The sequence below is a fragment of the Curcuma longa genome, chromosome 16, assembly GCF_044706935.1.
Source record: "Curcuma longa cultivar G26 ecotype Majalengka, Jawa Barat chromosome 16, ITB_CL_G26_1.1, whole genome shotgun sequence".
Lineage (NCBI taxonomy): Eukaryota > Viridiplantae > Streptophyta > Magnoliopsida > Zingiberales > Zingiberaceae > Curcuma > Curcuma longa.
Window position 1 is genome coordinate 2,744,703 of NC_133876.1, and position 63,460 is coordinate 2,808,162.

The 63,460-nt window shown below is 38.6% G+C and overlaps 2 protein-coding genes across 2 annotated transcripts; one reads left to right on the plus strand and one right to left on the minus strand.

Annotated features, from left to right (window-relative positions):
- Nucleotides 1-14,067: 14,067 nt before the first annotated feature.
- LOC141847570 (organic cation/carnitine transporter 4-like) lies at nucleotides 14,068-15,391 on the minus strand. Its single transcript, XM_074735630.1, has one exon. The coding sequence runs from the start codon at nucleotides 15,389-15,391 to the stop codon at nucleotides 14,141-14,143; it is 1,251 nt and encodes a 416-aa protein (XP_074591731.1). The 3' UTR covers nucleotides 14,068-14,140.
- A 1,396-nt stretch (nucleotides 15,392-16,787) lies between these two features.
- Nucleotides 16,788-54,242, plus strand: LOC141847571 (beta-glucosidase 24-like). Its single transcript, XM_074735631.1, has 9 exons — nucleotides 16,788-16,884; nucleotides 30,185-30,272; nucleotides 30,438-30,693; nucleotides 41,189-41,304; nucleotides 41,420-41,637; nucleotides 41,802-41,833; nucleotides 53,111-53,213; nucleotides 53,309-53,417; nucleotides 53,956-54,242. Exons 1-9 carry the CDS (start codon nucleotides 16,788-16,790, stop codon nucleotides 54,122-54,124), a joined length of 1,188 nt encoding a protein of 395 aa, XP_074591732.1. The 3' UTR covers nucleotides 54,125-54,242.
- The last annotated feature ends 9,218 nt before the right edge of the window (nucleotides 54,243-63,460 follow it).

The following is a 63,460-nucleotide window of genomic DNA, read 5'->3' on the forward strand; positions in this document are numbered from 1 at the left end:
GCCTTGTACATGTTATTTTCTATTTTATCATACATGTGTTATTGTAATAATTAGCTATAATTATTTGTTTATTTCTGTTGCACACGTTTATGAAATGTGTAAACACGCACATTGCACCGGGACGATTTCAACAATATCGTCTTACAAGATCTTCGCGCACGGATATTCTCCTTAATTAAGGATAAGATAGGTTTTTCTCATTCTCTCACCCTCGTCTATATTATCCTCATTTCTCACAATATAGGTACACATAGGCAGATTGACATTCTCTCAATTAAGTTTCATCTCCTTTCATCTTCCAAAACTGATTTGGGTATCGGAGTGGTTGAGCCAGAATTTCCTTGGCCTCCATTCTCATCCTCTCTGTTCTTGCAGGATCGCAGTGCCCTTCATCCTCTTCCCCCTGTAAGGTCAGTGTTGAGTGGCTAGTTACGTGTCCAAGAGGTGATCTCAATAGGAACATATTTTGGCACAATGTGTGGGAAGGAAGGGGACTTACTATCACGACTGGAGGAAGCGAGTAGCTGACACCAGCGGTGAAGCAAGAGAGGAGGTCGTATAGAAGGAAGCAAACAGTAAGAACACTAGTGAATGAAGCTCCACATCTTCTCCTTCTCACCTTAATATACTCTCGGCTCTATTCATTCTAGCTGTTCGATCTGGCGGCGTACAAAAAGGCGAGATACCACATGAGCCATCCAATATGGAACACAATCTTGACAAAATCTTTGCCATTGATGATGACGTGAGATTGTCTCATCAGCTATCCTGCCCCCATCAATTCACCTCGGTAAGGCATCTGGATATACCTCAGAACGTGTGTGGTGCCTCGTTCGAGATGTCGCATCACCTGACCCACCCTTAATTCGGATTTGACTCGCATGCGACTTGATCTAGTCAGTGGGCGACTTGGTCTAGTCAGTCAACTTATCCCTCCTTCGACTAGACTAGAGGGGAGACTTTTGTTATGGGATGGTATGACTTGACCTGAAAAGTCAAGGTCCAATCCAAGTAGGGCACGACGGACAAAAAGATTGACCTTGTGCCCCGACTTGATGACCCTAGCCTAAGGTCTAAATCAAGTCGGGATCCAAATCCCGACCTCTTCGTGAACCTTGTGTTGGTGCAATCTTGCCCCAAGTGATTTTAATGTTTGGCTAAAATGAGTTTAAGTTAGGCAATGTTGGTGATCTAACGTGTGTGAATTGAGTTCACAGGAAAGTCCAAGTTGGAAGACTTGGCAAATGGTGAAGTCCTAGAGGCACGACCTCTTGGCAAATGGTGAAGTCCCGGAGGCGTGGCCTCTTGGCAAAGGTGAAGTACCAGAGGCACGACCTCTTGGCAAATGTTGAAATCCCGGAGGCGCGGCCTCTTGGCAAAGGTGAAGTCCCGGAGGCATGGCCTCTTGGCAAATGTGAAGTCCCGGAGGCGCGGCCTCTTAGCAAAGGAAGAATTAGCATGACGAAACTAAGGGAAATGTCTCAAGCTAGTGCAAGGAAGGGCACAAGACTTGTGAAAGGCGTTTGAAGCCTTACGTCAAGGCTAAGAGTTGAAGAAGAAGCTGAAAGGGGAGTTTCAGCTTGGTCAGTCGACTGCCATTGTGATCCAGTCGACTGATGCTTGATCAGAAGCACACACATGGTGAACTCAGAAGTATCAGTCGACTAGACTATAGTTTCAGTCGACTGGCGGCCAACAGAAAGTCTGGTCGAGTGGATCAGTCGACTGACATCAGTCGACTGGCGCTGGAGCAGTCGACTGACAGACTACCGTTGGGGCGACAACTGACGGATTAAATGCAGATTAAAGAGTCGTTGAAGCCTATCAGTCGACTGGCCCTTGGAGCAGTCGACTGATGTACAGAATCTTATAAAAATGCAGTTTGACGATTGGAGAAGGAGCAATTCATTCTCTTACATTCTTGCACGAACTCCAATCATTGTAAACCTGATTCCTCTTCCTCTAAACTTCACTACCAATTTTGCACAAGGAAGAGATCGATTTATAAAGGTTTCTCCGCCTTCAAAGTGCTCTTTGAAAAGGAGATTTTTTATGGTGGAATCGTCGGCTGTGTGTGTGGATCCTTGGACTAGTCACCTCGTTGAGGTGGATACCAAGTAAATCGAGCGGGTTAGCGTATTGATCTTTTTGTTCTATTTTCTTTTGCTTCCGCTAACTATTTTGCAGAAAGTTCAAAAATCTCTATTCACCCCCCTCTAGCGAACGTACCGGTCCCAACAAGTGGTATCAGAACCAGGTTACGTTCGGAAGAACCAACGCTCAATCGAAATCATTTATGGCGTTTCAAGAAGGATACAGTACCGCACGACCGCCCTACTTCGACGGAAATGATTTTGCATATTGGAAAGGTAGAATGGAATATTACTTAATGAATAACATTGAAAATTGGTTTAGTGTTGTAGATGGTTTTGAAAAACCCAAGGATACATCTGGAACACCTCTACCTACCAAGAAATGGTTGAAGGATATATGCAAGAAGGCTCAAGCAAATGTAAAAGTCACAACCATCTTGTAATGCGGGCTTTTGATGAGTGTAGATCATATATAGTATTTTAGCTTTGTTTTAACGCTCATCTACTTGCGATTTATTGCATATGCTACACTTTGTCACACCTTATTCTTTTATATTGTATATTTTACTCTTTTGCTCGGAGATCTGCTCTTTGTATATTTTGCTAGACAGGATGTGATTTAGAGCCAAAACGATGCATTATTGATGGTGGAGAGAAACAAGAAGAAATGGAAAAGAAGGAGTAACAAAGAAGAACACGGCCGTGCCTACCAGGCACGGCCGTGCCTCTACCCGTGCCCACTTCCAGAGCAGGACCGTGTTTGGGCCGTGCCTATTAGGCACGGCCGTGCCCCAGTTGTTGCCAGATCCAGCTTGGGGCCGTGCCTCAAAGGCACGGCCGTGCTTCATTCCAGAGTCGCGCCAAGTGTAGGTCGTGCTTCTTAGGCACGGCCGTGCCTATTTCCAGAGGTGTGACCATGCCAAGCCGTACCTCATAGGCATGGCCGTGCCTATTTCCCGAGGCACGCCTGCCCGAGGCCGTGCCCACTAAGCACGGCCGTGTGACAGAAAGTGCTGGGGCGTGTCTACCTATCATTCTGGACTGCTCTGCAGACTTAAAGTAAAACGGGCATATCTTTCAGCTCCGATTGAACCATGGGCTGTGCCACCCCTCAAAATGAAGCTAACTTCAAGATCTACAACTTTGCTTCAGGGTATACAGGACGATGACTGCTCTAGGCCGTGCGAAATGGCACGGCCATGCCTCCAAACCGCGGCCACGCTGGGTGCTCTGCCCAAACTGCAGACCAAACTTCAAACCAATATAACTTTCGGCTCAGGTGGAGTTATGGGTCGGTCCACCATCCAAATCGAAGATAATTCAATGCTCTACAACTTTGGTTCAGGGTCTAATTGAAGAAAATCGGGTTTACTAGGTGAAAAATCCATTGAGGCAGAGCCTTATAAACCAGGGACAATCTGGGCAGTTTTGGGTGAGTATAAAAGGTGGAAACAAACCCAATATTGGGTTATCTTGGGTCATTCTCCAGAACCCTAGGTCTTGGCTGAGGGGAAGGTGCCTCCCCACTCTTGGGGAGGTCCTACACTTCATCTCCACCGATCCATCCTACACCGGAGCGAGAAGATCTTCAAGGGATGCCCACGCTTCAAAGATAAGTCTTCCCCTTTCTTGTGGATGACTATTTTCATGTATTCTTCTTGTAATCTTCTTGTAATGGAGTAGATCCTTGAGTTTAGGATGTAGGATGAACATCTATGTGATGATGGTGATGTAAGAACTAGTGCATGTGATTTTTCCTATTCAATGAAATGTGTACACTTGTTTCATGTACTATGTGCCTTGAATGTGTTTGATGAAATATTTGTGTGAGCACATATGCATGATTATGTGGGGTTTATTGTTGTGTGAGGGTTTCCTAGGCCGTAACTGCCGGAGTGACCGGGTGACAGACGGGAGAGCTACCAACCGGGCGAGTCCGAAGTTACTCTTACACAGTAGTAAACGTCCATAAGGGATATCTAATGGTTGATGGCCACTAGGACAAGGTCCTTAACAAGATACCCTGTGACAGAGGGTAGGAATCTAGTAGCATTCCGAGGCGCCTGAGTGACAGCGGGAATGCCTTGAACCGGGCTATCTAGAATCACCTTTACTAGAGGGCCACAACATAGGACTTCAAAGTCAATTGCCAACAAAGCCTGACGAGGTAGAGTTGGTATTTTGGTTAGAATCCCTACAAGGTGGTAAACATTGAGAGTTAGGGAATGAACATGAATTAGGGACTTCACCTAGCATGGATGTGAAACCGAAATCCTAAACTTATCCATCTCATCCATAAACCCCAAGCCTGGATAAGGTTTCTAGTCTACTAAAAGAAGCTATAAAAGGAGGTGAACGTGAACAACAAGTGTACAACTTCTCCAAGACATTCCATCTATCTAGTGGTGCTACTAAACGTGAATGGGGCCAAGATCGTGCAACCGGGGAAGTTCTAGGAGGAATGCGCGACGCTCAGGACTTCTGGATCAGCTTCGACACGAATTGGTTTATGCTTTACTTTGTCTTACATTGTGCTTTATTTCTTTATTTGTATTGGACAGTAAGGCAGGTTTCTCCACCACTGAATGAATATTCAAAAAGGAGACCACTAGTGGATGGATGCCTCCCATACATAGGCCTTGGACGTACTAACCTTGGGGGGTTATGAACCAAGTAAAATCCGCGTGCCCCTGCATCCTTTACTAATTCCTCTGCTTAGTATCTCTGATAGAATGAACGAAAGAAAAACGCAACGACCGCGCTATTCGCCCTCCCTCTAGCACGCATCCATGATCCTATAGTTGATATCAGAGCAGGCCTGCTCCAGATTGGACTAACCACCACAGGAGCAAGACGACAAAGATAGAAGAGGATAAAGGTAATTTTTGTAAAATTTGTTTTAAATTTTATATAATTTATTTTAAGTGCAGGGAGAGAGGGCACTACAAAAACCATTGCCCTACTTGTAACACTTGGACGGCACCAGCGGTGACAAAGGAGCAATCGATGCCAGGAGCCCGGAGGAACAAAGATCATATCCAATACTTCAAGTAGCAAAAATGTGGATACTATAAGAATCGGTCCCCCGAGTAAAAGACGGTAGAGAAGAAACCAGAATTAAGGAATGTGATACTGGTAAATTTGTTAAATTACGAAAATACCTCTAAGTTGTATGATAGATTTAATTTTTAAAAAAATTTAGATAATTTTATTAAAAATTTAGATAAGTTAGAAAATTTAAATAATAATAAAAATTTAAATCTAGATAAGTTACAAATTTTAAATTTAAATAATACGAAAAATTTAAATCTAGATAAACTAAAAAAATTAAAAAATTTAAATCTAGATAAATTAAAAAATATAAATAATTTGACATATTCAAATTTAAACAATTAAAATCTAAAAAATTAAAATTTAGATAATTTAAATAATTTAACTAATTCAAATTTTACCAATTTAAAATTAATTAATTTAAAAGATTTAAACTTAAAACTTATCAACAATGAAAATTTATCTAATTTAAATTAATTAATTAATTAATCTGAATTATATAATAATTTGATTAATTCAGATTTGACAAATTCAATAATTAATAATTTAAATTTAATTAATCTAGATTTAATATAAATAAATAAAAAATTAGACCAATTCTTTAACTTATTCAACTAAGATAATGATAAATTAAATAATGTAACTTTAATTAATTTAATAAATTTAAAAATTAATAAAAATTTAATCAAATAAGATAAAATTAGTAACAATCAAAATAAGTTGAATAATCCAAATTTACTTAGTAATTCAAAATTAAATATTAAAAATAATTCTAATGATAAGATAAATTTAAAATCCATCAAGATAAATTCTAAAATTAATAATTTAATTACAAAAAATATAAAATTAAATCTTAAAAATTTTTACAATAAATCTTCAAATCTTAAAAATAATCATTCAAATTTAAATATTAAAAATATAAAAATAAATAATAAAATTGACAACAATTATGTACCCTTTATTTATGAAACATTGAATAATTCTAAGAAATTAAATTTAAAAATTTTAATTAAATCCTAAAATTCTAGAAGATAAATATATAAATTTTAACAAGTCAAATCTAAATCTTAAAAATTTAAATTTAAATAATAAAATTAATTATCATCATGTTTCATTTAATTATGGAACAAATCTTAATCTAGAATTCAATCCTCAAACTTAAAAATTAATTAAAAAATTTTAAATAAAAAAACTTAAATTCAAATTTTAAAATTTTAAACATAAATAAATTAATAATTCAAACTTAAACATATTAATAATTTAAACATATTAAAAAAATTTAAAGCCATGAACTTAATTATAAAATACTTATAATTATGAAACTAACATAAAATATTACCTAATGAAATAAAATTTAAATAAAATTCAAAGTGTGTCAAAGTGAGTTGACACATTCGCGAATCCATACAAATATGTCAAATCAAGAATTTGATATATTATTAGAAATTAAAAAATTACTTGAATTATTTGACTCATGCATAATTGTCATGAATATGCGTTTGTTTTATTTTAAATATATATAAATGTCATGTCATCATGTTTATTTACTGCTTAGTTTAAAACGGGTAGTTAAGGATACATGAATGGGGGACACTTATCAACATAGTACCAGAGTGGAGCGAGATGATAATACATCAGGGAAGTTTGGTCTAGGTAGTCAAATGGGGTAAGAAATACCTTGCTTGTTCTGCTTAGCTAAGTGAAATTGATCGAAGTTACCTTGCCACATCCTAGACTAGTTAGACCAATGTTTCTCAAGAAATTAATTAAGATCATAATTTTTTTAAAAGGTTTTATCTAAGGAAGTGGTTGTTGTTCCGATAACCAAGAAGGTCCTTGCCTCGCCACGACCTGGAAGTCAATTTTTGAAATATGGACTTAATTGATTAATGATTAAAGCTGAATCTAACACAAGGTCAAACACTCATTAGAATTTAACTTAAATCAATAAAGATAAAATTGACAACTCATCTCACAAAACATATAAGGTAACCTTGTATGTCATATATTGAGACACTTAGAATGGGTGAGATGATAAAGATAATTAAAATACAAAATTTTGAAAAACTTTTTCAAAAATTATTATAACTATTTTCATAAAAACTATTTTTAAAAAATTTAATATTTACTTGAAATTCATGCTTGTTAGGTGTAACTATATGCTAAAGTTTTCAAAACTTTATATTTTTTAAAAATTGATTGACCAATACTTAGACACAAACCACTAGGTCAATACTAAGTCAAGAACCCTAAGGCACATAGGTAAAAAATTCTTGTGGTTAATAAGGATGTCCTAAGAGAGTGTCTAGTTGAGGGGGAGGTCATTCTTGAAAGACCTATTTTTAAGGACCTCTTAAAAAATTGAGTTTAAAAATTCTAATATTTTTTAAAACTCTTATTTTATAAAATATTTTAAAAATTATGCTATTAACTTGGAACAACTCCTAAGACACATATGGAGATTGTCTTGTAGTTTTGAAAAACTATTTTGAAACATCCTTTACAAAACACTTTTAAAATCTAAGTACAGTAAAAAATTGATTCAATACTTATTTTGAAAACTATATTGAAAAACATTTTAAAATATACTAGAAATCTTTTAAACTCATTTGAAAACCCATTGAAAAATTGGTTTAAAAGTTCTTTTGAAAATATTTTCAAAATTTATCATCTCAAACATTGCAAGAAACACTCTTTCAAAAGAAATTATTTCAAAAATTATTTTGAAAACCTTACTGCAAAACTATGTTACCTTTCAAAAACTATGTTATTTTGAAAAGCTTTTGGATAATTATTTTGAAAAGGTTTTCTAAAACTTATGACAAGTTATTATGAGAATTTTTGTGAAAAAATATTTTCAAAATTATTTACTATCATCTTTCAAGAACTGTTAAGACTAAGTTGTGACTAGGTGTATTACCCTAATTGTTGGTGCAAAATGAACTTAAACTTGCATAATATTTTTGATGTGTGAAAATGGGGAGAAGGGACTTGAGTTAAAAATCTAGATTTCTCCCAGATTGTCAAACTTTGACCCAAATTAACTTAAAAAATTATCAAACATCAAAAAGGGAGAGATTGTTGGTGTAAGGTGCACTAGATCTGGCCCTAGAGTTTCGATGTTTGAAAAAATACGTAGGTCTGGTCAGTTTGACTAAGGGTTGATCCAAACAGGACCTGATGTTTGAATGTGAGTGAAGTCTAGTCAAATCAGTTTGACCAGATGACTAGCGAGAAGCCCTAATCGGTTAGACTAGGCAGTGGAAGTCCTTATCTGAAAGATTAGGCAAGGAAGTCCTGGTGCTAGGCAGGGACAGTCCTAGTTGTAGGCTAGGCAAAGGAAAGTCCTAGTTGTAGGCTAGGCAAAGGCAAGTTTTGTTTTGGAGGATCAGGCAGAAATCTTAGCAAGGTCAAGTGCACCAGGTGCAAGTCCAAGTAGTGTCAGGAGGACTGGGAAGCATGACAAAAATCCAAGCGAATAGGGTCAGGAAGACCGGAGGCTTGGTGGAAGTCTAGGCAGTCAAGTGGACCGGTAGTCTAGTAGCAAATCCTAGGGGCCAAGGACCATGGCTAAGCAGGAAGTCCAACAAATCTGGAGGACTTGTTGGTAAAACTTATCCTAAGAGGAGTGAGTAAGGGCGCGTTCCTAGTGTGGGAATAGTAGGCGTCAGACTAACACAGAATTTCGTTAGAAATCCAAAGTTAGATCCACAGGGTAAGGCTTAGGTTGCTTGCATGTTTGTATGCCTGTCTTGCAAGAACTAGGAGTTGGAAGCAAGAATGAGAAAGCATAAGTGAAGTAAACACAAGCAACTGAACCAAGCCCAAGGTTAACTCATGTCAAGCCTGAGTCAACTGGATCCAGTGACTCGATTGAATCCAAGCGCTTGAAAGGTCCAAGCGACTTAATTCAGGATCCAGGTGACTTGATCGAGAAGACTCAGCCCAGATAAGATCGATCAGATCAGATCTTATCCAGTCACCTGGATAAGGTTTCCAGTCGACTGGAAGAAGCTATAAAAGGAGGTGAACGTGAAAAACAAGTGTACAACTTCTCCAAGCCATTCCAATCATCTAGTGGTGATACTAAACGTGAATGGGGCCAGGATCGTGCAACCAGAGAAGTTCCAGAAAGAGTGCGTGATGCTCAAGACTTCTGGATCGGATTTGACACGAATTGGTTTATGCTTTACTTTGTCTTACATTGTGCTTTATTTCTTTATTTGTATTGGACAGTAAGACAGGTTTCTCTGCCTCCGAATGAATATTTGGAAAGGAGACCACTAGTGAACGAATGCCTCCCATACATAGGCTTTGGACGTACTAATCTTAGGGGGTTAGGAACTAAGTAAAATTCGCGTGTCCCTACATCCTTTACTAATTCTGTTGCTTAGTATCGCTGATAAAATGAACGAAATAAAAACGCAATGACCGCGCTATTCGCCCCCCCCCCCTCTAGCGCGCATCCGCGATCCTACATTTTATACTCACCACCCAGACCCTGGGATTTCCTTTCTTTCTCCCCAAGTAGCAGATAAGGATATTGTCTTGAAGCTTGGAGTTCTGCCAAACTGCCCCCATTTCACAGCAGGAGTTTGAATTCTTTCATGTGTTTGGAGTAGTGTTTTGGATTTCTGTTCGTATTTGTGTGAACTTGGATCCTGTTACAATTCTGTTGTGGAATTTCTATTATCGTGGATTTATGGAGTTCCTACTTGATTTTGTTGTGGAGTTTACATCTGTAAATTTTTATCTCGTGTGGATTGCGTTTATATGTCGTTGGGTTGCAGTTTTGGTTATACATTGATTGGTTTAATGTTGTGGTTAAACACTAATAGTTTCTTGTGGTGGTTTGTTATACCATGCATGTGTTGGATGTGGTTTGTGGCCATGTGGGCCCTTTATCATCTAGTTTAGCAGTTTATATACATGTATTGTACTAGTGATTGATCGTGTGGGCCTTTACGTTAAAATGTATCAGGGAAAGTTGAATTATTACATGGAGATGCTGCCTGAATTTTTCGGATAGCCATCTCTGTTGACGTGACATCAATTTTACAAACAAGATATATATCTTTATAGTTGTGTAGTAACATAAAGCAACAAACATGACATGCAACCATGTAGACATTTTTAAGATACCAAGTGCAATATTACATTAAGTCTTTGGACTAAAATATAATTTACTTGTGATACTCTCTACACAGTTTATAATGATCTTCATCTGCCATAGAACCTACCTTCCTTTGGGCCGACATATCATGCGCATGATTAACTTTATATAAAAGTTTCCTTAGTTAACTTATATTTTCGAGTGTCACTCACAACACTTCTAATCGGCCACATAGTGCATCTTCATTTGGGCCGACACACTATGCACATGATTTAGAAGCCAAACTAGATTTGTAAGCTTCCTTAAACATATATCCAACATAAATAATGGTTTTCCTTTGGGTCAACCATTTTTTGTATGAATATACATCCATCTATATAAATACCCAAGCTTCCCCAATAGTTCTTGCTTTAGCGATAGTATCGATTGACTAAGTAGCAAGCGCGAAGACAGATACATGAAAAATTATTGAAAATACAACTGATCAGATATCAATCGATTGGTATCAATTACTAGTTGATTGATACTCTCATCAATCGATTGCCTTTAGCTAGCATTCGATTAATACTCCTTATGTGCCAATTCCTAGACACCGTAATCGCCCCATTTTCAGCAATTGATTTTCCCACAACAGTTGAGTTTCTTGGTCAAGTTGGAAGGCTTTTGTTCATAAGTTCATCCACAACAATCGATTAGTGACTCACACTGATATCAATCAGTCGAACCCACCAATTGATTTAGAAGTCTTTTGTGGGCAACCAATGAACAACAATCGATTGGTCCTTATGGCAATCGACTGGTGAACACCAGTCGAACTATCCAATGGATTCCTCCATCTTGTGTCCAACCCTAGGTTCAATGGACGATTGGTCCTCATGGCAATCGATTGGTAAATATTAATTGAACTACCCAATCGATTTTGTACAATTCTGTGCACAACTCTGAGTATAATAATTGATTGCCTCCTTACATCAATCGATCGGTGATATCAGTCGAACCCACCAATCGATTCTAAGATAATTTGTGCCCAATTTTATGATCATCAATCGATCGGCGTCCATCAATCGATTGATGCTCCATGGAACTCGATTCTACATTTTTAACATGATTTTTTAGCCCCAAAAAATCATAAAAACACATCCTTATTCGTGTTCTTTGCAGATAATGAGAAAAAAATTGAAATGTAAGTTATATCCTAGGGGTTTCCAATACTAGATTCGACAGATATATATCAATTCACTCTTCCAAATGGAGTCGAATGCAAAATTAATGTATATGATGCGGGGAGTCAAGGCGGATGGCGTGGCTCCTCCGTAAGTCTTCCTAAGGTCAAAGTTGGGACCGAGGTGTCGCCCGCGGCCTTCGTCTCATCTTGGCCTGCGGTGTTCACCTTGTCACGGTCCGCCATTGCCACTCTCGTCTAGTCTCCCGATGTCTCGGCAAACAGTCCCTCTCGGTAAAGGAGGACTCTCGTCTTGTCTCCTGACGTCTCGGTGACCAGTCCCTCTCGGCAAAGGAAGACTCTTGTCTCGTCTCCAGACGTCTCGGTGAACAGTCTCTCTCGGCAAAGGAGGACTCTCGTCTCGTCTCCCGACGTTTCGGCGAACAACCCCTCTCGGCAAAGGAGAACTCTCGTCTAATCTCCCAATGTCTCGACGAACAACCCCTCTCGATAGATGAGGACTCTCGTCTAGACTTTCGCCGATTAGCCCTGCTTCGGTTGCCTCCTTTGAGTCAACCTCACTTCCACATACAAACCCGACTACTCCACCTCTGTCAGGCTAGGCCTTAGCCTCAACTATGACTTCTCCTGACACAAGCTTTAGGCGTTTCTATTGTAAGAAAGATGTGTCAGCAGGTAGTATAAGCATGGTTCCTCCTGACACCTGACCCTTTCTACACCACCGCATTAAAGGCGCATCAAGCCGTTATACGTGGCCTCTCCTTATAATCTCGTGACTTGCACGCACTACCAAAAGGAAGATATGGGGGATCAGACTCGATCTTCATCTACACGTCTCCCCTACGCACACAGCTAAAAATAGAGGAGACAGAATGAAGATCCTTTCGGTAAAATTGTGTAGGGGCCCAAGGCGTACAGTAGCCAACTTTACGTATGAAACCCTAAGGTTGGTTATAAAAGGAGTAATTCACCACCATGCAAGAGGTCCGCTCTCGAAAACTCTCACTATTTTTCTTACTTGTCCTTGTTTTCTGACTCATCACCGGAACCCTAACTTGAGCGTCGGAATGGCTTACCGAGACTCTCCGGGTGCCAGTCTAACCTCTTTTGCTAGTACATTTCAGGTGGATCTTGGTGCTTAATCTCTAGAAGAATCCCTCATTCGGCCCGGTCGTAGGATTGCCTTCGTCGGACGGTTCGTTAACTGGTGGCTTGACCATCCATGGTATTTAGCCGGAACAGTATATATGCTAAATCATCGAAAATAATCATTATATCTTAAAGACGATGATAAACTAATCCTAAGCTCTAATGATACCAAGCAATACGATACCTCGAATAAAATCAAATGATGCATCTACAAGATCTAGTTATCAATCATCTATAAGACTAAAATTGAAAACTGAATTGAAACAATGGCAAACCGAAATGGTTGACATGAATCGAGACCGAATACCATTGTATCCCATACTTGTCTCGCTGGAGAAGTTCCTACAAAGACAGTAGAGTCTTCTACAAGAATGGGCGGCAATTGGATCTTGGTCTCAATGGGGAAGAGTCCAAGGAAGAAGAAGAATCAATAAATCAGATAGATGCCCAAATAATTTTGACTTCTCCCTTTTATACCAAGTCCATTCTATACGAATTATCTTTCATAAAGTCCATTACTTGTTAATAGCCCATTAATATTAATGAACTGAGTTATTGGATCTACATATTCAATCCACATCTAATAAAATAAATCCCTCCTTAATACAAACCAGATTAGATCACTTAATGATGTTTAATCTTAATGATAATTATTATATATTATTAATTGAAATATAAATTCATCAAATGAAGACTTAATCCTTCATGTAAAATTAATCAATTCAATACAGTCAAAAATATACATTTAGTGATTTTATTATCAAAGTTGGTTAATAACTCGATTAAAATTATTTAAATTTAATCAAAATCACATGATCAAAATTATTTTAGTACTATTGTAACAATCATTTAATTAGTTATTACTATTATAGCAGTCATTTAAATGATAATCTAAGTATCTAAATTTCACCTGATTAATCCTAAAGGTAGTGACAATGTCTCCCTAATTTGACTATTGTGTAAATCTATAGTACAATTTATGCACACTTAGAGACTGATTTTCATATTCGTCCCTGTTCAAATTTGAATTCTAATCCTCTTATTTATTCTTCTAAGTATTTTACTACTATATTACACCCGTGAAGATGGTAGCAACCATTTAATAACTATGACAAGGGTATAATAGTCATTAACATTATAACAGTTATTTAATAATTCATATAAATTATAGCAATCATTAATTGACTACTAATATAGTGTTATCATTTTATTGAAATGATTTTTATTAAGTTTAAATAATTTTAATTAACGTTATAAAATATATATATACTTTTTATATTAATTTTTTAATTGAATTAAATTAATTTATTTTTATATTATAATAATTACATCGTCACTGTTATATTAATATTAAAATAAATATATTTTTAATAAAATATGATATATATTTTTTTAATGTAAAAAAGGAGGTATTTTTGGTAATAGTAGTTTTAATAATTATAGATGTACTTTTGAGAGGAAAAAACAGTACGAGACTGAAATCTTGGAACTATTAATTTAAAGAAGTTGAAAACATGCAAATAAGAATAAAGAGGCGAACTTGAATTGTCATCAGTGTCGCTCTCCTTCCTCCAACCCGGCCATCGTATCATACAGTGGACGATTCATCGTCTCCGGCAGCAAGAACGCCAGAAACCCACCCACCATTCCGCAGAGACCGAACACCGCGAACGGCAGTGGGCCACCCAACACCACCACCAGGGGCGCCGCGATTGCCCCCATCTGTGCCGCTTGCGTGGCGCACCCTAGAGCCGCGTTCCGCACCACTGTCGGAAAAAGCTCTGCCGTGTATATGAACAACAAGTTGTACGTGGCCGCCATCCCGAAGATTCCGATGACTCCGCAGGCCATTCTCACTTCCTTCATTGCCGGGACGCCGGTTACTATGCTTCCCATGATGCAGAACACGCCACTGAGCCACATGGTGCCGATAGCGAGCGGCCTTCTCCCGAACCGGTCAAGCAACATGGCGGTGAGCAAGTAAGCAGGCATCTCGGCGACGGCATTGAGGAGTACGCTGAGGTAGATGTTGGTCTCCAGGTTGACGACATTAAGATTGAGGCCATAGTACACGACGGAGCCGAGGAAGTTGATCGCCACCGTCAAGACGAGGCGGACTCTCGTTGTGGGTGAGCGGATGACGTCGATGATGGAGGCGGCCGCCACCGCAACTTTCCCGTTACTTTTTATTTCTGCAACTTGATTATCTTCTTTATGTTCTTCATGCTCACCGTCGAGTACAAGCATGACGCCCGGCGGAATGTGCTCCCCGTTCTTCTTGGCGATGCTATGCATGACGTCCATGGCCTCGGGCGTTTTCCGACGAACAAGGTACCAGCGAGGGGACTCGGAGACAAACGGGAGGATCATGAGGACGAAGAGGAGGGAGGGGAGGGAAGTGACGACGTAGAGGAAGCGCCAAGAGTCGAAGAGGTAGGCAATGGCTGCAAGGAGGGCAATGCCGGCGGAGAAGAAGTAGAAGGTGGACATGCCGGCTACGCCTCGCTTGGAGGGGCCGACGGGCTCTGTGGCGAGGACGAAGGCGCAGAGGCCGACGCCGCCAGTGCTGAATCCGGTGAGGAAGCGCAGAGCAACGTAGAACCAGTAAGCTGGGGAGATGGAGGTGAGAAAGCCAAAGAGGGCGTTGAGGATGCAGACGACGGTGAGGGAGCCTTTCCTTCCGAGGAAGGAGTCAGAGAGATGGCCAAACACTCCCGAGCCTGAAAGCACAACATTAGCGGATAATTTCACCAAAATAAACAGACTGAACCTGACGACAAAAGATTCAACCAATCCCGACATTAATACTTTTTAACAAATGTATATTAGATTTTTTATTTTGCAACTGACCCATCAAACGATAAATAAATCAATCAATAAATTTTTGATCATATGTCATATTAAAAAATAAAAAAATTTAAATTTAAAATACATGAACCTAATAAAAATTTATCTGCGTGGAGCAAGAGATATGCATGAATTTTATAATTTATATATCTAAATATAATAAATACATGAATCTAATTAATAAATTACAATCTAAAATTTTAATATAAATACTCATATGTAATATGAAATTGATAATATAAATTATTTTATAATATAAGTTCATTATACTACAATTTTGTTTCTCTTTCTAAATAGTTATTTGAGAATCCACTATCTTCAAGTAAAATGGTATTAGAGCCAATGATATAAAAAATAAATCTTTTAGAGTACCTTCAATTTAACAAACTCAATTATGAGAATTAATCATTTAGAAGGAAGGCTATAATCCCAAGAAGTGTAGAATTTTATTAAAAATGATTTTGAAGAATTCTCAGATATAGCAACTTTACCTCAAAACTAAAAAGATATTTTAGAGAAAAAAGAAAAAGATATCAATGTACTCTCGCCATCATCCATCAAGGTTTGGATGAAGACATTCAACAACATCAAAGAAAGCAAGAGATGCTTCATAACAATATTATGGGAGTGGACAAAGTAAAGAAGGTTTGGCTTCAAACTCTAAGAGATGAATTTGAATCACTTTTTATAGAGAGTGAATTTATTTCTGACTATTTTACAAGAGTTTATGTTATTGTCAATCAAATAAAGAAACTTAGAGAAATCATGTCTGATGTTTGCATAATTGAATATACTATACTCTCTTAGCACAGAGTTTAATCATGCAGTTGTTACAATTGAAAATCCCAAAGATTTGAAAACTATGACTATTGATGAATTAAATGGATCATTACATGATCATGAAGGATGAACTATGAAAAGCAAGAGCAATCAGAATATACATTACAAGCAAAGATCAATTTGAAAACTAAAAAGTTATTTTTAGTAAAGGTTGAGGCCAAGTAGGAGGTAGAGGCCTAAGTTTAATATGTGGCCTTGGTCAAGGGAGAGATGAGCAATCTTTTCAATTTGATAAAAGAAATCAAACATTTGCAAAAGGTTGTGGAAGAGTAAGAGAAAGAGATAATTATGTGGCGTATGACAATAGAAGAAATAAATCTCAAATTGAATATTATTCTTATCACAAATTTTAACATTATGCTTAGGAGTGTCAATCAAACATGAAAAATGAAGAGGCAAAGTTAATGGAGAACAAAAGAGATTATTCAAAGTAATCCTTGTTTTTTACACTCAAGGATGACTCTTTTGGAAAAACAAATATATTGTATCTTAATATAGAAATAGCAACCATATGACAGGTCATAAAGCTAAATTTGGGGAGCTTGATATAAGCAAGAAAGACTTTGTTAGCTTTGGAGAAAACACAAAGGTGAAAATTGAAGGCAAAGGTACGATTCTTCTCCTTTGTGATGTTTATTATGTTTCAAATTTGACTAGTAATATCCTGAGTATTGGTCAATTTTTAGAAAGAAACTACAAGATTCATATGAAAGCTTGTATACTTTGGTTACAAAATTAAGATTCTAATCTTGTTGTTAAGTTATCTATAACTAAGAACAGGATGTTCTTATTGGACTTGAAGAGCTGTGTATTAGTAGAATCGACCTCTAGTTAAAGTTAACCAAATTCGAGTTGGATTTTAATGTTTGATCAATACATTTGATGTGAGAGTAAAAATTCAAATAGGTCAAGATTGATTGGATACTTAATAGTAGTGAAGTTCAAGTGAGTTTGAAAAACTAGGCACTTTGTATAAAATGTGAACCCCAAGTGGGTCAAGATTGACAAGACACTTAGCAATGAAGGAAATCCAAATAGGTCAAGGAATACTAGATGTTTGACAGTGGTAAAATCCTGATAGATCAAGGTTGACAAAATGCTAGACAGTGGTGAAGTCTTGATCGATTAAGATTGGCAAGATGCTATGCAACGATATGTCCCAGTTGATGAAGGTTGACTGGATGCTAGATAATAGTAAAATTATGACAAGTCAAAATTTATCAGATGTTAGGCAAAGGAAGTTCCGACAAGTCAAGATTAATCATATGCTAGACAAAGAAAGTTATAATAGGTTAAGATCAACTAAATACTAAGTAAGGTGAGAATTCATACTTGGTAAGACTAAAACAAAAGTATCAATTGACTAGTAAGTAGTAGCAATTGACTAATAAACTCCTAAACTCCGAGTTCAAGATTTGAGGGGGTTTAAAAGGATTTGTTATTTATCAATCGATTGTTAGGTATGAACAATCGATTAATGACACTATTGTAGAAAATAAAATATCTGAAATTCAATTGATCAACTCAATTGATGGGTATAAGTAATCAATTGATGACACAGTTGTAGTAAATAGAACTTTTTTAATTCAATTGTGGCACTGGACTAATAATAATAAGTAGTTGACTGTTGTGATCAAAGTTGAGCTAAAAAAATCATTCTATTGATGAAATGGTTGAATTTCAACAAATATGATTATATACTCAAATCAACTCATTAATCCAAGTACCTTATTATTTTGTTAAACTAAATAAATCAAGGATTATAAAAATATTAAGAAAACATTATTATTCAATGTGTTTTGGGCAAAAGTCAAAAGAGCACCCATTTTTTTATCAAATCATCAAAGGGCACTCCTTTTTTATTGAATCATCAAATGGGCACCCCAGTTTGATTTTTTTTATCAAAAGGGCACTCGTCCTCTCTAAAATGACACAAATAACCTCTGACACACTGCATGCTTCTTATATGTGCATTCCCACCTATATTGCTGTCTAAATCAGATCACGTTGTAGCAGATATGAAACTATAGATGTTACATAGTTGTAGTAGTTATGAAACCGTAACTGCTACATAGTGGTAGCAGTTATGATTTCGTAACTACTATAATGTGTAGTGGCTATGAAACCATAGCTGCCACTTTGATTTTTTTATCAAAAGGGCACCCACCCTCTCTAAATTGACACAAATACCCTCCGACACACTACATGCTTCTGACACGTTTATTCCCACTTATATTCTTGTCTAAATTGGATCACGTTGTAGTAAGTATGAAACTATAGTTGTTACATAATTGTAGCTACTACACAGTTGTAGCAGTTATAATTTCATAACTATTACAACATATATGTTGAATAATATTAAGATATTATAATTTTTGACTTAAGTTGAACCATGAAACATGTTGATTTTTGTCCATTTGTTTTTATGTTTTATTTATTTAAAAGAAAAAAATTTATGATAAATTTCCTCACTAGACATATACGTACCAGATTTATTAAAAAAATATGTATAGTTTTGGTAAGAATAGGGATGTAATAACTAACCATTTTTAGTATGATTAATCAACCAAATTAAAATGCATTGCCGACTGATATATTAAGATAAATTACAGTATAATCTAAACGAGACAAGATTTTACTTTAGCCCTGCAAAAGCATAAAAATAATCTACTATTTGTATGGACCACAAAGTATACAGATAAGATTTGCTTATACTTCGATTGGACGGGCACGTGGAAAGGACTCATATTTTAGGCAATATGTTTAGTTTTAGGCTGCTCAATTGTGACGACACCATGTTCTTGCTTTAATATGGGATCCATATTTTAGGTCCTGTGATTAGTTTTAGGCTGCTCGATTTCGGCTACACTATAAAGAGACACATATATAGTTTTCTTGAGAATTAATAAATGAAGAATTCTAGATTATTTTGTTAATCAACTGTCCCGATCAAATATCATAAATGATTAAATCATCGATCAACAAACTACTACTGTTCTAGTCAATATACCGTGGATGATTAAATCGCTGATCAATGACCTACTGACGTGCACACTCCTCGAAGATAGTCGCCGGAGGGACAAAATAACTTAAAAAATACTCCAAAAGAGAGTTAGAATGGCGCCAGTGATGGGTCCCGACAAATCTACTCCGATGCTCAAGTTAAGGTTTTACATGAGGAAAGAGTTTAATGACTTAGAGAAATTAGGATTGATGTATGCATACCTGTGTCCATAGATATAGGTCACCTTTTATAGAGTTGTTAATGTCTGTTTAAGATATATTCTGAAATATCTGTTCCAGTTTAAAAAGATTCAAATTGTCCGTATCTTTTGGGAATATTTTCTTTTTTTTTGAAAGAAATAATCTTAAGCTCCCCTGATTGTGCGGGCCAACCGACTTCTGGGATCAAGTAGGCTCTAAGCGTTGGGACCTAAGGTCAAGATAAGGTTGGCACGTGATGTCGAGTAAGTGCTGAGGTTGGGACTCGAGGTCGGGACTCGAAGCTGAGATGAGGTCAACTCGTGATGTCAAGCAAGTGATGAGGTCGGGACTCGAAGCCGAAATGAGGTCACACGTGATGCCAAGCAAGCACGGAGGCTGGAGCTCGAGGTCGGGACTCGAGGCCGAGATGAGGTCGGCATGTGATGTCGAATAAGTGCTGAGGTCAGAACTCGAGGTCGGGACTCAAAGCTGAGATGAGGTCGACTTGTGATACCGAGCAAGTGTCGAGGCTGGAGCTCGAGGTTGAGACTCGAGGCGGGACTCGAAGCCGAGATGGGGTCGACACATGATGTCGAGCAAGTGCCGAGGTTGGAAATCGAGATTGAGACTTGAGGCCAAAATGAGGTCGGCATGTGATGGCGAGTGAGTGCAGAGGTTAGGCCCTAGACAATAAGGACAACTATCATCAGGACCTGAGTGGTGTAGGTTTATCAATTACCACCTCTCAAATATTATCTAATCTTTCTTAATAATTCTTCTCCTTCCTGTTTTACAACCACGTGATGTTCCAATAGCAACCACGTGCAAGGTCTAGAGACTCGACCGTATCACAAGCCTCCCTGATTAGTCTAGTTGAAAGAGACGTAGTCCGACTGACTGGACTTGCGTTTGAGTCATCTTTATCCGGTTCTAATGAGATGATAAGGGAAATGGCTTACCGACCAAGTCTCTATTTACAAGGGGCTAAGATATCATCTTAAATGCAAATCGTATGCTGCCTCGCTTATCGACCTTATCATTGGTGTCTTTAAGACGGCAACAAGGTCGGTGTATGTTATCTTCTTCGAGTTGCGTGCATCCCATGTTGTTTTAATGATACTAAAAAATGATCTTTGCTAACGTGGGCATAAATCGGAGGGTCCTGCTAATTTCTCATTTACTTGGTCTTAGCATCGAATGGTTGTTTTTGAAACTTCGCGTTATTCAGATTCAGCCATCAATGAAGGCAATCATAAGTTGATTTTGTTTAACGGGCAGTACGATGCGATAGCTAGAACAAAATCTCACCGCCCTTTAACTCCATCTGACGACCCATAGAGTGGATGTAACAACCCTATTTTTCTATAAAAGCATTGGCTGATCTGCGCTGCTCTTCATCGTTTTTGTCTTCCTTTACATTTCCTTCTCCTTCCTGCGTCTGGTGACAGTCGTAACTCCGTAAGTCTTCATTCCCGATTGTTTCCTTCTTTTCTACCCTTCTTGTTTCTCTATCTTCAATGGCTGTCGGGGACACTTCACTTCCTTGGTATGAAGTACAACGTTCGACCTATTCGGTAGATGATGACCTACTACTTAGAGAGCAATATGACATTCCTTCTGATCATAGGATCAGAATCCCCATGCCAGAGCACCGTCCTCATGAGCCACCATCGGGATATACTACCTTTTTCCAAGGTCAGATGGCCGACGGTTTGAGATTCCCTATCCCTCCTTTCTTACAAAACCTAGCCACCTATTTCCAATGTTCTTTATCCCAGCTTGCCCCTAATTCATACCGGTTGATTTGTAGCACCTCGATTATTTTCTAGATATATTAAATCCCCTTTGACCCTCCTACCTTTCATTATTTCTTCTATCCCAAGAAAGGGGAGCTCGGGATAATATATTTCACTGTGAGGTCTGAGGTTGTAATTTCTTGGATAAATACCCGACCTCGCACAAAGGATGGAAGAATAGATATTTCTTCATCAAGTCTCCTCAACTGTATACTTGACCTACAATTTGGTGTCTCGAGTTGTACCCACAACCAGCCTTTGGTCAATATAGGTTAGAATCTGCTTATTTATCTGCCACCGAGATCTTGACCAACCTAAAATTTAACGTTAATACTTTGGTGGACAACGAGACCCTTTTATATAGAGCTGGTCTGAGTCCGAACGTGATTTCTCTGGAAGAACCACTGAGTAAGATTTCTATTTTTCTTTAAGTCTTCCATTATACTGACTAATTCTCTTCTCTTTCTTATAGGTCAAATCATGTTGAGTGCTTTTGTCAATAAGCACTAGAAGTGGGATCTAACCACAACTAATAGTTGGTGGGTTTCAGATGAGGTAGTAGAGTCCTCAGCTACTGAAGCGGAGGCTACGAACATCAGTGAATGATCAACCCCTAAAGGTCGGGGATCCCCAAGCTTCTATTCCAGAATCCCTAAGTGTCCAAGAGACCTCGGATCCGACACCTACGGTGTAAACTATAGTCGATGAGGTGAAGGCTATATCTGAGGTAGAGCAAGTGTCTCGCTTGAGAAAACGGAGGAAAGTGCCTCAGCGACCTTCATCTTCAGAGACCAATGCAACCCTTCAATCCAATAAACCAAACCAACCTATTATCGACATCTCGACAAGCCATCAGAAGGAACTCCTGTGATGGCTCCTCCCTTACAAAGTCTACCTCCAGAGGGTCGTACCAAGAGTCGACATGACAAGCATAGCACTCCAACTTCAACACAAAGTCAAGATCCTCCTCCTACTAACTCCACTCCTGAAACGAGGTCTCGATGATCCAACATGCTTCCTCCTCAAGCTCCTTGCACGTCTCATGAAGGTCTAGATGATATATCTAAGCGTTCCTTAGAGGACTTTCATAAGTATGAAAAAGAGGTTTTATGTTGCTTGGATTTGGAAACTTTGAGCGAGTGCCTTAATGGTTCTATTGCTAAGGTGAGAATTTTTTAAGTTGCATTACCTATCAATTTAGACTAATGTGGGGATTTATGCAGGCTTTAAAAGAACATCAGGAACTTCATCGTCGTCTCTCTTGTATGATCGATGATCGTCGTTGTTAGAAGCTCAAGTGGCAGACCTTAAAAATCAATTAAAAATACTAGAAACGTTGATGAAGCTAGGATCCGAGCTATAGTGGAGAAAGCTCGGATTGAGGCTAAGGTAGCCCGAGCTGATGCTGAGACCCCTAGGGCTGAGATGAAAAAAATGCAAAAAAAGATGAGCTGCACGTAATGAAAATTCAACAACTAGAGGAGGCTTTCGAGAAGGACAAGGTTGTCTTTTAACTATCAGAAGAAGAGACTCAACAGGCTAAAAGAGAAGCTGAATCTTTTAAAAGGGAAGCCACCCAGGACAAGGCTGAGCTAACTTCCTCCCACACTCAATCAGGTAGAACTCCGTTGCGACCTGCAAGAAGTTGTTGCTAAAAGACAAGACCTAGAGCAGCAGTTATATGAGGAAAAGGGGCAGAAGGAGAAGGCTTTCTCTAAATGAGATCAAGCGCTTGCTACGCTAGAGTTGGTTAGGAAGGAATTAGCTGATTTAAAGGAGGGCGAGAAGACATGATGCAAGAAAGGAAGGGAGCTTTCCTTATCTCTTTAGAATATTATGATATGCTTGGAGTCCGGACTAATAAAATGCTGAAGCATGGCTTTGAGGGAGCTGGCCGACAGTTTCTACAATCTGGACTCATACCTAGAAGAGTCGACCTAAGTTTTTTAGATCCTCAGAAAGTGTGGGATAATTTGTCATCTTTCCAAGAAACAAGATTAGTGTAGTTAGCTTATTGTGTTTGAGTACTTTTCTTTTGAATGTATGACTTTGGAATTAAATGTGAATCTTCCTTATGCTATGGTTATTACTCTTGTGAGACCTTTTGTAGAGTTACTGTTTTCTTTTACTTAAGCCTTCTAAAGGATAAAACTAGTGCCAAAAACATCTTTCATCATGAATCAAATTAAGTTGGTTCAATTTAATTCAAAACTGAATCGTTTGGTTCAATAACCAAACGACCTCTTATTTGAATGAAATCAGTTTCATTCATTTTACCTTCGTAAGACGAATTCCATCATTTTATCCTTTATCCGGTGCAACCAGAATTTATTTCTCTCATTCTGAGAATCCAATTCGTAAACTCGTTTTAAGTCCTTCGGAGAATTTGTAATGTGTGTGACCCAATAGGTTCCCGATTATGTTGGTCATCCGTAATTAATCATTAATTATGGAACGATTATGAGTGACACCTAGTAGTACATCATGATCCTCAATTGATCAGAAAATTAATGATTGATTCCAGAATAATTCTAAATCCTTCAGCAGCTCCAATTAAACGTGTCTTGTTCCTTTCACCATCTTATACCCGCTTGGTTCAGGACATGGTCTATGTGTCGGTCCCCACTAGGCTGACTATGTCACACCCAGCCCAAGCTGCTTTCTTGTCCTATGGATTCAAGTTACATATACATATGTCCAAGAGTACCATACTTTTGACAAGTAATGCTTTGGACAAAGACTTTTAGTAACAATCCTGACAAGCGGTCGAAAGGTATACGTCTCTTTTTTCAAGGAGCGATGAATCCTCTATGAGCTATTCAAACACCTTCGGAGCACTTTGACTTATACCTAATCATCTTGGGTCCATACCTCCTCGGAGATGTTTGCTTAAGATGTCAAAGTATAAACCTCTATGACCAAGGTGGCTTGAATATGGCAAGTCAAAAGAAGCTACACTGAGATCTTCATTGACATATGTATAGAACCATATGAAGTCTCAAAGCAGGTCACTCCACTAAACTGGTTACCTTTAACCAATATTCACGTTTAACTCTCAACATCCAATGTCTCCAGCAGTGAGATCAGCTGCTTGGCTAACCAAGAAGTTTAAACGTGCTAGTCTCAACAGAATCGATGACGTCCATGCTCATCATCTTGTTCAAGCTTAGTGTAATGGTATTAGGCCTAAGGTTAAAATGAAATCCATTTATATGCTTGACATTTGTGTATTAACTATGACATGTGATTGTTACATAGATTAATTAACATGCAAAAGCATACCTACATTCCACCTTGACCCGAAACACAAGTGTGAGACTTGTGTTGAAGTGAAAATGACAAGGTCATCCTTTCAACAGGTTGAAAGAAGCAATGAGCCACTCGGCCTAATTCACACTGATGTGTACGACCTAAAGGGTACACCGACACATGGTGGGAATAAGTACTTCATCACTTTTGTTGATGATAACACAAAATATTATTTTGTGTATCTTCTCAAAAGTAAGGATGAAGCTATAGAGAAATTTATTCTCTATAAGAATGAAGTTGAAAACCAACTTAATAAAAAGATTAAGGTGGTATGAAGTGACCAAGACGGTGAATATATATCACCGTTCGTTGAGTTGTGTTGAACATGAGATCAGACATGAAACAACAACTCCCTATACTCCTCAGCAAAATGGAGTTGTTGAGCGAAAGAATCGCACTCTGAAAGAGATGATGAATGCTCTTCTATTGAGCTCTGGACTACTAGAGCACATATGGGAGGAAGTTGTGTTAACAACTAATTACCTTTTAAATAAGGTGCCCAGAAAGAAAATAGATAAGAGCCCTTATGAGTTGTGGAATGGAAGACAATCATCCTATAAATACTTGAGAGTGTGGGGGTGTCTTGCCAAAGTTTTGGTGCCTGATCCGAAAAGGATCAAGATAGACCAAAAATTATTGATTGCATATTTATTGGATATACACATAATATCAGTGCTTATAGGTTCCTTGTATATGAATCTCAAATCTCAGAGATACACAAGAACTCGATTATTGAATCAAAAAATGCCTCATTCTTTGAACATGTGTTTCCGTATAAGACCTGAGAGGATGTTAGCTCCTCAAAATGGGCATATGAAACACAAGAAGAAGAAGATGATGAACCAGTTAAGGTTGAGCTTAGACAAAGTAAAAGAGCAAGGGTGGAAAAATCCTTCGGAATGGATTTTATCACTTTCATGTTGGAAAGTGAGCCCTAAAGTTACTCAGAAGCAGTAAGCTCTTCTAAGAGACCTCAATGGAAAGAGACAATTACATCTGAGATTGACTCTATCTTGCAAAATCACACTTGAAAACTTGTGGATCTTCCTCAGGGAAGTAAACCACTAGGTGCAAGTGGATTTTCAAGAAGAAGATAAAATCAGATGGCATGATTGATAAGTACAAGACCATATTGATAATTAAAGGTTACCGACAATGAGAAGGCCTTGATTACTTTGATATGTATTCTCCGGTATCGAGAATAACTTCCATTAGAGTGTTGTTGGCTATTGCCACTCTATGGAATCTGAAAATACATCAAATGGATGTAAAGATAACTTTTCTAAATAGGGATTTAGAAGAAGAAATCTACATGGAGCAACCTAAGTGTTTTCTATGCTAGGGCAGAAAAATAAGGTTTGTAGATTGGTGAAGTCGTTATACGGCTTGAAACAAGCACCAAAGCAGTGACATGAGAAATTTGATAATGTCATAAAGGAAAGTGGATTTAAGATCAATGAATGTGATAAATGTGTCTACATGAAAGTCATAGAGAATGACTATGTCATCTTGTGCCTATATGTAGATGACATATTTATCATTGGAAGTAATGATAAGATAATCAAATCCACTAAAAATATGTTAAACTCAAGATTTGACATGAAAGATATGTGTCTAGCTGATGTGATTCTAGGAATTAAGATTCTTAGAACATCAGAAGGACTTGTTCTAAGTCAGTCTCATTATGTGGATAAGATTCTTGAGAAATTTACCAAAGGTGATACTACGTTGGCACAGACTCTGATAGATACGAGTCAACATCTATCAAAAAATCATGGAGAGAGTATCTCTTATAGAGTACTCTAGAGTGATTGAAAGTCTGATGTACTTGATGAGTTGTACACGACCAGACTTAGCCTACGCAGTGAGCAAACTGAGTAGATACACGAGTAATATCGGTGTTGAGCACTGGAAAGGGATAACAAGAGTACTAAGGTACTTAAGGTATACTCGTGATTATGGATTGCACTATATGAGATATGTTACTGTGATCGAAGGATACAATGATGCAAATTGGATATCTGACATGAAAGACTCTAAGTTTACGAGTGGATATGTATTCACTTTGGGAGGTGCAGTCATTTCATGAAAATCTTCTAAGCAAACCGTAATAATCAGATCCATGATGGAATCTAAGTTTATAGCTCTTGACAAATATGGTGAAGAGGCTGAATGACTATGATAATTCTTAGAAGATGTTCCTAGATGGCTGAAACCTGTGTCGGATAATTTGCATACATTACGATAGTCAATCAGCAATTGGCCGGCACAGAGCCATCTATATAATGGTAAGTCTAGACATATACGTCATAGACACAATACTATTAAACAACTACTCTTAATAGGAGTTATCACTGTTGACTATGTAAAGTCAAAGGATAACCTAGTAGATCCGTTAACTAAAGGGTTAAATAGAGAGTTAGTTGCAAGTTCATTCATGAGGGATGGGCTTGATGCCGATGAGAAATGTTGGTGCAAAGAAACCCAACCTATGCAGATTCAAGATCCCAAGAACTAAGTTCAAAGGGACAACCTAATTTACCGACTAAGTAGCTCACTGTGGGGGAATGACCCAATGGATTAGTGAAAGGATGGAGGTTAAGCATATGACTTTTAATGATGTAGTAGAGTAATGTGGAATACTCTTGAGAGATCACCTATGTTAGAAAGAAGTTGAGGCTGCTTTAAAGAGAATTGAAAGGCACAATTCTTAGAACTTCTCACAGAACCAGGCTTGTTCATGGCTAAGAACATGAACACACTCATGAGAACTAAGTTGTATCAGAGAGAGTCCTGGGTGAGATATGTCAATGCTTACACAGATGACAAAACAGTTCAAGGACAATCGTGTCTATTATCAGCCAGTAAACAAACATGTCTTCACAAGGGAAGGTTCAAAGGGTAAAACCTACTTGTCCTATACTGGACTCAACTACTGAATGCTATCATATACCCTATTTTCATTCATGTGGGAGATTGTTGGAAATTTGAATGAAAGAAGAAGAGGTGGATGTAAGGAGGACTACCATTGTGAATAAGTTTTTAGTCCCACATTGGGAGTCTCATGCCTTATTGTTGGTTTATATTGTATCTCATGCATTGATGTTGTGAACAAATACATGGGAAGAGGCTCATTCTCATGTGTGAGTGCATAGGGGGTGCAAATCCAGGGCCCAGATTGTACTGAACTAAGTTAACTCGTGTGCGAGCACGACCTGCGCACGTTAAATGTTGGAATGTTAAGGCAAAATTTGCCTAAGAGAATGAACCAATATTTTTCTATTTGATTTAATCTTTTTCTCAAGTGTAAAATAAACAAATGCATTGACTTAATGTTAATGGAGAATCTGTAACCGCATAGCGTTTTGATCTGGGCATTAAAGGCAATAAATAGCCTTTAATCGACCATTTAACGCAGCAAAGGGAAGGCTCTCCTATATAAGGAGGTGATATCTTGAGCAAGGAAGAGAGAAAAAACCAATAGCAAGAAACCTCTGCCTACCTGCGTTCCCCCTTAACGTTAATGGAGAATCCATAACTATGTAGCATTTTGATCAGGGCATTAAAGGTAATAAATAGCCTTTAATCAATTGTTTAACGTAGTAAAGGGAAGGCTCTCCTATATAAGGAGGCGATATCTTGAGCAAGGAAGAGAGAAAAAACCAATAGTAAGAAACCTCTGTCCACCTACTTTCCCCCTCAAACTATTCCCTCTGCCATGCAACTGTTGCTTGCAATAACACTAGTAATAGCATTCAGGTACTATTCTCAGTTCGTCGTGACCTCCAGTGCTTAGGGGTGTTCATGGTTTACCATTGGATTTGGAAAACAGACGACTCACGATAACCTAAAGCATAATCAGGGGTGGGGGCGAATCTATTTTAAGGACACTACGTTAAACACAAGCCTCGACATCAACTGCGACATCCACTTGGAAAGTTTTCCTAAGTACTCAGCTTTGGTTCCCGACTCAACGATCGAGGCCACTTCTTCCCGATTTGATAGTCGGGCACGCTTCTTCTCGAGTCATGTAATAAGGCGACTTCTCTCCTGACTTGACACTCGAAGTACTTGGCGGCTCAATCACTCAACATCGACTCGGAGGCACTTGACCTCCACTCAGAAGCACTCGAAGTCCCAACTTTCCACTCCGTCTTGAGAGCACTCGACCTCCACTCATAAGCACTCGGAGTCCTGACTTCCCACTCGGTCTCGAGAGCACTCGAGCACTTGGACGACTCATCTCCTGACAGCATCGATAATATAATAGATTTTCTGTTGTCAGCTTGAGATTATCAGCTCAAGCCAATCAATAGATAAGTTGAAGTTGTATATCGATTTCAATTCTGTAATTTCTTTTGTAATCTTCGGTAATAGGATTGTAACAGTATATATGTTGATATGCCAAAGGGGATAGGATGCTGGTTTTTTGTCAAGGGCTCTCCCTTTTTCTCATTTTCATTTCTTTTATCATTTAATCTACGTTACTGACTTAAGCATCGGAGGGACTTTCATCACTCTATTGTCCCTCTAACATTTGCCCTCTCATGCACATGAAACACTATGCAAGGTAAACCTAGTTATCACCTCCACCTAGCATCCGACCTAGCAACAAATTTTTGCATCATCATCCACATTATGGCCATCAACTAAATCATGACATTTACCATATAAAATTGAGTTGCACTAACTAAAATCAAACTGGCAGAAGAAGACAAGGACGGTAAAGTCGAGCAATATGACCAACTATAACTGTGACATGGTCGTTATAGAAAATCAAATTGCTAAAATTAACAATTACTGTGACATTATAGAAAATCAAATTGCATTAAAATTAGTATCGCAAGCACCATTATATCAAAGTCATCAACACTAGATCCCTAAGAGGCTTTCATGTATCTTTCTTAGTTCTTTTGTTATTTCAATATTACTAAATGGAATAGGTATTACAAATAAATTGATGAGTGTAATAAAGTTTTTTTTTCTTATATTTTTAAAGCATATATATAACCTTTAATGGAATAGGTATTTGTTTGTTTCTTCAAAAGAAAATTAAAAATTATTTTAATCTATTAACTTGTTGCAATAAAAAACATGTCAAACCATTTAAAACAGGAACCCCATGGAAGCTGAGCCTTGATAAAATTTTCAATAGGGATTTTCTTGTTGTCCATCCAAATTGGCAAAATAAATAAATAAATAAAATCACAGTTATCATGGTTAACTTATATAGAACGACCATCAATATCCAGATTAAATCTAGAATATTTGTGAAATAAGCTATATGACTTAAAAGTGGAGCTTTATTTGATAAATAATTTGATTGGCAATGGAGAATATTTTGATTCATAAAAAGGGAGAAGACATAATTTGGCCATTTTAAATGGCTGTAATTTGAGAGCTTTAAAAATTGATGATCCGATCTGGTTTACTTGCTCTAAAATAAACTTCCAATGGATTTTGACAACATTAAAATAAAATATAGAATGGATAATCACCAGGGATAAATAACTGCCACATCTTGAAGTCAATGGTTCATTAATAATATAGTTTTTCTCACTATTATCATCTCAGTTATATATCTATGTTATTTGTGCAGGGTTGAAGCCCTTTGTGACATTATTCCATTGGGACTCTCCCCAGTTTTTGGAAGATCAATATGGAGGTTTCCTGAGTTCCCATATTGTGTCAGTAATACAATATATTTTAGTCAATCATCTTTGATTTTATGGATTTTTTTTGTCAATTTTGATTAATTCTGTAAAATTTATGGGTATTTCCTGATGAAACAAATGGTTCAGTTTTAAGAGTTTAATACATGTTTATGAAATACAGTTGGCTGAATTTTACAGGAATGACTTCAGAGACTATGCAGAAACTTGCTTTAGAAATTTTGGGGATCGAGTAAAGCATTGGATCACCTTCAATGAGCCATGGAGCTATAGCATTGGGGGATATGCTTTAGGGTTTCTCGCTCCAGGAAGGTGCTCTAACTGGGAGGAACAACGATGCAGCCATGGTGACTCTAGCAAGGAGCCGTACATTGTGGCACATCATCAGTTGTTAGCCCATGCAGCAGCGGTGTTGGTTTACAAGAGAAAATATCAGGTAAGAAGCCAACCGTGCAAACACTTGTTATCTTCCAATTCTTTGTTGCCTCTATATATGTGGATTAGTAACCGATCGATCGATAATGTAGATGGAAATATGGTTTTGTTATGTCTCTTACTATTACTTAATGTTCTGGTCCCATAAAGAATTTCATTCAAAATTAGGTAACAACAATTGTTACTGAAAGTCAAATGGACCCTTTTCTATTTAGACAAAAAATGAAAAGGATATTCTTTATTAAAACAAAATATAATAATAAATTTTCAATTCTAAAATAAATCTTTTACTATTTCTTAAGCCCTATATGTTATCACATATATTAGAGCTACATCCAATATCCAATACCCAAGTGTCAAAAGAAATAGTATGACATTCCATCAGAAACAAAGGTCAATAAGCGCAATCTCCTCATTAACAAATTCTACAACATCAAAATGATAGAAGGAGAATCAGCAAGTGGATTGCATGCTCGAATCCAAGATCTACTGAATGGGCTACACACAATTGGACAACCCATTGAAAATCGAGATGTCATAAGGTACACACTGAAAGCGTTCCCTAGGAACACTTTGTGAGCATCTATGGTGGATGCTTATAAGGTCTTCTGGGACCTTTCAAAAATCAAATTCAATGAGCTATTTTATGAATTTGAATTACATAAATAGACTAATGTCATTACGGAAGAGAAAGGTATAGCTCTCATTGTAGGACTAACCAAGGAAAAGAGGTCCAGAAAACAACAACAAGAAGAATATATATGATGAATCATCTGAATCAGAAAGCAACGATGAAGTCACAACAGAACTAGTTAACCTAGTTCGAAAGATACTACGGAGGAAGCGTGGAATAAAAAGATCGGAAGTGAAGAAGTTGGTATAAAAAGCCAATTCCAATAAACCATCGACAAACAAAACGGAGCTCACTTGCTATGGATGCAAGGAAAAAGGTCACTTTAGATCCGAATGTCCTAACCAGAAGAAGGAGCACAAGTCCAGGAAGAAGGCGCTCAAAGTAACGTGGGGCAAATCATCATCAGAGGAATCAAAAGAAGAACCAACCACAAGTTTCCTTGCTCTTCCAGCTCAGGATGAACAAATTGGAACAGACAGCGAGTCAGACTATGATTCAAGCTCAAGCGACTGGAACAGACAGCGAGTCAGACTATGATTCAAGCTCAAGCCATGGATCTGCATCCATATTTTTAACTATATTTCCTTTGTCATCAAATTTGCTCTTGAAAATCCACTTAGTGTCAACAATGATCTTGTTTTCTAGTTTTGGTACTATTAAATCCCAAACTTAGTCCTATCAAAGTGGATTAATTCTTCTTGCATAGCTATCTTCCAATCAAGATCAAGTAATGCTTCGTCTATAGTTTCAGGTTTAGTTTTTGAAATTAAGGCTATTGACTTAGATTTCTATGAAAAGACCTTGTCCTAGCCCATTGGTTTATATCACCTAAAATTTGTTTAGATGGGTTACTAAAAATGACTCTAGTTGTCCAAGCGGATTGAGATTCGGTTTGGATATTTTCTTCACTTGGTTGTCTTTTAGGTTCAATTATATTTTCTAGTCTTATTTCATCTATGTCATATTTTTCTCCCCTAAATTGGTTCTTCTTAGGGTTAGTTTACCAAACTCTTGCTTGACTTATTTTTCTAAGTCTTGGTCCATTTGAGATTTTAGTGAATATGTTTTGGTATTTTCATTAAAAAAATACATTGAAGGATTCTTCATCTTTTTAAGTATTTTATTATAAACTCTATTTTTTTTATAAGTAAACGTGTATATTCCAGCAAAAGATGTACACTAGCCACCCTATATATGTAGGATCGAAAACACGCTAGAGGGGGAGTGAATAGCGCGTTGCACGCTTTTCGATTTTCATAAATCTCGAGTGCGTATGGAAGCGAAAACAAAACTAAGTAAAATAATGGACAATTTTGTTTACTTGGTTCACAGCCCTAGACTGCTACTCCAAGGCTCACGGTCCTTGACCGTTTTCTTTGGGCAATTCCACTAAGGCACTTGCCCCCTTTCGACAGCAAGTGTATCGAAAATACAAATACGAATCATTTACAAAAGCTCGGTACAATAGAAATAATGAAAATAAACTTTTATCGACTTTTGATCGCGCAGTAGCTCCTTAGAAGTTGATCTCGGCGTTGCGGTGTGATTCGAAGTGACTTGGATCGCGTACGGCACCGACGTCGAAGAATAAGAGCTTAAGAGTCGCAAGAACGGAGTTTTAGAGTGGAAAAGAAGTGATTTTCGGCTGCTGCTCGCGGGTTTCTTTTATACTGTACTTGAGTCGACTCAAATGCCTATCTGAGTCGACTCCAGCTGACGTGGCAGATGAAGTTTTATCGCTTCCGTCCGTTATCCTCTCTGAGTCGACTCCAGTTGTCTCCTGAGTCGACTCTAGTCGCTGTGGCGTCAACTGTGATAAGTTTTGACTCTGAATTAGCCTGAGTCGATTCAAAACCTCACCTGAGTCGATTCCAGGCCGAGTTGGCAGAAAATCGACGCGTTGACTTCCAGATTTCGGCTGACTCAGCTGGAGTCGACTCCAGCCATCATCTGAGTCGACTCCAGACCCGAAAAATCAGCTTTTCGACCCGGAGTTAGCTTTCGTTCAATTTTTCCTTCCTGCAAAGAATGTTAGTGAAATAACATGCAAAGTATAACTATTTTAAGTCAGTTCTCAGAACCAACTAAGGGTCTTAACTTCGGATCTCCAGTAAGACCCTGGGTTAGACCGACGCCTAATGTTCCCCTTGGGAACGCGTCCTCACCCACTCCTCTCGAGAGAATTTACCTGATTGCCAACCGAGTCCTCCTGACTCGTTGGACTTGTGCTCGGCTCTGTCCTCGGCCCCCAGGATTTGTGCTGCGACTGATCCTCCTGATCAACCCAGTCTTCTGCTGCAACTGATCCTCCTGATCAGCCCAGTCTTCTGCTGCAACTTGGTCCTCCTGACCAAGCCCAGACTTCTGCTGCGGCATGGTCCTCTTGACCAGCCCAGACTTCACCTGGTACACTTGACTCTGCCAAGACTTCATGCCTAGCTTCCACTAGGACTTAACCTGTGTCTCCTGTATACTCAGTTCAACATGATTAGCACAATCATATACTTAACTTGATCCTAGTTCCATAATCAAAATCATGGTTCGATCTACTAGTACTTCTTGCACCAACAATGTAGCTACTCACTCCTAACACAACATTAGATGTTCAAGGATATGTATACATGCACTTGAATTTTCTAGTAGATGCTCTTTACATCAATCCTCTCTCCCTCAAGTAGGCTACAATTCCTAGCCATCCATATGTAATGGATCGTGGATGACATGGTTAGGTGCCGAGCCTTGGTCAAAATCCTAGTCCCACGGTAGTGGATGTTAAAGACCTGAAGCATCCTCATATAGGTGGACATCTCCTAGTGCATGTGTAGTCACATTCGAATACTCCATATCACAACAACTACGGGACATCTGAAAAATAGGTGCTTTGGTGTCTCCTTCTCTCCTCCACAAAAAGTGCATATCTTCTCCTCTACATATGTTAGTCTGTCTCTAATTAGAAATCTCACATGTGCTAGTAACTATATAGTGAATACATGGTTAGGTTATAAGTAGCTTTTCCACACCAAGCTAGACCATGCCTTCTTTACTCTAGAGCTCCTGAATAAGTCATATGCTTGAACAACTCCATGATTTCCTTATGAAAACCAGCCTGCTAAGCACTATGCAACAATCTCTGATGATCTATGTGAGGAGAGTAGTTCATCCCCAATGTGTAGAATTTTATTGATGAGTGGGGAGTCTGAGTGCTTTGCTTGCCAAGATCAAATTTCCACTCTACTCAGATATGTGTGATGAATCCATCTTATCCATAGAGTGTCTTGCTTATCTTGGATCCTCTAGAGAACTTTGCTCAATAACACTTTGTTCCAAGTCTTCAAGTACTAGTGGTTGAGTATCAATAAAAACACCTTCATCAAACTTAACTGAAAATTTAACTAAGTTGTCCTTAGTGTTTAAAATGTAAACTTTGCATCTAAATTCTTTTAAATGTTTAACCAATGGTGTTTTGTTATAATAAATTTCATAAGGTGTCTTTAGTTGAAGTTTATTTAAGTAGACTCCAATTTGTAAGTGCGACACTAATTGCCTTCTAAAAGTAACAAGGAAGACTGTATTAATTTAACATAGTCTTGACTACTTCTTGTTAGACTTGATTTTTCCACTCTATAACTCCATTTTATTGTAGAGCTCTAGGGTAGGAAAATTCTCTCTTATACCCAATTTATAGATAAAACTTGTTAAACCTATGGTTTCCAAATTCGTAATCAAGGTCACTTCTTATTTTCTTAATTTTAATATTTTTTCATTTTCACTTACTTGTAAAATTGAATAAATTATTTTATGGGTTCATTCTTATGTTTTTAAAACTTAACCAAGTAAAATGTGAAAAATCATATATTATCATCAAGTAGCATTAGATACTACTTAGTAATTTAACTCCATGATTATTGACCAAATCTAAGTGTAGTAATTCTAGAAGGCAAGTAGTTCTGATACGGTTGGCCAATTTGTGTTTATCCGATTTTCTTGCCTTTTTGGCATGTATCACAAATCTTGTCATTAGTGTGATGTAATTTTGATAATCCTCTAGCTAACCCACTTCAACCTACTTTGGAAATATGCCTTAATTGGATATGAACTAGTCTTCTATGTTATAATCACGCATCCTCATTGTAAAATCCTTTTGACACTAGAGGAGGTTATGAATAGCGTTCCGATTTTATCGTCATTTTTTTTTCTAAACAGAATCATTAGTAGCGCAGTGGAAATAATACAAAATAGAATACAACAAGAAAGACACCAAGTTTTAATGTGGTTTGGCAACTCCGCAAGTCCCTACAACACTAATATCTCAAACAAGAGCACTAGTGATTTTCTCATTTCTAGAAACCTTCCAGAGAAGGAGAAAACTCTTATAAGTTTTATAAGAAACAATTACAATCAATAAAATAGATAAATAAATGTACAATTATGAAAATAAAACCCATTGTGAATTGGCTAAAAACCTTGAGTGCCATGACACTCCTAGCGCTTTCTGAACCACATAGTAGGACTTCACAGATTTTTCAAGCAATGAGAATGAATAGATTGTGTGTAGTTGTTGTGAGAAGAGGCTTCCTTGAGTCCCTTTTTTACAGTCCGATCAGTACTCCTCCGGTTGACTGGACCTCGTCGACTCAATGGCAAACTCGATCTCTTTTGAGTTAAGTTTTGACCTTCAGGTCGACTAGAGACCCTCCAGTTGCTTGGAGTTTAGTCAAAACTTATCCACGAACTGGATCATACGAACTTGATCACGTGGACTTTCGATCGACCAGACTGCCTTTCGGTCACGCAAACAATGAGTCCAATGACCCAAATCAATTCCCAACTAGTCATGTCATAACGTTTATCTGGTTGTTATTTCCTACAAAACAAATAAGCAGACAATAAGTAAAATATGAAAAACATAGTACTTGGTTTACTTAATCTATTAGATTCACTGGCTTGGAATTTACTCCTTCAAGACTTCTCTCTTTGCCAAGCGTTCAGCTTCCAACTAACTCATCGAGACTTCCACTACTATGTGTTCAGTCCCCAACTAAGCCTCTTGGACTTAACCTAGTTTCCAACTAGGTTTGTCTAGTTCCTAACTAGGTCTTGTTGGGATGTATATTAGAATTTTAGCTATCTATGTAAATAAATATTCTGAAATAAGAATCACATTTGGTCAATGTTTGTATTTAGTTTTTATGCAAGTGTCCATTTAATCTACAAACAGTGTTCACAACCAAGATGAATTAGACAAACCATTGGATTGGTTGTAGTGTAATTTGGTCTTAGTCTGTCTTGACTATACACTAGTACACTCAGTGTGTATTGAGCAGGACCATCTGAGGATGGTTCGATTTATACTGACTATATAATCGAACTAAACCTCTGTTGCTATGAATGTACATGCTCTTAATCCCTATATAATAACAATCACATGTACTTAGTATATACTTCCTTGATTCATCAAAGGGTGAGATTTAGAGTGATAGATCAAAAGGCCTGATGAGTTGGGAAATAGTATTATGTACATGGTGTGTTGTTGATTATAGAAGGAAACTGTGTCCTATAATCTAGGCAAATGATGTCCCCTTGAGGAGCTCATAAAGGATTATCATGTAAACCCTGCAGGTGGACTCAGATCCGCATGATAACAAAGGATGAGTGGTACTACTCTCGGAAACAGAAGTTAATTAAATTCGAGTTGTCAGTAACTCATTTAATTAACGGGCATACGATATCTTAAACACATAGAGATTAATGTACTTATAGTAAGAAGGAGCCCATACTATAATATGAGATTGGTGCGGTAGTGCAATAATAACTCTCTAGTGGAATGAGTTATTATTGATGGGCTTGAAGTTGGGTGTTCAGGGAGAACACAGGAAGCTCAAGTCCATCAGGAGGCCAAAACCAATTTCTCCTCTAGGTCCCTGCTGTAGTCTTTGGATAAAACCTCGTATCCACATAAGAAAATTATATGAAATTTCGGATAGGAAATTTTAAGAATTTCTAAAATTATTTTTTTGGAGAAAAATTTTGTTAAGAAATTCTGATTAAAATTTCTGTTACGAAATTATTAATTTTCTTCCGCAAGAGAAAATTAATTATGATTTTTCTAATCAAATCGGGATGAGATTTGATTTGATTAGAATCAAATCTGGATGAGATTTGATTTGATTAGAATCATAATTTTATCTCTTCCGCAGACAAAATTGGTTATGATTTTTCTAATCAAATCTGGATAAGAAGATTTGATTTGATTATAATCATACCAAATTTTGTGAGATGACATAACTATATAAAGGGGGATTTAGGGGAGGCAAAAGAACACACAACAAAAGGTTTCTCCTCCCCTCTAGGGCCGGCCAAGGAGAATCAAAGCAAATTTTTTTTTGCCTTCCGCCGCCCACCCTCCTTCTTCTCTTCTCTTCTTTTGTGGCCGGCAATCCAAGCCCTCCCTTCCTTTAGGGCCGGCGGCCAACAACAAGAAGGAGGAGAAGAGAAAACTAGAAGGAAGAAGAGCTTGCTTCATTGCTTGCATTCTTGCCATCGGAGAGAAGAGACTTGGTGGAATCATCTCGAAGGATCGTTGTCCACACAACGTTCGAGAAGAGGAGAGGATATACAGCAGAAGATCGAGAGGTCTTCAACTCCTTCTAGACATCCCGTTAAGAAAAGGTATAATTTAATGTTTCCGCTATAATTAAATTATTCCTTTTATCTCGGATCCTGTAAACCAAACACAAGAGCCCAATGATCTAAATGCGTTGATCAAACCTTGGTTTGATTAACTATGAGGGCAACTTGAAATCGTTTCTGAAAAATTTTTGTTCTGCAAGAATTCACCGGAATGGTTTTTCAAGACTTTCCCATCAGATCTTTCCTTATCTAACCCCACTAGGACTTTCACTATTAAGTTCCCAAGCAAAACTTCTACTGCCTAGGACTTCCATTATTTGGTTCCAACCAGGACTTCTACTGGCTAGTCCCTTTAGGACTTCTATTGTCTGATTCCCAATCAAGTCTTTCTTTTGCCTAATCATACTAGGACTTATACTACCTAGTCCCACTAGGACTTGCACTACCTAGTCCCACTAGGTCTTTCCACCAACCTGCCAAGTATCTGATCATACTTGAACTTCTCATTCACTTCCAAGCTTCATGTCAACTTTAACTTGCTTGGATTTTACACTCATCTCGATTAACTGTGATCAAGTTATTTGACCACCCTACCAAATTTCCTTAAACATATTGGTAGAATCAAACCATTAAAACTCTAGAGGTCGATTGCACCAACAATCTCTCCCTTTTTTATGTTCGATAATATGTTTAAGTTAGGCTAAATTACTTAGCCTAAAATTTAGGTCTTATGCCAAATTAGAGAAACTAGGATTTCTAACTTAAATCCTTTTTTCTCCCCCTTTAACATACATAAAAAGGAATTTAATTCCTAAGATCTCCCTTATGTGTTGCACTAACAATAGTGTTTTCCTTAGTCAAAAATTAACCCTTACCTTTCTTGAAAGACCTTTTTTTTAAAGTCATTTTAAAATTTTTTAAAAATATTTTTGCACGTATCTCAAAAATATTTGAAAATTTTGTAAGGCAAGATTTTTGAATCATATTTTCAAATTATTTTGTAAATATTTTTTTTGAAAATTCAAGTATTTTTCCCAAAAAGATAGGCATTTGTGAAGTACGAGAATTGTTTTAAAAAATTTTGAAAGAGAAGGATAATTTAAAAAATATTTTGAAAGAGAAGAAAACATATATTTTGAAAGGCATTTTTCAAAATTATTTTAATAAAAATTTTCAAATAAATTTTTTAAATTTGTTTCTAACTTAATTCATTTAAAAACTTGATCTTTCAAGAGAACCTTCTCATTAACTTGACACTTCTTAGGACATCCTCGTTAACCACAAGGAAGACATATCTAAGTGTCTAAGGGTTTAGGAGATTAGGTTGAGATCCATATTGTTGTAGGGTATAAATTTGACTACAAAAATTATATTGCTAATTTTTTATTTATTTTTGTATTTGGATAGCGTACATTTCTCTTTTAATTTGGTGATAATGTGGTGTATCCTTACTCCTATGTTATCATAAAGTGGGGTACATTCATATCTGCCCAAGCTTTGTGTATCTCTTTACCCAAGTCTCCTGATAATTTACTCGACAACCTTTCTCCTAAGGTGGGATTACAGTAATTTCCTGAGATTGTGATAAGTGCCAAAAAATAGTTACAAAAAGGCTTGAGCTAGTTCCAACTAAAGAGTTGGAGTTGTTCCAAGTCTATCATGACTTCTTTCTGCCTTAAGTCAAGTCTAGTGTTAGCATCCTTAGCCGTTAATAGCTTATGAATGTATAACAAAAGCTTAGAATGTTGTTTCCTTGAGATGCTATTCTAGGTATTTCATTTGGGAATTTTATCTTAAAAGCTTCCCAGGCTACTTTGGCTACATCTTCTAAGCAGTTTTCTCTAACTCAAATCATAACTTTGCCAGTTTCAATATCAAGTTGATGCTTAGCTTGATAGTCTGTTTTGACTGAGATAATTTATTGTTCTAAGTGTGTGTCATATAACTAAGGATCACACTTAGTTATATTAAGACTGAATCTTTTTCAAAGAAAGTGATCTTTGGTGACCTCCTGTTTCCTATTGTCCTAAGTAAAGGATTATTTTTGGTGTAAGGAGTTCTTTTCTAGGAGGATGACCTTATCCATAATCCATTGTTCTCATAGAACTCTCTGGATATTGAACTTCAAAAGGTTGTCGAGAAGTAGCTAAGGATTTTGCTGTATTCATCAGATTAACTTTTTCCTCTTATTTAAGTTTTCGAGCAATGGGATTTCTTTATTCATCAAAGTATAATTCTCAACCCTCCTCAAGTTTTTGGCATTTCTTATCGAACTATTCTAATTTTGCTAAGTCTTCTTGAAAAGAATAAGTTTTAGTTGTCTTGAAAATTATATATCTAGTGGATAGCTTGTTTAAGTCTTTAGTTAAGTTTTCCACACTTTCTTTTCACTCTGTGGACTGAAGTGTCTTTTGTATTTGGGTTTCTATTAGAAATAATTTATTTTCTATAAGTATTATTCGGTGGTAAAGTGAAGTTAACAAGGCTATTATAGTGTTGTTTTTATAGTCAATAGTCAAACCAGATATTGAGTGATATTAGGAGCATCTTTTATAGATTTTTGTACAAGAGGCTATACTCGATAGTCAAACCAGATATTGAGTGATTAACTCAATATGTTTTAGTGGATTTTATTTTTGGGATGACTACACTAAAGCAATAAAGATCATGGAGTAGAAGAGATCTTTGAACCACATTAGACCCATTGTTATCATCGTTTGATCTTTTCATTTTTGCACTTTATTTTCACTTCATAACTTAGTGCACACGTAGATGTTGAATCAAGGAAAATTTTAGGTATCTTTTCATCCCCAAGACCCCCATTTTGACCCTACTCATAACCCATTCAAAGACACAAATTTACCCAAAATTAAGTTTAATATTTACTCTAGCTTAACAAAATTTATTTTAATTAAAAACCAACCTAAACCCAACTCCACCCACCAAGATTATCATTATCTTTAAAATCAAACTTGCTCGACTCAAATTCAATTATTCTTAAAAGTAATGCTCATAAACACTATCAATCATTCTAATAGTTAACTAGATTGTCCCCACATACATTCACTACTACTTTAAATAAATTAGAAAGATGAATAAAAGTTAGTCTTGATATATCATTAGCTTTTTGTTTTCACGATATAACATTCTTTTCCTACTTTTGGATAACAATTTTATGGCATTGACCGAAAATGAAACTTAAATATTTATTTGATAATTTGTATTTATGTAGCCATTTCAGATGGGGAAAATAGGCATAACCCTCGTATCGAATTGGATGATCCCATACTCCAACTCAAAGTCCAATAGAGAGGCAACTGACAGAGCTTTAGATTTCATGTATGGATGGTGAGGTTCCATATATACGCTTCTTCAAATCCCATAATAAGTCAAATTTGCTTAATGAATATTGTATACATATTTTAAATTTTGTTTTCTTTTTTCTGCTCCAATTAATGTAAAGGTTCATGGATCCATTGACAAAAGGTGATTATCCGTTGAGCATGAGAGTAAATGTTGGAAATCGACTACCTAAATTCACCAAGAATCAATCGAGAATGGTCAAGGGATCCTATGATTTCATTGGGGTTAATTATTACACAGCAAGATATATCTATGAGCTTCCAAGGTACCATAATGTTCACAAGAGCTACAACACCGATTCATGGACCAATTCAACAGGTAGCTTACTGCTCTGCTGTGACAATGCATGCTTGTTTATATATATATATATATAATCATTTTTCCATTCCATCAAATATTTGAAATGGACCTATGCTTTTATACATAGTTAATTATATTCAAATATAATTAAAGCGCTAATATTTACTACTTATGTGAAATAGTGATGCGGAATGGAATCACAATTGGACCAAAGGTCAGTACGTATGCATTTATAATGTTTTGTGCCTCCTCGCGCGCTCATTTTGTGATGTATTTCTTCAATTGAAATTTGTTGTCTTATTGTCCTTAATTTCATCAGCTAGCTATCTAATAATGTCATAGACATACTAAGTTGTTAGATACATAGGTTGGAAAGAATATGTGTTCTTATCTATAGACGCTCACAGTTTGTGTTCTTATCTATAAGTTTTAGTACGCAACGAAAATCATAGGAACAAACTTAAATACAAGAACAAAGAAACACAAACTATATAACATGGTTCATAGTTCTCTAAATAACAACTACATACATAACTTATGATCCGTTGATAATAGATCACTCTCAGAATTCGATTATTATTATTATTATTATTATTATTATTATTATTATTATTATTATTATTATTATTTTGATACCTTCTAAAAGTAGAAAAGTCCCTTACCAGTTCCTATTCTTTCAAGACATACATGGCATAATACAAAAGTATTAACGAGAAAGATAAATAATACAAGTAAACTTTATATATATATAAAAGTTTCTTTTTCTTACTTTAGGTTGATCAAGGAAATCTTTAGAATGCAGCAGCCAAAGAAAGTCTAAGAATGTTTTTACCAAAACTCTATGAAACCTTTGATTATAAGCCTTTTCTTATGTCTAGAAGTTGTTGCCCAGTCGAGGAAATGTGAAAATAAAAAGAACTCTTTGTTTGCTTGCTTTTGTGTGGTCATTATAAATTGCACATGAGGGCCCTTGAATGAAACAACACTCTCCCTAAAATCAAACATGAGCATTAGTTTGAAATCTCCACGATTTGAGCTTTTGTAATCTGGGTGTTAACGAGTCATGTCAGTCGAGTACTTGTTATGATCGGTTTGAGGTATTGCGCATGTTTACATGTTTCATAAATATGCACAGCGAAAGAAAAGATAATAATTAAAATTAATTATTATAATACTCGCAGCACATGCATGCAGGATGCAACATGTACATGGCATAACTGAAAATTAAAAATTTTAAAATAATAATTTATTCTAGATATACCTGTCGGATGACGCTGAGCGGGAATAATATTAATTGAGTGGCTCTGTCGGACTTCTATCGGTGATCCACATCGAGTCCTCGTTTGGACGACTTCTCAAGCCACGAGTCATATTACTATCTTCGGTATTAGCCGATGATCAGCAATTATCGATATGAAAGGAAATTCTAAAATCAAAAAACACGCAACAACATACGTCGCATTCATTTTTCGAGACTTTCTAACTATCGTTGGCAATCGTATTCCTGGTGTAGTTATGGTGGTGAACCTTTGACTACTGATCTAGGGCAAACGACCGAAATCCTTTCCGACAAAGATGGAGAAATCTCAAAAAGCACCCAAGCTTTCAGCAACGAACCCCAACGGTAACCCGGCGCACCGGCAGCAACTCCTCATTGGTGGTCGGAGGTTGGATAGCAAGGTCCTACGATGGAGGAGTAGCTTCGGGAGAAGCTACAAGCTCTTGTCCTTTCTAATCGGAGAGATCACCACCAACAGAAGAGGAAGGTTGTGCAATCTGGAAGGAGAAATCACGTACGGTGGCTCTCACGTGAATGGGAAGAGGCGCCAGTGGCACTAGGGTTTTTCTTAATTCTAAACCTAGAACCAGATAGCTCTTTTAAGGATGGAGCTTGTGATCTTCACGCGAGCAAGAATCACGATTGGGACCTAGTCGTGATTCCTTGCCTTTTGCACACAGCAGTCGATCAGAGGAGGAAGATCGTGATTCCTTGCTTCTTCTGTGCGTGTGGCGGTCGATCGACAGAGAAAGGAGAAAGGGCTAAATCGGGTTCAATCTCTAGGGTTCACTTTAGCGAACCAAACTGGTACTATAGCAAATCAAATTGATTACCTTTAGCAAATAGAGTTTAAGAGAGGTAAGGTTTAAACGGTTGTAATTAATCCTAACCCTTAGGATTTAATACCAACCGCTCATTCTTATTCGATATTACCAAGCAAGGGATTACCACGTGGACTCTATATACCTTCTCAAAAAGAGAAACATATAGTGCACACTGTCTCTTCTACCCCCGAAGAGGCACCTCATCAAAACCTCTCAAGGGAACAGGTTTGTTTTTGCACCTACCACCAATCCTTCAGCCATCACACTAATGAATGTAGACAATTAGCATAAGAGATGGAAAGAGTAATAAAAGAGAAACGTCAAGGGAAAAGAGCCTCATCTCCCTTATCGGGACCTGCTCCTTACAAATATCATAAGCAGGAGATGCCGAGAAGTCGTTCAGAAGGAGTGCAAGTGAGCCCTGTACAAAGTCGAGATGTCAGAAATTCAAGGAGACGTTCTCCCGAGCCCCCACAAGGACATCAAGTAAGACAGAGGAGAGAACCGACACACGCTACTCAAGCTCAGCCCGAGAATCCTCCTCATCGAGGCGTCATCAACATGATCTCGGGAGGATCTACGGATGGAGACTCTAATCGTGCTAGAAAAGTTCATGGGAGAAGACTGGAGAATTACGGTATTAGTGCCGGGAGAGGCAAAGCTGAAGGACCTACCATTAGCTTCGGACCGCAAGATCTGGAAGGAGTCTCTACACCTCACGATGATGCTTTAGTCATACGAGCCATAATTGCCAATTATGAGGTAGCCTGGGTTTTCGTTGATACAGGTAGCTCCGTCAACATCTTATACCAAGAAGCATTCAGTCAGATGCAGATAGAGAAATCTGATCTGAAATCTATGAGTACTGCCTTATTTGGATTTACGGGACACGAAGTACAACCGTTGGGATAGGTCAGCCTACCTCTCTCTCTAGGGCAAGAACCATTAATCCGAACTCGGAACATTATTTTCACAATAGTCGATGCCCCTTCTTCATACAATGTCATTCTCGGAAGACCTGCACTTAGTGCCTTCTAAGCCGTAGTCTCTACCTTCCACCAAAAGATAAAATTCCCGGTGGGCAATCAGGTCGGCTCGGTCAGAGGTGATCAAGCTATTTCTTTGAAGATGCTATACTGCTATGGTTCATACTGATGTTAAAAAATTAAGGAGGACTCCCTGGGAAGAAGTACATTCACTACAAGAAGGTCCTATTATCCCACCACCGCAAGCATAGGAGAAGGAGAAAGTATAGATTGTACTCGAGCTGCCTGATAGAGTTTCCCAGATATCCGCCGACCTGACACCTGAACTGAAAGTTGAGTTGATAACCTGTCTCATTCAGAATAATGATGTATTCGCATGGGCCCCTCAAGAAGTCATGGGAATATCTCCCGACCTCATGGAACATCATCTTAATGTCCTTCCGGATGCTCGACCTGTGATGCAAAAGAAGAGACATTTCGGACCTGAACAAGATAAAGTGATACAGGAAGAGATTACCAAGCTTCTAGAGGCTGGGCACATTAGAGAAGTTCAATTCCCCACTTGGTTGGCCAATGTCGTACTGATTCCAAAGATAGGAGGAAAATAGCATGTCTGTATCGATTTCCGAGATCTCAATAAGGCCTTCCCCAAGGATTGTTATCCTCTGCCATACATAGATCAATTGATGGACTCAACCTCGGGACATGACTATATATGCATGTTGGATGCTTATCAGGGATATCATTAGATACCATTAGCTCAGGAGGATCAAGAAAAGGTTAGTTTCATCACTTCGGGAGGAATTTTTTGTTATACGGTTATGCCTTTTGGATTAGATTCAAACATCAGATAGGCCGTAATGTGGAAGTATTTAGTCATCTTCTAAGCTGGATGTTGAGACATCAATCAAACCTATACACCACGTTGGAGAAGTTGGCTATGAAGCTCTATGGTTTTAACAGTACGCTAGGCTGCGCCCTTATTTTGTTTTCTCATCCGATTACAGTATTGACTAACAGACACCTTGGGACGGTTTTGAATATTAACTAATCCAGAGCATCATCAAGGGCGATTGGTCAAATGGACTACTGAGCTCGGGGAATATGATATACAGTATCAGCCGAGGACAGCTATTAAGGCACAAGCTTTAGCAGACTTCTTAACCGAGACCTCGGATGCCTATGAAACAGAAGATATGGAAAGTGTTTGTTGACGGGTCATCTACCAAGAAGGGAAGTGGAATCGGGATTCTGTTATGTTCTCCTAAAGGAGATTCACTGTCAGTGGCCATAAAACTTCACTTTAAGGCTTCTAACAACGAGGCTGAATATGAAGCATTGCTAGCAGGACTACAGGCAGCTCGGCATGTCGGGGCAACACGGGTAATAATCTGCACAGACTCTCAACTTGCTACTCAACAGATAGAGGGAACCTTCGAGATTCGTAATGACAAGCTTCGGAGGTATGCCGAAGCCTTTAGCAAGCTGAAGAGGTCTTTCTAGGAGGTTACTATTCAGAAGATACTCCGAACTGACAATCAGAAAGCCGATGAGTTGGCTCGCTTGGCTAGCAGTTTGACTAATTGGGAGCTGGAGGAGCCGGTAGTGCATGACCAGTTAATAGCTCACATTGATCAAGCCACTGAAGTGGATGAAGTTGCTGACTGGAGGATTCCTATCGTTGACTTTCTTAAAGATGGGAACTTGCCGACTGAGCCTGAACAAGCTAGGATGGTTAGGAAGCGTGCAACTTCGTTCACTTTAATAGGAGATATTTTGTATAAAAGGGCTTTCTCCCGACCTCTGCTCAAGTGTCTGGGACCCAATGAAGCTGAATATGTCATGTAAGAAATCCATCAAGGTATCTGTGGAAATCATATAGGAGGAAGAACTCTGGCACGGAAAGTGATATTAGCTGGATACTTTTGGCCTACTTTACAGAGGGATACAGCTCGGATGACTGGCACTTGTCTTAATTGTCAGAGACATCAGAATCTTCCTCATCGGCCAACAGAGCTGATGAAAGCTGCAACTATCTCTTGCCCCTTTGATCAATGGGGAATGGACATTGTAGGTCCTTTTCCACTTGGACCTAATCAGAAGAAATTTCTGTTGGTAGCTGTGGATTATTTCTCCAAATGGGTGGAAGCTGAACCATTAGCTAGGATCACTGAAGATGTTGTTTTAAAGTTTCTATGGAAAAACATCATTTGCCGATATGGAATTCCTCGCAAGCTAGTATCTGATAATGGAAGACAGTTTCAGGGAAACAAATTACAAGATTGGTGCAAAGAATTAGGAATTGTTTAAGCCTTCACCTCTGTGGCCTACCCACAAAGCAATGGACAAGCAGAAGTAGTCAACAGAGAGCTCGTCAGAGGTCTTAAAATAAAGCTAGATCAAGTACAAGGAAATTGGGTGGACGAATTACCTGGTATTCTATGGGCTTACAGAACTACTCCAAGAAACAGTACAAGGATGACCCCTTTTCACTTGGTTTATGGAGGTGAAACAGTAATACCTGTAGAGGTAGAGAGGAATCAAGCCGGGTCCTCGCTTATGGGAATGATAACAGTGACAAAAGATGCACAGAGTTGGATCTCATTACTGAAACCAGAGAACTTGCAGCTATTAGATTGGCAGCATACCAGCGAAAGATGTGCCAGAATTACAACAAGAAGGTTATACCTCGCTCCTTTCAGGTCGGAGACTTCGTCTGGAAGAAGATCAAGCCAGTAGGTGAGGTCGGAAAGCTAGAACCACAATGGGAAGGACCTTACAAAGTTATTCAGCGACTCAGCAGTGGATCCTATTACCTCAAAAATACTGACGGGAAAGAGCTCAGCAGGCCTTGGAATGCCACGCATCTTCGTCCTTATCGTATTTAAGCTTGTGTAGATTCGCTTATCCTTTTTTGTAAAAACATTTGATGGTTGGCTTAATATAAGTTTTTCTTTTCTTTCTAACCCGAGCTCGAGCTCATGAGCTCGATGACTTTGCCTTAGGCTGAAACTCATAGCTCGATGACTTTTTTACAGGCCAGAGCTCACTCAGCTCGATGACTTTGCCTTATGACAGGCTTCGAACTCCGAGCTCATAGCTCGATGACTTTGCCTTACGACAGGTAGGAGCTTTTGAACTCCAGCTCGATGACTTTGCCGAGCTCGACAGGTTGATGAACTTCGAGCTCACAGCCACGCTCGATGACTTTGCCTTATGAGAACTTCGAACTCACAGCTCGATGACTTTGCCTTACGACAGGCTCGAAACTCCGAGCCCCGAGCTCGATGACTTTGCCTTACGACAGGCCAGGAACTCCGAGCTTCGAGCTCGATGACTTTGTATGAGCACTTATGACAGGCCAAGCTCGAACTTCGAGCTCACAGCTCGATGACTTTGCCTTATGATAGGCCAGGAGCTTCCGAGCTCACAGCTCGATGACTTTGTTCCGAGCTCACAGTTCAGAACTTCGAGCTCGAGCTCGATGACTTTGCCTTATGACAGGCCGAAACTCCGCCCCGAGCTCGATGACTTCCAAGTCCCGAGCCTTACTTTGCCTTACAGGAACTCCGAGCCCCGAGCTTGATGACTTTGCCGAGCTCCGCGCTTGATGACTTTGCCTTACGACAGGCTGGAACTTCGAGCCCGTGCTCGATGACTTTGCCTTACGACATGCCGGAAGCTCCGCTGTAACGCCCGCCCTTCTGGCTCTCTAAGAGCGGGGTTACTTACTTACTTCTTACTTTACTTACATTGCTACCCTATTTAGCCATAATTTAAAATTTCTCTAACTTACGCGGAAACTTTTCTAACATGCTGAATTATTATTCATAGGAAACATGAATGCTTTTCTTTCTTTCATACTTTTCTTCTTAAACTCCTTTTTCTTTTCTTTTTATTCTTCACCAGTCGACTGCCTATAGCCTCAGTCGACTGCTCAGTCGACTGACCTATAGTTTTCACTCGACCAATCTTTCTGTGCAAATTTTTATTGGGACCAGTCGACTGCTAGGACAGCAGTCGACTGGTCAGTCGACTGTGACTCGACTGGCACTCGACTGATCTTTCTGTGAAGTTCGAAATCAAGCATCAGTCGACTGATATCTGTACCAGTCGACTGGTATCAGGATTTCAGAACTTCTACAGCTTCCTACATGAATCTAACCCTATTTAAACATCCAACTATTAGTTCTAAAATAATTTAAAGCATTTCTAGCTATGATGGCATGCATAGGATTGTAAATGAAATTCTTAAACTCGTTAAAACTAATCTAGACACAAGTATCAAATCCTACATTTCATATGACAAGAGTATCAAAATTAGCAATGTCGAAAACAGATCATGCATTGATTCATTTCATGGTTTTGTAATTACATGCATATTTATTGGAAAGACATGGACTCACAATATATCGCTAATACTAACCAGAGCTAAACTTATTGTTTATTAGCAATGGACATACCAAATAGCAATTTAATGAATGAAACTAATAACTCACAAACTCTTCTTAACAATGCATGGAATGTAAAATCTCTAAGTTTACTTAGCAAGTTAAAGTCATAAGTTGCTCTTAAGCAATTTCCCAAGGACTTTCCATAGTCCAAACATCACACACGCCATCATGCATCCCCTTGTCGCCTTCCTTCATATAAGCTTTCCTTTTCCTTTATCTGCAGTAAGAGGAAATGCAACTATAAGCGGATATGCTTAGTAAGTACTATCTAGCTCACAAAACTAATATGTGCATAAATACGAAACTTCTAAAACTTCATGCTCATGATAAGAAACTTTGCATGCTCTTTGAAATAGTTTTTCATGCTTGGAAACTCTTAAAACTGGAAACATGTGATCTTTCATGCTCATGCTACATTATCATGCAAATACTAGCATTTCTCATTTTATAAACATGCAATTGCGATGATAAACATTCTTGATTCATACTTGCTAAAACTTGAACTTTATGCAACTTGCTTTATTCATATAACTTGAATACATATAACTTATACTTCAACACCCTACGATAGACCGAAACTTCGAGCTTCGCACTCAATGACTTTGCCTTACGACAGGTCAGAACTCTGAGCTTAGCGCTCGATAACTTTGTCTTACAACAGGCCGAAACTCTGAGCTCTGTGCTCGATGACTTTGCCTTACGACAGGTCAGAACTCCGAGCTTTGTGCTCGATGACTTTGCCTTACGACAGACCGGAACTCCGAGCTCCGCGCTCGATGACTTTGCCTTATGACAGGTCGAAACTCCAAGCTCAGCGCTCGATGAATTTGCCTTACAACAGGCCAGAACTCCAAACTCCAAGCTCCAAGCTCGAAGACCTGACCCTCAATTCGGCACACTCTGGTACGTCCCGAGTTAAGGTGCAGGTACATACATTATACATTCATAAAGATATCTTTCTAAGTTCTCCTTTGTGTACAATTTTCATTTAAACTTTATACAAACCTTGTACATAGCACAACTGGCACACATAAGTCTTCGAGGTAGAAAGAATAGATCAAAGTCTACGCAAGGGGCTGAAATTTGACTAATAGGTACTCAAAACCATAATACACCAAGGGGAAACGATGCCTGTGCATAAGATAATAGTCACTACAAATACTAAGTTTGCAACTGATACAAGACAAACTAAGTTCTAGAAAGGGAAACGTAAGGCAATATCACATTCTTCAAATAGGAAAATGAGAAAACTTACTTAAGGGAGCATCCAACGGGATAGTGTTGGGACTCAGGCTAGCTCGGAATAGAAGGGCTTCATTAGACACCAAGACATTCACATGAAATTTGAGGCCAGACAAGATTTCTGCAGTGGTTAGAAAGGTAGAATCCAACCTATACTGACCTAAACTTGGTAGGGGAAGTAGCTCGGGGCGCCAAGAGGTCGGCCAAGTATAGGGTTGAGGAGGCTTTAGGAAAAAGTATCTATTTTTCCAACCTTTGTGGGAGGTCGGGTACTTACCTAGGAAATTATAACTAGGATTGGCAGCTAAGTAAATAACGCTCTCCTCTCCCTTTTTAGGAAAAAAGAAGTAATGGAAGGTAGCAGAGTAAAGAGGAATCTGATAAATTTGAAAGATAATGGAGGCACGACAAGCTAAACGGTAGAAGTTCAGGGCCAATTGGGACAATGAGAACTGGAAATAAGTGGCTAAGTTTTGGAGAAATGGTGGTAAGGAAAATCGTAGACCTCCTTCTAACTGTCCCTGAAAAAAGGTTACATAACCCGGAGGAGGCTCATGAGGTTGTTGGTCACGAGTGGGAAGCCTAATCTCGTGATCAAGGGGAATGTCAAACTGCGCCCTAATCAATATTTCATCATCTATAGTTGACAAAGAGGACCCTTGGGTCTCATACCACGGAACAGGTGCAGCCATCGGGGGGAGCAAAAAAATAAGTTTAGGACGGAAGGCTAGGGCAGAACGCAGGACCTAAAACCTTGCTAAGTAGGCGAACGGGGTGAAAGCAACGAAGCTAGGAAGGCGACGAATCCAGTACCTAAAGTTCACTGAACAACGAAGAAGACAAAAAGGAGGGCATGTGGGAGGATGAAACTTACTGAAAGAGAGCGAAGAAGCTGGGGGGAGAAGGCGGAGAGCAGAATCGCACTGAGCGCGGAGTTAGGGTTTAAGCGTCAGGGACGAAAGAAGAAGGAATTTCAAATAACGAGGTAAAACTAAATTGGCCTTCATATCCTGACCGTTGAAAATAAGATCAAGGGATGAAGCAAGAGGATGAATAAATTAGAGAAGCATAGGGAAATCGGAGTTTATTTGAGGCTAAATAAAGCTAACCTTGTTAAGTATAACGAATTAAAAGGCGGGTATAACTCAAGTCCAGTCAGTCAGACTTCGCCTCCTTCAACTAAACTAGGTCGGAAGGCTTATGATCCGATATGGATATTTAGAGATGACGTGGAGGTCGGGTACGAAGGGAGAAGGGAAAAAGGAGTAAGGGTATAATTTAGGACATCCCGACCTCTTTCTCTGAACTTGGTGCACTTCTCGTAAAGATCTACCGAGCTCTCTCTAATCTCGTTCTGTCTCTTCAAACATGCATCGAGCTCCTGCCCTAACCCTTACACACCCCCGGTATCACATGTCGACCTCATGACTTGGTCCTGGCATCACCTGCCGACCTCAAGACTTAGTCCCGGCATCACCTGTCGACCTCATGACTTGGTCCTTGTATCACATGCCGACCTCATGACTTGGTCCCGGCATCACCTGCCGACCTCATGACTTAGTCTCAGCATCACCTATCGACCATGACTTGGGTCTTGGTGACATCACCTGCCGACCTCATGACTTAGTCCAAGCATCATGTGTCGACCTCATGATCGGCATCACCTGCTAACCTCAACTTGGTCCCTGCATACGCAGACTCAGTTGAGACTCTGCCGGCACGCGACATTTATTGAAGACTTGGCCGTTTCGTCTAATCCGGAGAAAATAGAACCAATTCCTTCGCAAAAGCAAGAACGATACAGATAAACAGACAAAGTTCTTCTAAAAAGTAGAACAGGTGTGAAAGAATACTTCTCAAGCGGTTACAAATATCTCAGAGATTAACTGTTATAAAAAGGTAACTCATGCCCATGGGATACAGGTACGCACACATATTTACCCTAATTTCCTCAAGCCTTAAAATTCCTTGCGTCTAACTCTAACTTGAGACATCAGAGTGACTTGCCGAGATCCAACCCTGGCATCATTCTAATCCTCTTCTTTTTGAATGCTTTTTAGGACTTCTCTTCTCTTTGAACGATTCTTTTGGAGGAGCGTGCATGTCGACTTAACCTTAAACCAGTGTTTGTACCATCCACGATGTATCGGCCGGAACACTAATAATATAATAGCATAGGAAGGGATTCAAGTAGATGCAAGTAGCTAGCTAAGGTGGTCATTGGTAAGAGGAGAGAAACATGTGCATGGTAGATAGTAGTCCCTTGGTGCGTGTGTGCAAAGCGTGCATGGTGGTTGGCAAACAACGACATAATTAAGAGGCTCGATCGCCATAGGAAACGGCCGGAGGGAATGAAATGAAAGAAAGGAAGAGATAACAAGCTAGGCTACTATGCTACTACAGAAGAGAAGAGGGGAGGAAGAAAGAGAGAGAAGAAAGGGAGCGAGGTGGGTCAAGGCAATAGTAGTCGTTCTTGATCCTACCAGTACTAGCAACATTAATTGATGGTCACCAGCACAACAAAGACAATTCAACTTCAATTTGATTCCTGAAAATTATCCAAGTCATCTAAGCTTAATTGTATTGAAGCTTAAATTTTTTGGTTCGACTTAAATAGTCATCCAAGTCAAATTACCTTTTTCTCTACTTGAAAATTTGTCGTTAGATCATACTAGCTAGCAACTGAAGTTTTCAAAACAATTGCAGGCAGCTTCACCTTGGTTGTACATCTATCCAAGAGGTATAAAGGATCTCTTACTCTACACAAAGACTAAATACAACAATCCCCTAATCTATGTCACTGAAAATGGTAATTAAGATATGACAACTTTTTTATCGAGCACATACATAGTCAAGTGCTAATAGTATATCTATATATTACTTAAACTTTAGCAAAACTTTCAGGAGTCAGTGAAATCAACAATGCTACATCATCACTTGAAGAAGCTTTAAAGGACAATTTGAGAGTAGACTTCCACCGACGACACATTTCATATGTCTTAGAAGCTATCAGGTACATAGACTAAACCTTTTATGAGATCAAATTACACTATGTTGATTTTTTTTTAATCTAGATATCCAGCTCTATGTTGATGTTTTTATTGAACATTCTATTGGTGGTGTAACATTTCTTGTAATTAAATAAATGTTTGCAAAACTAATAAATACACAATAACATTCTTTATATATATGATTATCTTATAACTGCTTTGCATAATTAGATTGGAAAATTATTTAAAATATTAAATAGACAGACTAATACAATCAACATGCAAAATATTAAGATAGATATGTATTTGAGAGAAAAATCATCATAGTCTCCAATGTTGAAAAGTGTAATATTTAGGTCACACTAGCAACATAAATCATATGTATTTTAGAGTTAAACAATTAACAAGAATAAAAATTAATATATATTATTCAAATTCCAATAGCTGAAACATATAATTACTATATATTTTTTCTAGTTATATTCATCACTCAACTTCATATCATAATTTGGAATTTGGTAACTAATTAAATTGTATTGTGTATTGTTTTTTTTTTGTCAGAGAAGGAGTCAATGTAAAAGGATATTTTGCATGGTCATTGTTGGACAATTTTGAATGGATTGATGGGTACACTATTCGATTTGGAATCAACTATGTTAACTACAATGACAACTTGAAGAGATTCCGCAAGAGTTCATCCTATTGGTTTCAGAAACTCCTCACCAGTTAATTATTTTTTTCTCTGTCTCAGTTAGTTGTATGCTAGCTTAGTAATAAAATGCATGAAGCATCTAATGAGAATACAACTTATATATACAAAACCACACAAATATGAATAATTGTGTATGCCGGATATATATGTGTCTGTTTTCATGAAAGACTCTTTATATGCATACAATTGCTATATCTCATTTTAGAAAAAAAAAAAATAAATTTACCTTCTATACTCTTATTTTTTTGAAATAATTCCTATATTTTTAGTATTGTCGAAATGCCCTCTATATATATTTGCATTGTTGGACGTTTCAACTCCCTCCCCCAAGCATACACCTTCCTAACTTTTATTGGTTCATCACACCATTACTATTAACAGTGGAGAGGATCAATTGCTATTACTTATGCAAGAGCAAGGTAAAACAACAATATTGAATCTATAGACACATTTTGACAGCACTTATAAACTATGGAGGGTAAAATTATAATAACAAAACTGAGTGTGGGTTGAAATGAAATATTTAGAGTTGGAAAATGGGGTTGTGCTATGACGGAGAAGTAATTGAAAAAAAATAGAATGAAAGAATAACTAGAGAAAAAATGAAAAATGAAAAACTCAAAATGTCAATTTGAATATTATCCTAGAATAATTTACTATTAATTTCAAATTTTTAAATATAATTATTGAAAGCTAAAGATTAAATTATAGTAAAAAATTTTCAAAAAAATTATCTAAGAAATAGTGATAAAACAAAAGAAAAAGAATATTCCTATTGTATCCGAAATCCACCTCCTAGCTAGACACCTATGTCAAAGTTTGTCTGGTGATATGGACAAGCTTGCGTGGGATCAACACACATCAGAGGATATCGGAGGTGTCTAGCAAAGTCCTTTCGATGCCTAAGTTAGACTCTAGTGGCGGAGCGTCAGAAAGAAAGAGTAGAGTGTAGTGAAAGAAATAACCAGAAAGAAAGAGGTTTGAATCCCTTTATCGTTGTTGGTGTTGTTTCTTTTATACGACTGCCTCTTGGTAGTACAAGTGGTTATTTTCTATGGTACAAAGCTAACAAGGGTGTGCCCAGTGATGGTTTGGGCCTGTCTAGACCATATCCTACAACGATGCAACCTTGTGGGTGAGTTGTCCTCTACTTGTCCTATTCGTACGTTGTTGTTGTGGTTCCTTTGGATAGGGTGTTTGCATGGGCAAGGTCGTTCCTATTATAACCATGCCGAGGGAAGGTTGGGGCTAACAGTCTTAGTGAGGCTAGAGAGGTCAAAGGCACTTGGAGGGGCATGTTAACGTGCCCAGTTTAGTAATACCCCTAACAGACCCTTGTGAGCTTGAGACGTTGAACCGGGGTACTTGGGTTGCCAAGCACTCTAAAAGCTAAGGGAGGTGTTCAGTGTGCCATGCACTCCAGAAGATGAGGAAGGAGCTTAGGTTGCTAAGCACTCTAGAAGTTGAGAATGGTGGTCAGGTTGCTAAGCAGTTTAGAAGCTGAGGGAGGTGCTCAAGATGCCAAACACTCTAGAAGCTATCTAGAAGAAAGGAAATCATGAGAATTGTTGTGATAGCAAACGAAATAAGAAAGAAAAATAAGAATTTGTGAGAAAATCAATTTTAGAGACAATTCTAGGACTTTTAATTTCACCATGATAATCGTTGATGATATGTTTGTGATTCATTCTTTTACCTCAATATATATTAGTTATGCTTGAAGGTCATCTATCCTAAAGTAATCGATATTTTCTCTTAGGCAACACTAATGTATCTATCCAAACGCAACCTCTACTTTCATGATAGTCGAATTGGGGTAAACTCTTTATGCTTTGTAATAGTCAATGATATCCTTAAGAGAGTTTGGACTACTTTTGTGAATAAACCCTCAAGTTCAGATTTATAGGTCGAAGATTAGAGTTCACCTTTCAGTCCTTTTCTTTTTCTCTATTATCTATTATAACGCATGCTAGCACTGTTAACTTGTTAAGCATACTAAAACTGAATCAAGAATCAAACACATCATTCAATAGAAAGAAGAATAGCAAAATACAAGTGTCAACTCAATATTGAATTACTCCCTTATTCTAGAATTAAGGAAGCTACTCCATAGCGATGGAGATACAAGCCAAAGACAAGGAAAAAAGCATTCTACAACTCAAAGTAAAGAGAAAAGTGCAAAGAGAACTCAGTCTTAGATGTTGATGTTTGTCTTTAGAAGATCTCCTTATGCTCTGTGGTGGATGGAATCCTTGTGACTCTTGGAAAATGGCTCTCTCCTTGAGTTTCTTGTCATGGAAAATCCTTCCTCATCAAATTGATGCCCCCTAATTCTTTATAGCTTCCAAAATCCCAAAATTAGCAAACTTTCATAAATTTTTTAGGGACGCCATCATCCTATTTTAACGAACCACAGTCATGGTAGATGCTATGGCCTAGCCATGGTTCATACTAGAAATATCTTGTCAAGGCAATTGAATGGAACACAATCATGGTGGCTATCACAGCCTAGCCATGTTCCTTGCTGGATGTCTTGGTTGTTGCTCCGATGTTAGTTCTACCTCTAAGGGTGATGCACAATGGTGGTCAGTGCCACGGGCATGCTACCTCATGTGAGAGAAATCTCTTATCTCTTGGACTTTCATTCCTAGAGCTTTCTCATCTTTGGTCTTCATTATCTAGTATTTGATCACCTAATCTATTAGGGCTTTCCTATTTTCAAGAATATAGTATCCAACCTTTTTGAACTTCATTTGGTCATCAGATCTGCTAGGACTTTTTTTTGTCAAGAATATAGTCTTCAACCTTTTTGGACTTCTCATCTATATCAAATTGATTTCTTTTACACACTTGACAATCATGTGAGACTGCACAAGTTGTCTTAACATAAATGTTGTTTAACATCAAAACCATATATAAAGCTATATGCATGAGGTATGATTACACCAACAAACTAATGCTAAGGAGGAGAGGTCAACTAATCAAGAATAGAAACGAAGTTTGTAGAGACAGTTTAGAGGATGGGGTGAAGGCTATAAATATAAGGATGTTAGCTACAAATTGCACATTTTCTTCTAAATTGCTTTCTCTCAAAGCTCTCTTTGAAAGGTTTTCCTGTTTTCCACCACTGAAAGGTTTTTGAGGATGGAAAAGTTAGTAGAATCATGGAGTAACCTACTGAAAGGGCTTGGTCATGGAGTAAGAAGTTGTGGGGTTGTCGAACCACATAAATCCTTGAGTTCGTATCTCTATCTCTTTTGCACTATTCTAGTTTGTATTTGTGTGTTGTTTTTTTATGTACTTGTGTTTAGTGCGAAATAACATATCTTCAAGGTTCGAGAAAGGCTTTCCCACCTCCCTTGCACCTAGCCTTTCGCTATTTTTAAATGTCCTTTATCAATTACCGTATTTTTATTCATGAATTTAAAATTTTATCAATTTGTCCCCATCCACAATGTTAACCATTTGGCGGTCGCGAGTGCCAACTTAATCTCCTTGTTGGTCAACGATCACAACTCAGTCCTTCCATTTTTAGTACGCCCGACAAAGTCTGGGAGCCACACAGACTCGCTATATAATCATTCCCCCTCCCATGCCATCCCATCTCTCTCTCACTCTCAGCCGCCACCGTTTGAATAAATCAATCAATCTCCTCCCGTCTCTTAATTTCTCATCTCATCTTCTAAATATCTCCCGGCCCGTTCAACAAATTAAGGACGATCGATATGGAGATGAAGAAAGTGGCCTGTGCTGTCCTCGTCGCTGCTGCCACAGCAACCGGAGCTCTGGCCGCCGAGGCCCCCGCCCCTGGTCCAGCCAGCTCCTCCTTCACCATCACTCCCGCAGCCGGTGCTGCACTCGGCGCCGCCGTCTTCTCCTTCCTCGCTTTTTACCTGCAGTAAAACGACAAATTAAGGATATTATCGAAGATTCAATTACTAAATGATCACTGGGTGCACGTGCATGGTCGCCAAATTTGCTCTCCCCCAATTGATTGGGTGTTTTTTATTTCTTATGGTGGTTAATTAATTTACTAGCTCATGCTGGGCACATTTTATTGTGATTAAAAATTTAAAAAGATAATGTGTTTGAACTGATTCTTATTTACATACAGTATCTTGTCCGTTTCATATAATTGATCATGCTCTGCTTGGTTTACTCTTGGGGATGCGAAGCGAATCTAATTGCAGAAGACGATGAGCCAATTGTTGAAGAGAGTACAGTACGTAAGCGTCTCAATTTTCGTTGTTATATATACTTGGATTGGGATTCTATATAGTTCTTTCCAAATCGGATCGGGTTCAACAGTTAATTAAATCGACAACCCGTATCTATCAAAGACCATGTTGAAGTAGGGCCTGAGCCTATCAAAGACCATGACTAGTAGGTTGATGGAGATACTAGATCCTTTTATTCAGATGGAGATACTAAATCCTAAATTCCTAATGTGTCGATGTTAAGTCACGGTTTGTTCATGGGTTTCTAAACACGAGATTTGGTGGCTTAGTTGGTTAAAGTATTGGTCTTATAAATAGAAGTGCATAGGTTGAAATCCCAATTACACTAAAAAAACATAGAAAGTTTTTAGAAAAATTCATCGTAAAATTTTTTTACAATGAATTTTATAACAACTATTTTTTCATATCTAATAGGTTGTTGTAAAAATTTACAATAAAAAATAAAAATTTATCATAAAATTTACGACGGAAATATTTTCGTTATCAAATTCGTCATAAATATACGATAAAAATTATTTTCATCAAATATCAATGACGAAATTAATTTTCATTACTGATTTTGATTTGTGATAAAAACTATTTTCGTCATAAATCTACATACAAACCTAGAAATATCAATATGCTCATCCATCATCTACATACAAACCTATAAATATCAACATAATACGTATCATAACAAAGCTTTTACAACAAACATCGTACATGACAAACCAAATATCACATACATCAATTCTGATAGTACACTGATAAAATTCAAAACAAAATTGAACTAATAAATCATCATCAAAAGACCACACAACATTGTTCAAGTCAACCCCATAACATTGTAACAAACTGTAAGTAGAAGATCTTCTCCTTTTTCATCTTCGTGATTTTCTTTTTCTACATAAAAAAATAAACAAATAAAAAGTAAAATAGTTAAGATGAAAATATAGAAAATAATAAACTAACACAAAACTAATGTAAACGCTTACCTCTTCCAACATGGATTTATACTTTTCACCATCTTCCTTGACGACCCTATTTAAAAAATGTTTAACACAAATAAAAAATACAACTTTGAATGATGTTCCGGCTCCTTACCGACGACAGCTGAATCACCGGACAGGGGGAGGCCGCGTCACCCGATGTTTCCACAGCGGAGGAGAAAGGACCTGAAAAGGGGGGCACTGAACGCACGGATTAGCTGGGCGCCGGGGAATCCCGGCGTGGCCACTCCGACGCTCAAGTCAGACCGAGAGAAAATGCCAGTGTATGCGGGGGATTCCAGATGGGCGAAATGTCATACCTGAGAGGTTTATATAGGGCGAGGGGGAGCGATACCTTCGGATCCGGCTGTCTGTGATTGGAGGAGATGGCGGGATCTCAGGATCTGGTGCGTGACAGATTCTGCAGATCAAACGGCTCCTCTGTGTATCTTATCTCCTTTGAAGGGTTGTGATTGCACTGGACCAAGTAGTGAGATTTGGTCTCGAAGTCGCCTCCTTTGGATAAGTTTTGTGAAGAAGTCATGATTGATCCGTTAGTATCATCTCCGCGTCGAAAGTGGCCGATATGTATGGTTGAGATGCGCTGATGAGAAGTATTCTCAACCGTGTAGATGAGATGGGCTGAGTCCCTTCCGATCTCTTTCTGTACTTCGTGACGGGTGAGATCCGTATGGAGTCCTTTCTTCGAGGTAGGCACAAGATGCTGCAACCAGGTTATAGGGTCGGCCTACGCTGCGACGACCAAGCTGTGAGGTCGGCTTGCGATGCAACGATCTGGTCATGAGGTCGGCTTATGCTGTGGCAACCAAGTCATGAGATCGGCGTCTGATGCGACGATCTGGTCATGAGGTCGGCTTATGATGCGGCAACCAAGTCATGAGATCGGCTTAGAGCCTTGAGGTTTGACGGACTTTGACGGGTATAGTGGCCCTTCTTCCCTGGCTGGCAGGTAGGCCCGGGTGTTCTATGGGTTGTTGAGCTTGAAGGGTGATGATGGATGGGATGTATGGTTCGATAGCGAGGTTGGATTATGCGACCGATCTATGAGGAGTTCAGCTAGGTGTGTCGAACTCGGTTACGAACTTAGGTTATGTCTGTGATCTTTTGGTGGGGTAGTCTGCCGCTCGTTGTAAAGGGCCTGGGCTTCGAGGATCGTAGTGAGCCAAACTGTGACCTGACACTGAGGTCGGTTTGTGGAGTAGGGCGTTAACCCTAGCTGTGGGGGCTCATATGAGGCACTGAGGTAGGTGCCGACCTCGAGGGCAAAGGTAGGTGCCGACCTCGAGGCTAGGTGGGCCGTGCTAGCAGGTTGGGGCAGTTAGCGGGATTTCTCTGCCACGATACTGGGGAGGTGACTCCTTTGCCTGAGACCCGAGCTTAACCCACTTTCTTCTCCTCTTGGGGGGATCGGGTTCTTCTTATTGGCTGCTCTGTCCTTGCCACGTGTCCGCTGAGGGACCCCTTTATCCTACGTGTTTGCCCGCCTCATTCCATCCGGATCACAAGCCTCCCGACCTAGTTTAGTCGAAGGAGACGTAGTTCGACTGACTGAACCCGAGTTTGATTCACTTCGCCTTTCTGTCTATTGGATCCTGGTCAGTTACGATTAGTGCGCTCGTTTAATCTCCTTCGTTAATCTCGGCGTCCAGCGGCCTGGATTGACCACCGTTCATTTCGCCGATTGCTTTGGTTTATTTATCAACGGTCCTGATTGTTCGACCGTTCGCCTTAAACCCCTCGTGTTTCGTCGTCTTCTTTACTTGCCACTTCGAACCCTAACTCCCGCGTGTTCTTGTGCCACGATTTTCCTCCGTTCCCGTTCGCGTTCCTTTCGCTTCTACGATTTCCTTCCTTCGACCATGTCTGCTTCTCCTCGTAAGTCTACTATCTGAGCTAAGACGTGTTTCGCTTTGTTCTGTTGCCTAGCCCTAGGGTCTCGTTCTTTTTCCTCTTCTTCCGCACCGATCGACTTCTTCTCCGCCTTTTCCTTCCTCCGCTTGTGTTTCTTTATCTATCCTACTGTTTTACTCTTCTTGCATTCTTATGGGAGCCCTAGTCCCTTGGTACGAGGCCGAGACCTCTTTGTTACGCTCGGACGATGCAGTGCTGCTTCGGGACCGCTACGGTATCCCTAACGATCATCTAATTAGGGTGCCTACCTCCCTTCAGCGGCCCCATGATCCTCCTCCGGGTTATGTCACCTTCTTCCAAGGGCAGTTGGAAGCGGGTTTGCATTTTCCGCTTCCCCAGCCCTTCCACGACCTAGCCAATTATTTCCGCTTCTCCTTATCCCAATTGGCCCCGAACTCCTACCGTTTGCTGTGTGGTACCTTTATCATTTTTCGAGTGTACAACCTCCCCTTTGACTCCCAAATGTTGAAGATTGAGAGACGGCTAGAGGGGGGGGGGGGGTGAATAGCCCTTTTATCGAAAATCGAACGTTTTTCTCCTACAAAAGGTTAGTACGCAGCGGAAACAAGAAGAAAAATAACTACAAAAGCAAGCACAATGCAAACAAGAGAATATACGAGGTTCGGGGATAATTTGCCCCTACTCCTCGGCGTGTCCGTAAGGTGGACGAAGCCTTGATCTTCGGTAGATCAAACCCCGGATGAATCCGGCTAATAAAACCTCCTTCTCGGTGGAGTGACCTCTCGACAACCAATCTCAAAGATGATAGATAAGCACAGAGATTATAGAAGGAGAAACTCAAGATTGAGGCTAACACAAATGAAACTTACAGCCCTTGTGCCTCAATCAAACAGCAAGCTGAGCTTCCCAAGAGCAAAACACCAGGAAACTTCAAAGAAGAGCAGGGAATCACCAGCACAAGCCAAACACCAGCTAGGGTTTTCAAGTTGCGAGAGAGAGCACGTCTTCCCCTTCAGCTCTTCCTCTTAAACTTCCTTCTCCAACGTTCTCTGAGTTCACTGCCTGATCATCTGAGCCATCTGAGCCACGCTCCGCTCAGCACCTGATCGTGGCAGCTCAAAGCAACATTGTCTTTTTCCTGAAAACAAGTTGAAAATACCAATCGACAAAACCTGTGCTCAAGGAAAGCAATCCCTTGACTCTCCATTTGCTTCATCAAATTCAAACTCCACCTGCAATCTCCCCAGATCATTAGCAAAGCAATATCAGAAGAGTCAGAACAATCAGAAATCAGAGCAGAAATCTGAGCGCGCGATCAGACATCTTAATCGATCGAACAATCGATTAACTATCGTAGTTGTTCCTCAGTAAAGCAAGTAATCGATCGAACAATCGATTACCCATGCTCTTAATCGATCAACTGATCGATTAAAGCATGGTAATCGATCAGGTGATCGATCACCACACGCTAATCTCGTTTCTCACCGAAGCATGTAATCGATCACCAGATCGATTACACTTCAGCATAATCGATTGACTAATCGATTATGCCACGTTCTGTAGGTTCTCGCGAATTGTCACAGGGAGTTCGGTAATCGATCAGCAGATCGATTAACATATTAACGTGCGTCTCACAGAATGATCTGTAATCGATCACCAGATCGATTAAAGATCTGTAATCGATCAGATGATCGATTAACCCACTCAGCCTTGGTTAATCGATTCACTGATCGATTGAAACAGGCATTAACTCGATCAGGTTGACTTGGGTCTCACCCGAGCCAACCGCGCTGGATCACGTAATCAAAGAACAGGCTACCAAGCCTCCTCTGGATACTGATCCGGTCCGAGGACAAGCTACCAAGCCTTCTCGGACCATAGTCCGGTACAGAGAACGAGCTACTGATACCGTATTTGTATTGGGAATTATTTTATTATTTATTTACATTATTCCCTTTATTTATTTTGTCACTGACACCCATCAAAATTAATTATTTATTTATTTACCAAACCTCTTTATTGTCGTCCTAAAGTAATACAGAGAGGTCCGGGTCGTCTCTCTCAGACTCAATGACTGGATGTTTATTCTAGACTGTTGTAGGGGTTTATTGTGTTTTATCCATCTAACTAACTGCAAATTTATTTATTTACAATTTAATCCTACCATTTACAAAAGATTACTAGTATACACAATCATCAACATATACATAAAATACAATACAACTTTACATCATGCATTCAAATAACTATATACA

Excerpts from the sequence above, each read along its gene's own strand:
- LOC141847570 (XM_074735630.1), bottom strand. The coding sequence starts at position 15,391 with ATGTCGGGATTGGTTGAATCTTTTGTCGTCAGGTTCAGTCTGTTTATT.
- LOC141847571 (XM_074735631.1), top strand. The coding sequence starts at position 16,788 with ATGACAGGTCATAAAGCTAAATTTGGGGAGCTTGATATAAGCAAGAAA. Across the intron at positions 41,638-41,801 it reads TTCATGGACCAATTCAACAG|TGATGCGGAATGGAATCACA; the intron begins GTAGCTTACTGC and ends TATGTGAAATAG. Across the intron at positions 53,418-53,955 it reads TATGTCTTAGAAGCTATCAG|AGAAGGAGTCAATGTAAAAG; the intron begins GTACATAGACTA and ends TTTTTTTGTCAG.